Source organism: Rattus norvegicus, chromosome 15 (genome assembly GCF_036323735.1).
Source record: "Rattus norvegicus strain BN/NHsdMcwi chromosome 15, GRCr8, whole genome shotgun sequence".
Classification (NCBI taxonomy): domain Eukaryota; kingdom Metazoa; phylum Chordata; class Mammalia; order Rodentia; family Muridae; genus Rattus; species Rattus norvegicus.
Window position 1 is genome coordinate 33,788,066 of NC_086033.1, and position 71,478 is coordinate 33,859,543.

General features: G+C 43.9%; 3 protein-coding genes across 6 annotated transcripts; all 3 read left to right on the plus strand.

Moving 5' to 3' along the window:
* The first annotated feature begins 18,325 nt into the window (after positions 1–18,325).
* On the plus strand, positions 18,326–21,154 carry Mcpt1l3 (mast cell protease 1-like 3). Of its 3 annotated transcripts, NM_001408725.1 has the most exons (5): positions 18,581–18,667; positions 19,179–19,329; positions 19,847–19,982; positions 20,186–20,446; positions 20,839–21,088. In NM_001408725.1, the coding sequence occupies exons 1-5, from the start codon at positions 18,613–18,615 to the stop codon at positions 20,983–20,985; spliced, it is 750 nt and encodes a 249-aa protein (NP_001395654.1). In that variant the 5' UTR covers positions 18,581–18,612; the 3' UTR covers positions 20,986–21,088. The 3 variants fall into 3 exon arrangements, with proteins under 3 accessions (XP_063130584.1, NP_001395654.1, XP_038949770.1); XM_063274514.1 differs by lacking the exon at positions 19,179–19,329 and having other exon boundaries at positions 18,326–18,667; positions 20,839–21,154; XM_039093842.2 differs by lacking the exon at positions 18,581–18,667 and having other exon boundaries at positions 19,030–19,329; positions 20,839–21,154.
* Positions 21,155–39,282: 18,128 nt separating this feature from the next.
* On the plus strand, positions 39,283–42,331 carry Mcpt9 (mast cell protease 9). Of its 2 annotated transcripts, none has more exons than XM_063274590.1 (5): positions 39,283–39,440; positions 40,612–40,762; positions 41,073–41,205; positions 41,428–41,508; positions 42,094–42,331. In XM_063274590.1, the coding sequence occupies exons 1-5, from the start codon at positions 39,386–39,388 to the stop codon at positions 42,244–42,246; spliced, it is 573 nt and encodes a 190-aa protein (XP_063130660.1). In that variant the 5' UTR covers positions 39,283–39,385; the 3' UTR covers positions 42,247–42,331. The 2 variants fall into 2 exon arrangements, with proteins under 2 accessions (XP_063130660.1, NP_062196.2); NM_019323.2 differs by having other exon boundaries at positions 39,365–39,440; positions 41,428–41,682; positions 42,094–42,328.
* Positions 42,332–53,540: 11,209 nt separating this feature from the next.
* Positions 53,541–56,109, plus strand: Mcpt1 (mast cell protease 1). The gene is made up of 5 exons (NM_172044.2): positions 53,541–53,626; positions 54,134–54,284; positions 54,802–54,937; positions 55,141–55,395; positions 55,760–56,109. Exons 1-5 carry the CDS (start codon positions 53,572–53,574, stop codon positions 55,904–55,906), a joined length of 744 nt encoding a protein of 247 aa, NP_742041.1. The 5' UTR covers positions 53,541–53,571; the 3' UTR covers positions 55,907–56,109.
* Positions 56,110–71,478: the final 15,369 nt, after the last annotated feature.

Sequence of the window (71,478 nt, forward strand, 5' to 3'; positions counted from 1 at the left end):
AGGGAGGAAACACAAGACAGCTGTGTCATATGATACAGTGCTTCAATTGTTCTTGAACTAAATCTATCCTTTGATTGGCTAATAGAAGGCCAGATGCCAAATGGGTATTAAATTCTTCTTGTATCTCTAACGCCACTGCAGTTCTGATTGACAGTCTCAGCCATCTGTATTTGATTGGTCATAGCGATTTCAGCTGTGGTAGCTGCAGCAGCAGACAGCACAATGGCTGAAATTATGGCTGCCGTAATTCCAAAATCTCTTTTGGCTCTCAGCAAATTAAGAATAGGAAAGCTATCTGTGTTTGCCTCCACTGGGATTGGCACAAAGGAGGAAATCTTAACCATCACTGCGGTGTCATTGGTGCCATCCCAGCATTCAGCTAAATAGCAGACTACATCAGAGCTATTATAATTTAAAGCACCACTGCTTACATTAGTGCTTATCAGAAAAAAGGTGATCTAGCACATACTGAAGTACTAGTGGCAGTATTATTTACCAAGAGGTTATTATATTGAATATTGATCAACCTGGTATCACCTTTTTCTGGTAGCTGAAACATTATACAGCACGAAGTTCTCTCCCATCAACCTAGCAAAGGGGGTCAGGGATGTATATAACCCTTGCTCATTGGACAGCACCCATTGAAACCAAGGCCAGAGATTATGCTTGTCAGTCTTATTCTCAAAACAGTAGAATTGCTATGAACTGGCATGGGTACTGGCCAGGATCTGGCAATAGCCCACAGGGTGAGCGAATTAACCTGTATTACCATTCCCAGTAGTAATAGTAGGGTTCGTAGTCTCATCTTCAGGAAGAGCAGAAGGCAATTTTCGAGTCAAACGCTCAGGTACCCAAATTGGATTTTCTTGATTCTGCGGAAAAACACAAATCGCTCCCCTGGATCGTATTAGAATAGGATCCGGGCCTTTCCATTCTCCAGTGAGTACATCCTTCCACTTCACCTGATCCTTGGGTGGAATAGGCCACTGCCCATGGCGTTCTGCCGCCGAATAGTCATGGGCGTCTAAATTTAAGAAATTTAAAGTAAGAAGTGCAGTGGAGATGGCAACCTTGGGGGTTGGCGGCACCTCACCAATTCCCCCTTTTTGTTTATTTAAATAAGCCTTTAATGTGCGATGGGCACGTTCAATGATTCCTTGGCCTTGAGGATTATAAGGAAGTCCTGTCAGGTGTGCAACACCCATCTGATTGCAGAAATGTTTAAACTTTTCTGAAGTATAAGCAGGGCCATTGTCGGTCTTGAGCAGCCTAGGAAGACCCCAAGCACTCCAAGCCTCAAGACAGTGGGCAATGACATGAGAGGCCTTTTCCCCAGACAAGGGAGAAGCAACTATGACCCCGGAGCATGTATCGATGGAAACATGCACATACTTTAATTTTCCAAAGGCGGGGACATGGGTAACATCCATCTGCCAAACCTGCAGGGGTCGAAGGCCACGGGGATTAATGCCCACATGTGGGGTGGTAATAAACGCACTGCAATTACCGCAGCGGAGCACTATTTTTCTGGCCTCTGCTCTAGATATAGGAAAACGTCTGCGTAAGGTCTCAGCAGTAACATGAAATAAGGAATGGAACTGGGTGGCAGCTTCCACAGGAGTCAGCACAGCAAACGTAGTGGCTCTAGTAGCCAAATCGGCCATGTTATTCCCATGAGACATTGGGCCAGGCAACCCTGAATGAGCCCTTATATGGGTGATGAAAAAAGGGGAATGCCGAGATAGTAACTCCTGCTGGATCTCCAGAAACATAGAAGCCACTGTACTAGTGGTTCTAATCATTCCCGCAACTTCTAAAGATTTAACTGAATTAACCACATAGGAGGAATCTGAAACAATATTTAATGGACTAGGGAACACTCGGAGCACTTCCAATACAATCTGACACTCAACTAATTGAGGGGAATTAGGGGTAAATTGCTTAGTTACCACTTTACCGTCATGCACGTAAGTACCCAAACCAGTTTTCGATCCATCCGTATAAACAATATCCCCTGCCTGAAGGGGTTCCATGCTGGTAACCCGGGGAAACACAAGGGGATGACATTTTGCAAAGGTCAAAATGGGGTGCCTGGGGTAGTGATTATCAAACACCCCTGAAAAGATGCACACAAGTATTGCCCAGTCATCATTTGTAGCAGCCAGCACTTGGAGCTGTTCTGCAGTATAGGGTATAACAATTTTTATTGGATGTTTACCAAAATGAGTTACAGCTACTTTTAGTCCTCTCATAGCCAATCTTGCCACCGCTGAGGGGTACCACTCTATGGTTTTAGCCGGAGAGGCTTGTGGGTGAATCCAAAGTAAGGGGCCATTCTGCCATAACACCGCAGTGGGTAATTTAGCAGTTTGCAAAACACATAGCTCAAAAGGTTCATCAGGTTGTATCCTTACTAATTGAGCCTCAGAAAGAGTCTTCTCCACCTTTCGGAGGGCCTCTACAGCCTCCATAGACAGGGATCGCGGGGATGTTAATTGCGGATCCCCTTCCAATATATCAAACAAAGGTTTTAACTCAGCAGTAGATATTTTCAGGAATGGCCGTAGCCAATTAATATCTCCCAAAAGTTTTTGAAAATCATTTAAGGTTTGTAGGTGATCTCGCCTGATTTCAATTTTTTGTGGAGTAATAACTTCTGGATGTACAATGGCTCCTAAAAACTTGCCCATCAGCGATCTCTGAACCTTTTCAGTAGCTATAGTTAGCCCAAACTGTTGGAAATGTTTAATTAAGTCAGCATATGCTATCTCAAGCTCTTGAGGTTTGGATCCACAAAGGAGTATATCATCCATGTAATGAAGAATCGTTAGTGATGGATATTGCCCTCTGACAGGAGTCAGGGCCTGTTGTACATATAACTGACATATAGTGGGGCTGTTTGCCATCCCCTGGGGCAAGACTTTCCATTGATAGCGCTCATCAGGCTCCACATGATTTATTGCAGGCAGAGTAAAGGCAAACCTCTCTTTATCCTTAGGATGTAAAGGAATAGAGAAAAAGCAATCCTTAATATCTATTATAATAACCTCCCATTGCTTTGGCAAGGCAGAAAGAAGTGGAAGACCGCGTTGGACTGATCCATACAATTTCATTTGTGTATTAATTGCTCTAAGATCATGCAATAGTCTCCATTTTCCTGACTTCTTTTTTATAACAAATATTGGAGTATTCCAGGGTGAGCTTGAAGGTTCCAAATGTCCTAATTGCAACTGTTCCTTTACTAATTGGTGAGCGGCCTCCAGCTTTTCAGAGGAGAGAGGCCATTGAGGAACCCATACAGCTTCTTCTGTTATCCACGGTATGGGCATAGCCCCCTCAATGGCCCCTAAGAAAAACCCAGATCGTGACGATCGGGTTTTGCAGTGGGTTGAATTGGCTCTGTAGTTCCTTGGTGATGCTTACCAATGCCTTTTCCTGGGACATACCCCATATCCCTTACCATTCTCTGTGCTGGTAGGGAATTCTCATTCATAAGTTTAAGCCCTAACTCAGCCAAAATATCTCTTCCCCATAAGTTGACAGGTAAAGGAAGAACATATGGGACGAAACTACCCTCCTGTCCTTCTGGGGCTTTCCACTTTAAGGGCCTAGAGCTAATAGTTGGACTAGCTTCATAACCTAAACCTTGTAATGAATGGGAAGATTGAGTAATGGGCCATTTTGTAGGCCACCATTTAGTGGAGATAATGCTTTTGTCTGCCCCTGTATCTAGAATTCCCTCAAATGTCTTTCCTTCAATGGTTAGGATCAGAGTAGGTCGAGCGTGTAAATCGACCATAAGATATGCTGAATCAGTGCCCGTAGAGCCGAAACCCTTCTTTCCTCTTTTTGTACTTCCCGATTTAAACTGGGCGTGATAACTGGGTAAAACAAGCAATTGTGAAATCCGGTCACCTGGGGAAATGGAGAAGAGACCTCGTGGGGAGGAGCACATGATCTTCAACTGGCCCTCATAATCTTGATCAATAACCCCAGGATGTACCACCAATCCTTTAAGAGTAGTAGAGGAGCGTCCTAAAAGCAGCCCAACTGTATTGGGTGGTAAAGGGCCATGAAAGTCAGAGGGGATAGGCTGCACCCCCATTTGAGGGGTTAGGACGATTCTGGAGGTGGCACGGAGGTCTAATCCTGCGGAACCCGGAGTGGCTCTCCTGGGGAAGTTTGATGAGCCCAGGTTACTGGGGAGCTGGTTGCCCCATATATTTGAGGGCCCTGAGGACGGGGGCCCCGTTGGACGTTTTTTGACATATCCAAGGGTTTCCCTGTTATGTCCTTTACTGACCTGCACTCATTGGCCCAATGTTTCCCTTTCTTACACTTTGGACACAGTCCTGGGGCTTTCTTTGGATTAAAACCAGGATTCTGATTCCTGCACTCTCTTTTCATATGACCGGGCTTTCCACATTGGAAACACGTGATGCCTCTGCTAGAGAGGCCAGGCCGCCTTTGTCCTTGTAATATAGCCGCGGCTAGACCAGTATTGGTAAGTGGTCCTCCTATTTCCCTACAGGCTTTCAGCCAAGCCTGCAGCCCCTTAGATTTCCAGGGGAGGATTGCATTGCGGCATTCTTTGGTACATTGTTCAAAAACTAACTGTTCTATTAAGGGCATGGCCTGGTCTTGGTCTCCAAAAATCCTACCAGCAGCCTCCATCATGCGGGCCACAAAATCTGAGAAAGGCTCACTTGGTCCTTGGATGACCTTGGTCAGGTTCCCGGACACCTCTCCTCTGTTAGTTAGAGCTTTCCATGCCTTGACAGCACTAATAGCAATCTGGGCATATACCTCCAAGGGGAAGGCAGTTTGATTATTGGCCCATTGCCCTTGTCCAGTTAACATGTCAAATGTCCAGGCAGGTTGTCCTGCTGCTGCATTTGCACGTGCTTGTGCTTGGCAAGCATCGTGCCACAATGCCTTCCACTCAATATACTGTCCCATGCTAAGGAGACAGGCCTTTGTCACAGATTGCCAGTCTGCTGGAGTCATGGCAATGCTTGCTAGTCTTTCTACCTGTGACATGGTAAAATTAGCAGTAACCCCATAGGCACGAACAGACTCTGCCAGTTCCTTAACTTGCTTGTGCTCTAGGGGCTGATGAGAACGAACGCCATCGTCCTCAAACACAGGAAACATTTGCCTAAGTGCTCGCTGTGTTTCAGGTGGACAGAAAGAGTACTCACACTTCCCCTCTATATAAGGCGGGGGAGTGGAGGCCACCGAGGCATTAATAACTTTCGGTTTCTTCACAGTGGCTCTCCACCTAGGCCCATATCTTTCTTCCTCATATCTGGCTGCCTCTTCCTCTAATTCCTCCTCCTCCGACTCTGACAACTCTTGCTCAGAGTCACTACCAGTCAGTTCTAAGGCTTCTGATTCTTTTAATGGATACAAAGGATCCTCTCCGGATGACTTGTACTTCATCCTCTGGGGTATACCTATTTTTTCCTCCAGCGGCATTTCTTCCGCCTTTTGTATCTCTTTCACTTTTGTTTTAGTAACCTTTTTCTTTTTGCGTGCTCCTAATTTCTCACTCTGCTCCGTTTCTGACATGCTCTCTTGAATGTTCTGTCCTGCCTTGACTATGTCCTCACATTTTAACACAACTAGTAAGAAGACAACAGTCACTATAAAAACGAGCAACAATCCCTCCATGGCAAGACTAAATCCAAAAAGGGGCATGCCTCTCGGAGCTTGCCTTTTAATTTACCTTCTCGCAGTTCTGAATCCTCTTCAGCACACTGAAGGGTCCCCTCGGCACCGGTTTCGGCACCACTTATCGCGCGCCCAATGTCCCGCCAGCAAGAACGACGCGCGGCAACAGGATTCTTCTGCGAGCAAGCCTTTACTGTGTTACAGCTCTTCTCAGTGTTACAGCTCTTCTCAGTGTTACAGCTCTTCTCAGTGTTACAGCTCTTCTCAGTGTTACAGGTCTTCTCAGTGTTACAGCTCTTCTGAACAGGGACCCCGAGCAGCAAAATCGCTCGGCTTATATAGACAGCAGTATGCTAATTATCTCTCAGGGATTGGTGGGGCTTGGATCACCCCACTACTTGTCCTCCAGGGATTGGCAGAGAATGAATCACCTCATTAGCATATTAACGGTCAACTAACACCTGGTGAATAAACCGCACATGTGCAGTACCGCTGTTCACCACTAGAGGGAGCCCTAGCAAGGGGACAAGCCTGCACATGCGCAGTAAGTCGTTTATATCCAGACAAAGCTGGATGCCGGCGCCATCTTTGTTTCGCCGCACCGCTCTCTACACCTCACTCTCCCTCCCTCTCCCTCCCCCATTTGAGAAATGGAAGAGTTGGGAGTCTGTCTTGAATACACAGCATTTAAGTCATGACCAAGACCTTCATTAATTCAGTGGTTCTCAACCTTCCTAACGGTGTAACCCTTTAATACAGTATCTCAGTCATGGTGACCCCAGCCATAAAAATGATTTATTGATACTTTAAAACTTTAATTTTGCTACATTGATAAATTTTAATGTAAAATATCTAATATGCAGGATATGATATTTGATCCCTAAAGAGGTCATGACCCATACGTTAAGAACAGCTGCTGTACGTGAATGTCCTGATGTAGTTATACTAATAGTCCCTTTGATGTTGTAATACACATTTAGGGAGAACTCAATGGACTTTCAGGATGTCACAGAACAAAAGATCTTGAGTATTTGCAATGCAAGACAAGGTTTTGGGTGATCACAGATTTGTAGCCACAGATCATAAGAGTGTACAGACATTGCTCTCTGGGTCTGAGTACTGAGAAACATGGTCAAAGAAGGTGATGGTCTTGGACATAATTTTTTGTTCAAAATAAAATTGAAAACTTTTTGTTTACAGATAAAAACAATGTATTGTTATAAACTTTCAAGGTAAGAGGTATAATGAGTATAGATTAGTGTAACACACACAAGCACTTCTTCAGACTCCAAGACTATCCATCTCCATGAACCACATAACTGTACTTGACATTCTGGGATCATGGAGCTTTGCAGAAAAACTCTAGGTCTGGTCAAAAGAGGTATTGACAATCATATGGAGCCTCAGCTGGTTCCCAGGCTTGGACCAGACAACTCAGACCTCTTTGTAGGATGGAGACTGGGTGCCCCTGAAGAAAGTTCGGGCTCCAACTTTGTCCTGCATTTCCTTCCTTTGCTTCCCCAGAGCTACAATGGTCTGTCTAAGCACTGCAATAAGAATTAGAGAAATAAATAAATTAATGTACTTTTATTACTGAGCATTGGATCTGACCTGATAATACTTTGTAAAGACCCCAAATTCTTCTGTGCAGCCCCAGTTAGAGGACAGGCCTTGGGGTGGTCCACACACAGGGTCCCAAATGAACATTCTCATTTTGCAACTCATGAATGAAGAAGTAGGAGAGACATAGTTATCAATTGCCATCGTCCACGTGGTGGTTGCCAGATCCAGGAAGCGACATTGCGATAAAAACTCGTGGGAAACTTCACAACTGCCTCTTTTACCAAAAAGTAAACCAGGGACTTGTTACATATGGAGTTCTCCAGGAGTCAGTGCAAATAATGCATTATTGAATAATACAGACATGGTGATTCCTGCTACATCTCCTTTTAGGATATCTATTTGCATATTGGAGAACTACAGGGGATTATTGTAAACTCAACTGGCTGGTGACTTCTGCCAAAGTTGCTCTTGGTGTGTTTTTATTGTTTTGTTGTTGCTGCAAATGACACATCTGTTGCAGTTCTTAATCTGAGGAACACATGGACATGCATCGTTAGGGGCAGTAACGTCTACTGCAGTGAACCCAATCATGGCACACTGAGGGTATCCTGCTCATTGGGATTGGAGTGCAGGAGGTAGGACCTACTGTAGACACCTTGGGAAGGCAGAGTTTTGTCACAAAGTCGGAAAAAGTTCTAAGAGCATTGTCTTTAGAGAAGTATCCATGGTCAGTAATATGGCACAGGTCCAATTTTCTCTTCCTAAGGAAGGTTGTTGCATCTGGCTGATCCATCGCTACGGATGAGGAAAATCCCCCCTGTGTATTTAGATGGGAGGTTGAGTAAGAAGAAAACAGTCTCACAGTATGGCTCCCTCTTGTAGCATACCTGAGTGTGCATGTTTGGAATAATACAATCCTTCATGAAGATGGTGATGTGCAGAAGTGAATCCAAGATAAAGGCATCCTCACATTTCTAGGAAAGACCACCGAATCTGTAACCATAGTAACAAGTAGAAACTAAAACCACATTTTCTACTCCCTTTCTCTTTTGGTAAGTGCATGTGCACTTGTGAAAAGATTGCCAGAGACATCTTCACCTCTTTCTGTTCTGAGACAATTTTTTAAGTCTAAAATGTTTTAGAAATTTCATGCAGGAGTATTGTATTCATAGCACTATCATGCCTTTCTTTCCCCATCACACTCTTTTCATGTTGTAATTTAATTGCCTTGTGGGGAAGACCACATGGTGGGGGGATGAATGGAGGACTTCAGCTCTAAGCCCATGGCGTGGGGGACTAGTTTGTGGGACACAGCTGAGATCCGCACCTATTGACTCTTCAGAATCTTACCTTTCAAAGGAGAACTAAACACCCATAATAACAGGAAAAGGTTTGTCAGTCCTTAGAGACACTGAAACTGCTGGAGAAGAAAGGAGGATGGCAGGCAGAGGATTAGAAGGAGGAGAGTAGGATGAACTTGGTGAGTATCTTCAACTTTCATTAGGAATGCAACATGGACGATGGGACAGTCCTCTCCTGAGTCACCCAAAAGCCAGAGGCAGGAGTGGGACTCTCAGGGATGTGCCCTGCTCACACATGGGCAGGCTCAATAGCAGCTGCCTCCTTGCTGAGAGATGGCTTAGGAACATGATATGGTCCCCAATGAGGGCCCCGTTTAAAAAGTGCACACAGTTGTGGTAAGGTCTCTTATGTCTGGGATGCTTCTCATACAATTCTGTCATGCTATCTGTCACTTGTCTGATTGCCTATCAGTTCTCGGTATCAGTCCAGGCTCACCAGACAGTTTCATCATCTTAGCCTACAATATATTCATGGTTTCCTCATATCTGGGAGGCGGTTGAGGAGCTACACTAGCACAGTCAGTCCTTTTCCCAGGACTCCGTGAAGCTCATCTAGGGAACCACTGCTGCCAGTGTGAAGGTCCCCAGCTCCTGACCCAGTGTGACAGTCAGAGGCCCTGACCTCAGTGAATCCCTGTTATCCCTCCTGTGGCATCTTTTAGGGTGGGCACTGCCTCAATGGAGGGGCCACTTGGGACTGATCCTCCTTCAGGATCAGAAATCAAAGATTTCCCAGATAGGTTTTTCAATGTTTTGGGAGTCTGTTTCAAGCCCGTGTTCTCTTTCCTCATTCATTTGGATTTGGAGACGTAAAGTGGTATGACCTTCATAACATTATGGATTAGACCACAGGGAGGGCTGATAAACTGAGGTTTCAACTCTACACTTCCGGAACAGAGGTCAATGCGCTCACTTAGTGTTTCCCATCTGACAACCTAGACCTGAGTGGCAACAGAGAAGTACAGGGATAAAATAGGTCTGTAAAGAGGTGATAAGAAGCTTTTTACTAAGACTTCTCTTTTTTTCTGGCAACACGGAGACTCTGGGGGGGATCTTTTGGTGTTTTTTTGGTTTGGTTTCATTTTTTTTATTCTTTAATCTGTTTTTACAGTCCAGTCTTCATCCCCCTCCCGGTCCTCCTAGTGAACACTCCGTGCCATACCTTCTCTCCCTGCCACTTCCTCCTCCAAGATGTCTCCAACCCCCAGCTCCACCCTACCAGATTTCCCCATTCCCCGATTCCTCTAATCTCTCCAGGTTTAGGTGCATCTTCTCTCACTGAGGCCAGAACAGGCTGTATATGTGTTGAGGGCCTCATATCAGTTCGTGTATGCTGCCTGGTTGGTGGTTCCGTGTCTGAGAGATCTTAGGCATCCAGGTCAGTTGAGACTTCTAGGCCACCCTCCTCATCAGCTTCTTACAGTTTTTCCCTAATTCAACCACAGGGGTCCTCTAGGGGACCTTTATTGTGATGGAGTGATCTAGGGCCTTGTCAGTTATAGCTTATATCCTTGGACACCTCCTCAATATTCACCAGAACCTCCAGCTTTAATACTTTGTATTCAGAAAACAATGCAATTTCTTAAACAATCCTTGAATGCCAACTGTGTCTGGGCCAGTGTTTTGCTTTCTATGTTACAAATATTTGAGTCTTAATAAAGAAATCTGTTTGCAGGAAAGGGATGACATTGTTTCCTTTCATGGGTGTGGAGCTTAAAACAATCTTGTACACCACCTCTGTTCACCCTTTTATGTCTCATAGTTTCTCTTGCCAGATATTCTCAGAAAGTCACTGTATGATGTCTGTTCACTAACCCCATCATAAAAGCACATATCAAGGCTAGTCATGTCAGTCCTGGAAAGTCTTGCTTTTGTCTGGGATGCCCTCTTTCTTTCTAAATTCTTCTTCATATTTAACCAGGTACTAAGGGTGAGAAAAATGAAAAGCTTTTGCCTCCCACTCTCTTCCTTCCTCTAAGGACGGCCTATGAGCTTGGAAAATCCACTGTTCTCTGATACCTCCCCCCAGGCCACCTGGTCCAGCTCCAGCAAGGCCTCTCTACCTCATCTTAGAACAGTAGCCAACTCTCTTCACCTTGTACAAAGGCAGTCCAGAGATGACACAGGACAGTCCCAGTATGTACATCAAAAACTTCAGAAGGGGACTAAATTGTTGAATGACCAAACCAGTATGTAGACTCATTCCTCTGCAGCAGGGCCAGGTCAGCACCTCTCATATAATATTTCTTGGCTCAGAGCCCTGGTGTGAGTTTAGAGTCATGAGCAATCCACTGAATAACTAGTGTCTTAGTCATTTTGTGCACCTAGTCATGGAGGCAGCTTGATACCTTTAAAGCACACACACACACACACACACATACACACACAATTTTTCATATGTACTCCACGCATAGTAAACACTGTCAACTACTCTCAGCTCCCTAACATCTCTGCACACCCTAGGCTCTCCTCACAAATATCTCTCTCATGTTCATGTCTATGTGCTGAGTTTTGTAACTCACTAAGGTTAACAGTGACCAGCTGTGTAACTGAGTTTGGATTTATCCATTGGAGCCTGGTTGGCTCAGCAGAGGATACTCAACTAAAGACAGAGACTTCCTCTTCCTCACCCAGAAACTATCAATATCCAATATATCAAGCGATAATGAGTGTGACCCCACAAGTCCCTCCCCTTCCTTGACTGGTTGTTGATTAGACTAGTCTTATGTGGGCCCAGTGCTGGGAACTACAGTTGGTGTGAACTGATGATTGTCATAACTGTATCCAGTCTAGAGAATTGAGTTTGAACCCTTAACCCTGTCTTCCAGCTCTTGCCTACTTCTCATGCTCCCACATTAGTGTTCCCTGAACCCTTGGAAGTGTAGGCTAAGTGACTTGTTCAGGAATGGACCTACAACCACCACTTATGCCTGCACATTGGCCCCAGTGATCTCTGCATTCATCCCACTATTCATCTGAAGGAGAGGTGTCTGAGTAAGGCTGGGATCCACTCTTTGTCTATGGGGAAAGCATGGGGATTTGGAAGGCAGTTTGCTGCTACATAGGCTCACTTCCCTGTATGTTTCTAGCCAGGCTGACAGTACCAGACATTGGTCCCCTTTACCATGGTGTGCATTTTGAATCTGATTATAGGGCAGTTGGTTATATCAAAACATAGAAGCTGATATTGCACATGTGGGCACATCTGGCTTTTCATATATTTCCTTTATACTTTTTAATATCAGCTAATACTTCCCTCCATCCTACACCCTCAGCTTTCAACCCCTTGCCTCTCTTACTGCCTAAATCTACTTCAGTACTCCCTTTCCCCACTATCTATGTTTTCCTATTCCTTCTCCTTGAAGGCAATTTCTCCTGTCTCTCTTGTTTTGCCCAGGCTTCCACAATTCATGTTAGACATAAGAACATAGCTAGAATCCTCATATGAGAGAGAACATGAGGGCTTTGTGCTTGGAGTCCTGGATTATCTCACTCTTAAAAAATAAAATTCCCAACTAGGAAAGGGAACAACATTTGAAATGTAAATAAGAAATACTCAATAAAGATGGAAAAAATAAAATTCCCATTCCATACATTTTCCTGAAAATTTCCTCTTTTAAATGTAGCACATCTTCACTATCTAGTCATCAGTCGTTGGGCAACTAAGCAGCTTCCATTTCTTAGTTACTTTGAACATGTGGAGATGCCATGCCATAGATTACACAGTCCTTTGGATAAGGGCTCAGCAATGTCTCAGCCGGATCACATGGTAGTTTTATTTTGGGGGTGGGGTGTTGTTGTTGTTGGTTATAGTTGTGATGGCAGTGGTGGTGGTAGTGAGGTGGTAGTGGTGGTGGTGGTGGTGGTGGTGGTAGTTTTTGAGAAATTTCAAGACTTTTTCCAGTGTAGTTAAACATAGTTTACATTCTGGAGACCGATGTACAGAGTTCCCCTTCTACACATTCATGCTAGCATGTGTTATTGCCTTTACCGATGATGGCCATTGCACTGGAGTAAAATGAATCTTCAAGTGGCTTTAGTCTGGATTTCACTTGGGCTATAGATGCTGAAGACACTTAAATTATTTCTTACTAGCCCTTTATACTTATTCTCTTCTTATAACCTAAAAGTCTAATTAGTGCATTACATATGTGCATGGGTGTGGCTCCATCCACTGGAGGAGGGGTTCTCAGCCTTCCTAGTGCTGTTACCCTTTATACCAGTTCCTCAGGTTGTGGTGGCCAAAATCCATAAAAGTACTTCATTGCTACTGCAGAACTGTAGTTTTGCTATGGTTATGAATCATATTGTAAATATCTGACATACAGGATTCTGATAGGTGACCCTGTGACACAGCCATTTGAATCCTAGAGGGGTTGGGATCCTCACTTTGAGAACCAATGCAGTAGAGTATGGGCAACACCTCAGTGGCTACTAGTGATTATGTCTCTCTCAGAAACCATCTACTGTCAATAGTTCTTTTGAGGTCACCTATCACATCTCAGGCACGGAAGCTGTCCCATAATAGTTAATCATTGTTGGTATTAATTAAGATATTTTCAACAATGTTCCTCAAGCTCTGGTGTGTTCTCCCACACAGGCAAGATCTTTGCTTGCCATTGCTGACCTCTAGTTCCATAACACAATGCTACACTGAACCCTGTATTTTCCCCTAGAAATCTAAGCACAGTTCAATTCCAATTTCATGGCACATTGCTTCTCTACCCCAGTGAATTTTCCTACCCCATCATGATCCCAGCCTGACCCACCTCTAGTACAATGTCACAACCCTCTTCTAATCCCAGACCTACCACTCTACAACATTTCTTTGGGCCTAGTAGGACACCTTGCTCTAGTCCACATATTCCAGGCAAGGGCTTCATCCTTTGAGATACTCTGAGATGACCAGTTTAAGGCTATCTTGGGATTCCAGACTAGTAGGGTAAAATTTCACCAAATAACAGACAACAGTCTAAATGAAAATCCTTACTTCCTATCACAACAATAAAAACAATGTGGAAAACCATATGATGTGCCCACCTACTAAACAACCAATTCTATACAAATGTCCCCTAAGGAGAGAAACTCAGATGAAATCCAATACACAGAGCTCTGAGAGTCTAAGAAAAGACAAACTTATAAATTATGGGCAAGTGTCAACTCAGAATTTTATATCCCACAAAGTTTACTAAAATTGAAGATGACATAAGAACTTTTGGTGATAACAATTCATTAAAATAATACTGACTTCTCATTGGAAACTCTGAAAGCCAGAGGGTCTACCTAGATAGATGTTCTACAAGCTGTAAGAGACCACAGATGCAAATCCAGATTTTTATACCCAGCAAAACTATCTATAACAATTGATGGAGAAAGAAAAACATGTCATGATAAAAAATAAATCTAAGTAGTTTCTGTCCACCAATACAGTTTACAGAAGTCACTAGAAGGAAAATTTCAATCTGAGGGGTACAACCACACTCAAGAAAAAACAAATAATAATACATAATGCTAAACTAGTAAATTACAGTCATCAGGGCATATGTTATGTGAGACACTCAATAACACAGCAGAATAACAGGAGTCAACAAACACTGCTAATTGATAACTCTCCAATAGTAATGGACCCAATAAAGAGATATAGACTAGGAGAATGGATAGAAATCAAGATCCGTCCTATGGCTGCTTCCAAGAAACAGGTATAACCACCATAGGAAGACATCACCTTAGAATAAAAGGATAGAAAGTGCTATTCCAAGCAAAAGGATCTAAGAATCAAACAGGTGTGACTATTTTAGTATATGGCAAAACAGACTTCAAATCAAAACTGATCAGAAAAGATAGGGAAGAACACTACATACCCATTAAAAGAAAAATCTGACATTAGCCAACTCCATTTTAAATATTTGTGCATCAAACACATCTGTCATAAAAGAAACTATTACAGATAAAATCACAATGACTCTAACAGCATGATAGTGTTTCTCTTCAGTACCATACCCTTGCCATGAGACAGGTCATTACGACAAAAACTAAAGAAAGAAATGTTGGAGATACTTAATATCATAAATTAAATAGACCTAACAGACATCTACAGAACATTCTACCCAAACACTACAGAATATGCTTTCTTTTCAGTAACCCGTGGAACATTATTTCTAGAAGCAAGACTTTTCTGGATGATTGTGTTGGTGCATGATAAAAGCGGGGAGGGGAGGAACCTTGGGTATACTACATGTGGCTAACTTTTCTCTGAAAAGTACGACAATTCTCAGACTGGGGAGGGGTTTTAGATAAATGGTGCCTCTACATAACTAGGACCTCCATACCACAAGCTTCGAGATGAAGCCTTGGTTTATCAGCTCCCCTGTGGTCTAATACATAAAGATATAAAAATTGTACCACTTTGTTTCTCATTGTCCATATTTGAGGAATCACTGATTTCAGATCCTGAAGAAGTAACAGAGGAGTCTCTAGTGGGCCTTCCATTGAGGAGTTATCCACACTACTCAATTCTACAGGAGGGAGTAGAGAGCATATACACGAAGTCCAGCATCTCTGCTTGATTCACTCTGCTTCAGTCGCTCTGGTTTAAGACAGCACAGTTTCCACTGGCAGCAATGATATGTTAAATGAACTTTATGGAGGCATGTGAAAATGACTGTTCGTGCTAGTATAGCTCTTCAACAGTTTACCAGATCTGAGAAAACCAATTAATGAGTAGATTGGAGGCTAAGATATCTGATGGTGCCTTGGCTGATGTTGAGAACTGAAGATGGACAGACATATAATATCACAGGATCATAAAAGACATACATAAGAGACCTTATCAAAACCATGATGGCCTCTCTTAAACATGATCATCATTGCCTAACATACTATGATCTGAAATAGTCTCTCAATAAGTTGTCAGCCATTTTGAAACCTGCCCATATGTGAGCAGTGCACATCCCTGTGATTCTCATTCCAGCCTCTGGTTGTTGGGTGCCTCAGGAAAAGACTGTGCCATCATGCAGGTGGCATTCATAATGAAAGTGGAAGATATTCACCAAGTTCATCCTAGTCTCCTTTAATCCTTTGGCTGTTCTCGCCATTTCTTCTAGAGCAGCTTCAGTGTCTCTAAGGATTGAGGCTCCTATTCCTGTTATTATGGGTGTTTAGTTTTCCATAGAAGAGCAAAATTTCCAAAAGACTAGAGGCGAGGATCACTCCCATGTCCCAACAAAGTAGGACCCCAATTCATGGGCTTAGGAATGAAGGCCTCCATTGATCCTACCCCCATGTAGTCTTTCCCACAAGGCAATGAAAAGTACAACATGAAAGGAGTTTGAGGGGAAAAGGGAGGCAAGACAGTGCTATAAATATAACATTCTTGCATGAAATTTCTAAAAACAACCATTTTAAACTTAAAGGAATTGTTTCTTCACAAGATGAAGGTGGCGATGGCTCTGGTTATTTTTACAAGTACACAGACATCTACCAAAAGAAAAAGGAAGTAAATAAATATAATTTTGGTTTGGACTTGTTACCACAGTTATCAATTGGGTGGTCTTTTTCTAGAAACTTGAGGACAGTTTTATTCTGGGTTTGAGCTTCTGTTCATCACTGTCTTTCATAGACCCAGCAAGTAGGATTGTATTATTCCAAGCATCCACACTCAAGTTGTATGCTACTTAGGAGCCTTCCTGTGTGATCATTTTTTTCTCAGCCAAATTCCCTTCCAAATACCCAGGGGAGATTTTACCTGTTAGAGAAAGATGAGCCAGATGCAACAACCTTCCTTTCGAAGAGAAAATTGGACATGTGGAATATTATTGACCAGGGATACTTCTCTAAAGACAATGCTCTTAGACTTTTTTCCTACTTTGTGACAAAAGTGTGTCTTCCCAAAGTGTCTACAGTAGGTGCTTCCTCCTGCACTTCGATACCAATGAGCAAAGTACCATAAGGTTCATATAATCGGATACTCTGATATAGTCGTTACTACACCTAATGATGGAAGTTGATGCATTCCCCCAGATTCTTAGCCGCCAGTCATGTGTCCTTTGCAGCAACAATAAAACTACACCAAGATCATCTCTGGCTAGAGTCACCACCCATTTAAGATTACAATTCTCTACTGTAGTTTTACAGGATGCCAATAGATATCTGGAAGGGAGATGTAGCAGGATTCACCTAGTCTGTATCCTTCAATAATGCATTATTTGCACTGACTCCTGGAGAACTCCATGTATACCAAGGCCCTGATTTACTTTTTGTTAAAAAGGTAGTTGTGAAGTTTGCCCACTAGTTTCTATCGGAATGTCACTTCTTGGATCAGGCAACCACTATCAGAGTAATGCTAATTGATAACTATGTCTCTTCTACTGATCATTCATGAGTTGCAAAATAGGAATGTTCATTTGGGACCGTGTGTGTGGACCATCAGAAGGCCTGTCCTGTAACTGGGGCTGCATAGAAGAATTTGGGGTCTTTACAAAGTATTATCAGGTCAGATCCAGTGCTCAGTAGTAAAAAAAATCAACTTACTTATTTCTCTAGTTATTATTGCTGTGCTTAGACAGACCATTGTAGCTCTGAGGAAGCAAAGGAATGAAATCCAGAAAGACAGAGTTGGAGCCTGAACTTTCCTCAGGAGCACCCAGTCTCCATCATACAAAGAGGTCTGAGTTGTCTGGTCCAAGCCTGGGAAGCAGCTGAGGCCCCATATGATAGTTAATACCTCTTTTTACCAGACCTAGAATTTTCTGCAAGGCTCCATGATTCCAGAATGCCAAGTCCAATTATGTGGTTCCTCGAGATGAATAGTCTTGGAGTCTGAACGAATCCTTGTGTTAGTTATATTAATCTATACGCACAATAACTTTTTCGTTGAAATTTCATCAGAACAAATTGTTTTCATTTGTAAAAAAGTTTTCAATTTTATTTTGAACAGAAAATTATGTCCAAGCTCATCATCTTCTTTGACCCAGTGAGCAATGTCTGTACACTCTTTTAATCTGTGGCTCTAAATTTGTGGTCACCCAAAGCCTTGTCTTGCATGGCAGATACTCAAGATCTTTTAGTCTGTGATATCCTGAAAGTGCATTGAGTTCTCCCTAAATGTGTGTTACAATGTCTCACAAAGAGATCATTAGTATAATTAAATCAGGACATTTACTTACAGCAGCTATTCTCAACCTGTGGGTCATGACCCCTTTAGGGGTCAAATATCATATCCTGAATATTAGATATTTTACCTTCAAATTCATAAGAGTAGTAAAATTATAGTTATAAAGTAACAACGAAATAATTTTGTGGCAAGGTTCACTACAATATGAGGTACTCTTTTAAAGGTTCACACCATTAGGAACATTAAGGTATTGGTCATGCCTTCTACTCTGTGTATTCAATACACTCTCTAAACACCTTCATTTCTCACAGTCACATTCCATCATCTCCCAATTATTTTAATAAAGATGAGAAATCCTTGCACTGGTCAACACAAACAAGAGTCTTCAGACTAAACCAGCCCACCACCAGTTCTTGTAAATAAAATGTCCTCCTCTCCCCAATGTGTTCATACACTACAGATACAGGTGCTTGTGTGACAGTGACAGAGGTGAGATTTTACACATATGCAGCATAAGTCTCTCTGTATTGTTCCAAATTTTTAGTATATGTGCTGCTGAAGCGAGCACAGCAGCAATGGTCTGAATACCTGGATGCTTACAAGAACAGTTCCATGATCCCCAGTTGAGGTCCCCCTCCATTTGTGTTGCTGTCCTGTCTCCTGGGAGCTTCTTTGAAGGGTGCAGTTGCCACCTTATCATGGGATCCAGGAGTTTCAAGATCTAGCCACAGATGCAATGCCACCAAAGAACAGACTCGTGAGAATTTCTGATAAGGAAAATAGAGTTTGTCCAAGCCAGACCTGTGGTTTCCAGCGCTTACTTTCTCCTACTTTGAAGATATAAAAGCAGGAACCAGGACAGGAACACACCAGAAGCTCACCCCAGGCTGCACCGCTGGCACAATGCAGGCCCTGCTCTTCCTGATGGCTCTTGTCTTGCCTTCTGGAGCTGGAGCTGGTGAGTTTGGTCTTCATCCTTCCTAACTTCTTAGTTTTCAGTAACCAACATTAATCTCTTAGTTGGAGGAACAGAGACCCTAACATGAGGCAGGATCCTCAACTGACATAGTCTAGGGGAAATCTCTAGGTCAAGGAAGAATGAAAATCTACTTCCCCATCACACCATTTCATCAAAATGCTCTGTTCTGATGGGCACCTCCTCTCTGGCCTTCCCTTAATATTGAGGAAGACAGGATGAGTGTGGAAAGATATGCCTAAAGGAAATAGAACATCAGAAACACTAATGGTCATTGTATTTTGAAATGAAGGATAATGGTGGCCAGGGAGCTGTGGGGAGGAAAGATCAACAGGAGAGAAAAGACCAAAGGACCTGTGGAGGGGCCTGAGCCCCATGTGTGGTGGGGTTGGCTTGGAGCAGTCGCTCAGCTTTAGCCCCATATTTCTCTGTCAGTACTGTGTTGGGGGACCCTGCAAGCTTGTGACTGGGGACTGGGTGTTCCTTGTTCCAGAGGAGATTGTTGGTGGTGTGGAGTCTATTCCTCACTCCCGCCCTTACATGGCCCATCTGAAGATCACCACTGAGAAAGGTTATGTCACCTTCTGTGGTGGGTTTCTCATAAGCCGTCAATTTGTGCTGACTGCTGCACACTGTAATGGAAGGTAAGAGGCGTCTCTTCCTGTGAAGACATCCATGAGCCAGAGTCACAGAGCAGCAGATCCTTGGGGAAGTCTCTGAGCCCTTTTCAACTTCAGTTGGGCTCTCGTAACACAGAGCAGAAAACAAAGCACAGGGCCACTCACTGGATCATTCATGTGACCTTTCCATTCTCACAGGTCTGAGCTTTAAGCAGGACTCTGGTCAGTATTAAAATCACAGCTCTTGTCTTGTCCTAGTGGTAGCAGAAATGATACATGACCTGGCATGTAATTCAATATAGAGTGCCTTTCATCCATGTGCAAAACCATGGGGTTCAGTTGAATGCAAGTCCTGGGTATGGGGTGTGGAAGAGTTCTCAATTCTGTGTTTCACTGAGCCCTGTGGCACTCGTCCTGGGTCCCCCATCTCAAGTTAATCTTTGGGCTGTGCCCAGGGATAGAGAAGAAAGAACCTGGTGCCCCTCTCCTTGGAAGGAGTTCTCCTCATACCACTTTTCATTGCTTCTTTCTCTATCTACAGAGAAATCACAGTCACCCTTGGAGCCCATGACGTGAGCAAGCGAGAATCCACACAGCAGAAGCTAAAAGTCGAAAAGCAAATCATTCACAAAAATTACAATTTCTTTTCCAATATTCATGACATCATGTTACTGAAGGTGCCCTCATTTATTTGGCCTTCCTTTATTTAGGTCTCCCTCTTTAATTCTCCCCCTGGCCTAGTCCATTGAATTCTCTCTTGTCCATTCCTTTCCCTCAGAACCCACTCCTGAATTCTATGTCATTATGAACCTGCTGTGATAGGACTCACGTCTAAGCATCCTTCTCTGATTTGCCATCCCTTCTCTCCTTTACTCAACAGCTTGAAAAACAAGTTGAGTTGACTCCTGCTGTGGATGTAGTTCCTCTGCCCAGTCCTTCTGACTTTATAGACCCTGGGACCATGTGCCAGGCAGCTGGATGGGGGCAAACTGGAGTGACAGATCCTACCTCATATACATATACACTGAGAGAAGTTGAATTGAGAATCATGGATGTAGAGGCCTGTAAAATCTTTAGTGATTATGACTATAATTTCCAGATGTGTGTGGGCAGTCCTGGAAGGATGAGATCACCATATGAGGTGAGTACACACCTGCTCTTCCTCCCCACATCAGGAGTCAGTGTCAGTGAAGGAAATGTGCCAAACAGCTCCCCATGACAGTGAATAATGCCTGTGTCCTTAGCTCCAATCCCTAAGGCTCTGGAAACCGACATTGTCCCTGTCCATCTCATCTCCCTGTGCCCAAACCCTTCCTATATCCTTCCCACATGGCTAGACACTAGACATGAAGGAAGTAAAGGGAGACATGTTAGCACTGGGGCAAGGACAGAGGGAGGGGAATCAGGCATTAAATTCCTAACTATGACCCATAGCCAGCCAGGATCTTGTACCTCATTCCCGGATTACTTATCTTTGAGCTTGTATATGGGAATCCAATATTTGCTCATACCTTGATTTTTCTTACTTATTAGGGAGACTCCGGGGGGCCACTACTGTGTGCTGGTGTGGCCCATGGTATTGTATCTCATGGACGAGAAGATGCAAAGCCCCCTGCAGTCTTCACCCGAATCTCCCCATATGTGCCCTGGATTAATATAGTCCTAAGTGCAAGTAGCTGAAAAGCCTGACCTGCATGAGTCAGACTCTCCAAGCCTGAGCTCATCTGGTACACTTTGGGTTCAACATAGCCTGTCTCAAACAGTCCCTAGACTGTCCCCAGCTGTCTCGAAGACAATCTCAAAGATAGAGAAGTCTGTGATGGTAAAGCACCTCAATAAAAACATAACTTTCAACAGCTGTGTGACTCAACTCTGGATTCTAATCACTCTGCCCCTCTCTAAACACAACGAAGAAATGATTTGAGTTACTATCTTTCTATGCTAACCATCTAGAATAATTGACTTTCTGGCAAAGGTGTACCACAGTGGATTAATGAATATTATCTAACATGCATGGCTGTGTACAGAAAGATTTCACATTCAGAATAATGTACACTGTTCTGTTCTTCTCCTCCACTCTTCTGTCTTCTCATGGTCTCCCTCTTGTCTCTCAGATCTTCTCGACACAAACCCCATGCCTTAGCCACTGCATCTTTCCACACATCATCGTAGATTCCATGTCTAGGTCAGACATGGCTATTGATCCTTGTGTCCTCACCACCTACCTTGCCATCCTCCTCCTTTCAATATTGCACCTTCAGCTAGAGGACAGCCTGCCCTCAGAAGTCCTTGGACCATTACTGTGGCTGTAGCAGCCACAGCAGGAGAGCACCAGCAGTTTCAGGAGCCAACACAGGGTAGAACTAGCTTGTGTTGGGAAGAGACACTGAAGTACTTAACATGCCACTAGTACTTACCATAGTGACTCTGCTTCTGAACCACCCCCATTCAACTGCCATCTTCCCCAAAGATCCAGCCTTTCAGAAGAATGCCCAAGCTGAGTGAACTTCTAAGTGGCCTATTGTCCTCTTACAAGTCAAAGTCCCCATTGTCCTTAGTCAACGGAAAGAATGGTTTAACTACAGGGTTCTGTGAAATATGAAGAGGAAGAGACCACACATGAGGTTTGCTACCCCCACCCCATGGAGGATTAATATGATGGGCATGGCTTTCTGACTCCTGTAATATGAAAAATCATTGCCAGTACCAGCCTCAGAATAGAAGCTCAGCACCTTGACCCTTCTCCTGACCTGCTGGCCTCCCTTCTGTGTTTCCAGCCTCAGCATTTTACAGTAGAGTTGTAAAGAGAACTATCAAAGTTCAGGACTCACTATAAACTCTATTCTAACTCAGGAGGAAGGAAGCACTAAAGAAATCTAAAAGGATATTTTACAATTAAAATCCAGGGTCATTACTATCCTGCAGTAGGTGTCACCCTCTGACCGCATCTGTTCTCCTGCCATCCAAGGGATGTTCCTTATCAGTTATTTTGCAAATGAAAACTTTTAGTAGCTATAGAAACATTTTGAGGAAGGAAGGGATGTAACATTGTGTCACTTTTAAACAAAAACCTGTTTTGAATTTTGCTTCGTATTGATTTATTTTATATAAGAATTTGCTTGGAGACCTGGAACAAGGACCATCCTCTTATGTCAGCCTCCAACTGAGGCTTGCAGTTTGCACCACTGAAGTGGAAACTTATGTGTTCTTTGGAAAGTCAGTTTTGTTGGATGGTGTTTTATTGGGCCAAACATGTGAAGGAACATTTTTTTCTGAAGCAGAGCAGGTGAAAGGATGTTCTGCTAAAGCAAGCACCTGAAAGGACATGCGATGAAGGAATTTTCGCTAATGACATGCGTGTATTGGTCTGCTGTACATTATATAGTTGATTTGCATTTGTCAGGACTCAACAGAGAGAAACATACCAAAAACCTTCTGGAGTGCTGTGTCTTCTTGCTGCATCTGCACACCCAGGCTGATGGACAGAATGATGTCAGCTGCAACAGAATCATGTGGACGTTCCTTAAGTTAGACTCACATGCTGAGGCAAGACTCGTGGTGAGGCAAGATCTGTGGAGGACACATGATGCTTGGAGGGAGTATACAAAGGACCTAAGGGAGTGAAGGGAGCTGGAAGCTTGTCTTGGCAAGCTTGGGTTGCCTGTAGAGCTAGTTGTGGAGTGGTTGTTGGTCTCAAGTCTTAGCTGATCTTCTCTTTCTTGAGAGGGGCATAGCTGAGAACTTTTCCTAGAGTTCATGTTGGTCCTGGTCCCTCCTGCTGACTCATGCCAATTCAACTGAGGCCTGGCTGTTCCTGTTAGGTCATGCCACCTCTGCTGCTCTCCTGACACTACCTAACTGGAGAGCTGGTGTATCTGTAATGTGTTTGTGAGCATTAACTGCCATGGCTGACCTGTGAACTGAACTGCTGATTTTCTAACAGTGAAGATAGGATTTGCTCCAAGGAAGTATGTCTAACCAGGTCCACTTTCCCCGTATTCTTTTTTTTCCAATTACCTCTAGTGGGTGTTAAGCTATAAAGGAGGATAAAGTGTTTAGGAAACATCATTAAAAGTAAGCCTTGAAAAAAATGAAAGTTACACACCACTATGCCAAGTTTTCATAGTATAATGCAAAGCTACTAAATGTTAGCTTGGAGTCACATTTGTGCACAGAATATAGCTGAACATAAATTACTTCTAGTATCACAATATTAACTGTCTTCTAAACTGGACACAATAATAAATACCTCTAACCCTTTCTCTTGGGAGGCACAGGGAGGAGGAGCAGGATTCAAGACATAGCCTAGTCTACATATGGGGTTCAAGGCTAACCTAGACTACATGAAAGCATGTCTCTAATAAAAAATGAAAGGGGAGGGAGCAGGGTAGAAGGAAAGAGGACTAAAAGAAGGAAAGAGAGGGAAAGGGGGAGGAAGAGAGGAAATTAACCCCTCCTGGGTGGCAGCTCCCCCTGACACAGCTGCATGCACTCTACAATGTGATAGCCCGGCTTTCCCAACAGCCTTACAATGTTGTAGATGATTGATATTTCGAGCACATACTGTATAAAATATCATGCTGTGAATTGATAAACCTTTTGAGCAGTTTGTTATGGCTCATGTCTTTGAACACTGGGTCTGCACCTACTGGTACTACATTTGGAAGGTTGTAGAACCCTAAGAGTTGCAGCATCATGGGAGGAAGTTGTTTGCTGTAGGCTGGTTGTCAAGTTTGTGTTAGAGTCCCACTTCCTGTCTGCTGATGCAGTGCGACTCATCCTTCACAGTCCTGCCGCAATGTCTTTCTAATGAACTTGTCCTCCAACTGTAACCCTGAGATGGGGACCTAATATGCCTTCCTTGACACAACACCATTGGCAGGTTTCATCAGTCACTGGCTTTAAATAAAGGCAGGATCTCCTCCCGACCCCCATTCTTTTGTAACTAATCCCACTCCTGGCTTCATGACCTTCACAGCATATTTGAACTCTCCAGTACACAACATATAAAGTAGACAAGAGAGGTAGCAGAGACAGCAGAATTCTGGGAAATTATAGCAGAAAAAGAGAATGCAGGCAAATCATGGGGTGAGTGTTTATGAGGTTGATGTCCTGCTGGGAAGTGAACTTTATCTCCTCCCTCATATAGAGCCAAGCCAAGAAGCATAACCCAAGGCTGGAGGACCTGGGCCATGAAGTTATGGCGCTGGCATCCTAGTTCTCTATGACCTACCCCCCCCCATTTTCTTTCTTCTTTCCATTTTTATTAAACTATTCATTCCATTTCTTTCTTTTTTTTTTATTAACTTGAGTATTTCTTATGTACATTTAGAGTGTTATTCCCCTTCCCGCTTTCCGGGCAAACATCCCCCTCATCCCTCCCCCTCCCCTTCTTTATGGGTTTTCCCCTCCCCATCCTCCCCCATTGCCGCCCTCCCCCCAACAATCACGTTCACTGGGGGTTCTGTCTTAGCAGGACCCAGGGCTTCCCCTTCCACTGGTGCTCTTACTAGGCTATTCATTGCTACCTATGAGGTCAGAGTCCAGGGTCAGTCCATGTATAGTCTTTAGGTAGTGGCTTAGTCCCTGGAAGCTCTGGTTGCTTGGCATTGTTGTACATATGGGGTCTCGAGCCCCTTCAAGCTCTTCCAGTTCTTTCTCTGATTCCTTCAACGGGGGTCCTATTCTCAGTTCAGTGGTTTGCTGCTGGCATTCGCCTCTATATTTGCTGTATTCTGGTTGTGTCTCTCAGGAGCGATCTACATTCGGCTCCTGTCGCCCTGCAATTCTTTGCATCATCCATCTTGTCTAATTGGATGGCTGTATATGTATGGGCCACATGTGGGGCAGGATCTGGATGGGTGATCCTTCTGTGTCTGTTTTAATCTTTGCCTCTATTCCCTGCCAAGGGTATTCTTGTTCCCCTTTTAAAGAAGGAGTGAAGCATTCACATTTTGATCATCTGTCTTGAGTTTCATTTGTTCTAGGCATCTAGGGTAATTCAAGCATTTGGGCTAATAGCCACTTATCAATGAGTGCATACCATGTATGTCTTTCTGTGATTGCGTCACTCAGGATGATATTTTCCAGTTCCAACCATTTGCCTACGAATTTCATAAAGTCATTGTTTTTGATAGCTGAGTAATATTCCATTGTGTAGATGTACCACATTTTCTGTATCCATTCCTCTGTTGAAGGGCATGTGGGTTCTTTCCATTTTCTGGCTATTATAAATAAGGCTGCGATGAACATAGTGGAGCACTTGTCTTTTTTATATGTTGGGGCATCTTGTGGGTATATGCCCAAGAGAGGTATAGCTGGATCTTCAGGCAGTTCAGTGTCCAATTTTCTGAGGAACCTCCAGACTGATTTCCAGAATGGTTTTAGCAGTCTGCAATCCCACCAACAATGGAGGAGTGTTCCTCTTTCTCCGCATCCTCACCAGCATCTGCTGTCACCTGAGTATTTGATCTTCATTTCTTTACATCTCAAATGATATCCTATTTCTCAGTTTCCCCTCCAACAACCTCCCATTCCATGATATCCCACTACCCAGATACCCCTCTGCCAGCTCCCAACCCACAACCACCCTCACCACTCCACTTTGCCTATATGGAGTGTGCTCGCCCACCTACCTCACTCTCCTGCCACACTGCTCCAGCATCCCCCTACACCGGGGCATCAAGCCTCTCGGGACTAAGGGCCTCCCTTTCCATTGATGGCTGGCAAGGCCATCCTCTGCTACATATGTATCTGGAGCCATGAGTCCCTACAGGAACTTTGGTTGGTGGCATAGGATCTGGGAAAACTGGGTGGTCAGACCAGCCTATGTTATTTTTCCAATGGGATTGCCATCCACCTCAGCTCCTCCAGTCCTTCTGCCAATGAGGAAGGTAAGGTGACTGCCCCCATCCCCAAACAAAGATGTGGCATCAAGCCCTCGATCTAATTGCGAGCTGAAATGGGTACGTAGAAAGAGGGAGAGGCTCCCTCTTATCCACTCATTAATTTCCTCTCTTCCCCACCTCCAACAGGGAGACTCTGGAGGACCTTTCCTGTGTGTTGTGATAGCCCAAGGCATTGCATCCTATGTACATCAGAATGCAAAACCCCCTGCTGTCTTCACCAGAATCTCCCATTATTGGCCTGGATCAAATACATCTTGAGGGAGAATTATTAACTCTGGAGCTCATGGCCAGCCTATGAGGAAATCTGGAGCTGGAACAGTGCAGGTTTGTGTGCCATGTGATTGGCCTGTCTGCTTCCTGCTGAAGCCTTGCCAGAGCCCCGGTCTTCCAGATGATCTTCCAGGCCACAGAATGTTCCTAAATGTCAATAAACCTCACTAAGACCCAGATTCTAGACTGCAGTGTGTGTCTCCTCTCAGCTGCTTTCTTCTCCCTGGGCACAGCAACCTTATTCCCAGCTGATTTGGAGGAGGCTGTGAGGGGGGCGGGGATGATATGAAGGAGCAGGCAGAGACAGAAGGACACTGACTGAAACAGACAGAAAAAAGGAACATAACAAAGAGAAGAGTTTTCCCAGAAGGCAAATTCTGTGCATCCTGCTTAAGGAAGATATCAAACTCAATCCTTATGTTAATGCTTCTGTTTCTCTGTTTGTTTCTCTGTTTCTCTGTTTCAGTTTCTGTTTCTCTGTTTCTCTCTTTCTCCGTTTCTCTGTTTCTCTGTTTCTCCGTTTCTCTCTTTCTCTGTTTGTTTCTCTGTTTCTCTGTTTCTCTGTTTGTTTCTCTGTTTCTCCGTTTCTCATTTCTCCGTTTCTTTGTTTCTCTGTTTCTCTGGTTTCTCTGTCTCTCTGTCTCTCTCTCTCTCTCTCTCTCTTTACAGCTAAGTTAATGATACAGCCTGAAGTCACTGAGACTTAAGACTGTTGTCCTATTGTGAGCTCTCACTGCTGGTTTAACCTGCCTTCCAGAGAACAATGTAAGAACCAACCCTATTTCCCATGTCTTCAGCTTTCAGAATCTAAGCTATTACTTCCTCACCCTGCCCCAGGCCCAGGCATGTGTTCAACCTGTGTCATTTGTTGAAAGCAACAATCACACGGGTTGAAAGGGAGCTTCTCAAGTGAATACCCACCATAAATGGAGGGCACATTTGTGTATATTGGTATATAAACCATGATAGTTGTTGTCTGAGTCAGTCGGGATCAGTGATTTAATCCCTTGGACATTTCTGTTAAAGATGGCTGTAAACCATCCCATTCCTTCTCCTGTGATGCTTTCTGTGCTGTTCAGTACACACAGGGTAAAGGCATTTGTGAAGGACAGACACACAGACAAGACATACTGGCACAGATAACAGGCATGGACAGATTTGTAAGGCAGCCTTCCACAGGCACAAACCAGACTCATACAACACACACAGAGGACAGAGCATATGGTAGTGTGAAGTAGAGAATTTAACTGTGACTAATTCTTAGTTAAATGGCTCCAGGGGAAATGCTTCTATTTCTTTCATTAATGCAGCACTGGTGTGTAATTGGTGATTTGGAGTTAATCATTGTGATGACTGCTTGTGGTTACCAACTTGATTACATCTGGGATTAACTTAAACCCAAGAGGTTGTGAAGAACTTTTTTCTGACCTAAACCCTTTGAAATGTGAAGACACATCTTCAATCCATAGCTGTTGAACTAGAAAGATCCACCATAAATCTGGACCATCCTTTCTGGTGGCAGCCAGGGGACATGGAAGAAGGAAGTGTTCTCTCTCTCCTCCCACCCCTCTCTCTCTCCCCCTCTATCTCCTTCCCTCCTTCACTCTCCCTCCCTCTCCCTCCCCCATTTGAGAAATGGAAGAGTTGGGAGTCTGTCTTGAATACACAGCATTTAAGTCATGACCAAGTCTTTAATTAATTCAGTGGTTCTCAACCTTCCTAATGGTGTAACCCTTTAATACAGTATCTCAATCTTGGTGACCCCAGCCCTAAAAATGATTTATTGATACTTTATAACTTTAATTTTGCTACATTGATAAATTTAATATAAAATATCTAATATGCAGGATATGATATTTAATCCCTAAAGAGGTCATGACCCATACGTTAAGAACAGCTGCTATACATGAATGTCCTGATGTAGTTATACTAATAGTCCCTTTGATGTTGTAATTCACGTTTAGGGAGTACTCAAAGGACTTTCAGGATATCATAGAATAAAAGATCTTGAGTATCTGCCACGCAAGATGAGGCTTTGTGTGACCACGTAGTTATAGGCATAGATCATAAGAGTGTAAAGACATTGCTCACTGTGTCTGAGTACTCAGAAACATGGTCAAAGAAGGTGATGGTTTTGGACATAATTTTTTGTTCAAAATAAAATTGAAAACTTTTTGTTACAGATAAAAACAATGTATTGTTATAAACTTTCAAGGTAAGAGGTATAATGAGTATAGATTAGTGTAACACACACAAGCACTTCTTCAGACTCCAAGACTATCCATCTCCATGAACCACATAACTGTACTTGACATTCTGGGATCATGGAGCTTTGCAGAAAAACTCTAGGTCTGGTCAAAAGAGGTATTGACAATCATATGGAGCCTCAGCTGGTTCCCAGGCTTGGACCAGACAACTCAGACCTCTTTGTAGGATGGAGACTGGGTGCCCCTGAAGAAAGTTCGGGCTCCAACTTTGTCCTGCATTTCCTTCCTTTGCTTCCCCAGAGCTACAATGGTCTGTCTGAGCACTGCAATAAGAATTAGAGAAATAAATAAATTAATGTACTTTTATTACTGAGCATTGGATCTGACCTGATATTACTTTGTAAAGGCCACAAATTCTTCTGTGCAGCCCCGGTTAGAGGACAGGCTTTGGGATGGTCCACACACAGGGTCCCAAATGAAGATTCTCATTTTGCAACTCATGAATGAAGAAGTAGGCGAGACATAGTTAACATTTGCCATCGTCCACATGGTGGTTGCCAGATCCAGGAAGCAACATTATGATAAAAACTGGTAGGAAACTTCACAACTGCCTCTTTTACCAAAAAGTAAACCAGGGACTTCTTATATATGGAGTTCTCCAAGAGTCAGTGCAAATAATGCATTATTGAACAATACAGACATGGTGATTTCTGGTACATCTCCTTTTAGGATATCTATTGCATATTGGAGAACTACAGTGGATTATTGTAAACTCAACTGGCTGGTGACTTCTGCCAAAGTTGCTCTTGGTGTGTTTTTATTGTTTTGTTGTTGCTGCAAATGACACATCTTTTGCAATTCTTAATCTGAGGAACACATGGACATGCATCGTTAGGGGCAGTAACGTCTACTGCAGCGAACCCAATCATGGCACACTGAGGGTATCCTGCTCATTGGGATTGGAGTGCAGGAGATAGGACCTACTGTAGACACCTTGGTAAGGCAGAGTTTTGTCACAAAGTAGGAAAAAGTTCTAAGGGCATTGTCTTTAGAAAAGTATCCATGGTCAGTAATATGTCACATGTCCAATTATCTGTTCCTATGGAATGTTGTTGCATCTGACTGATCCATCTCTATCGATGAGGGAAAATTCCCCCTGTGTATTTAGACGGGAGGTTGACTAAGAAGAAACGCAATCTCACAGGATGACTCCCTCTTGTAGTGTACCTGAGTGTGCATGTTTGCAATAATACAATCCTTCATGATGACGGTACAGAAGATGGTGATGTGCAGAAGTGAATCCAAGATAAAAGCATCCTCACATTTCTCGGAAAGACCACCTAATCTATAGCCATAGTAACAAGTAGAAACTAAAACCACATTTTCTACTCCCTTTCTCTTTTGGTAAATGCCTCTGCAATTGTGAAAAGATTGCCAGTGACATCTTCACCTCTTCCTCTCAAGGGACAATTGTTTAAGTCTAAAATGTTTGTTTTTAGAAATTTCATGCAGGAGTTCTCTGCACCCAAATCCCGTGGGAGGGAGAGCTAAACCTTCAGAGAGGCAGACACGCCTGGGAAACCAGAAGAGACTGCATTCTGCACACATTACTGATTTCAGAGGTAAACACCAAACACCATCTGAAACCCTGGTGCACAGAAGCTCCAGGAAACGGCGGCGCAGAACTTCCTGGTTGCTGCCGCTGCAGAGAGCTCGTGGGCAGCACCCCTCGAGCAAACATGAGCCTCGGGACCACAGGTAAGACCAACTTTTCTGCTGCAAGTGACCTGCCTGGTGAACTGAAGACACAGGCCCACAGCAACAGCTGAAGACCTGTAGAGAGGAAAAACTACACGCCCGAAAGCAGAACACTCTGTCCCCATAACAGGCTGAAAGAAAACAGGAAAACAGGTGTACAGCACTCCTGACACACAGGCTTATAGGACAGTCTAGCCACTGTCAGAAATAGCAAAACAAAGTAACACTAGAGAAAATCTGATGGTGAGTGGCAAGCGCAGGAACCCAAGCAACAGAAACCAAGACTACATGGCACCATCAGAGCCCAATTCTCCCATCAAAACAAACATGGAATATCAAAACACACCAGAAAAGCAAGATCTAGTTTCAAAATCATATTTGATCATGATGCTGGAGGACTTCCAGAAAGACGTGAAGAACTCCCATAGAGAACAAGTAGAAGCCTACAGAGAAGAATCGCAAAAATTCCTGAAAGAATTCCAGGAAATCATAAATAAACAAGTAGAAGCCCATAGAGAGGAGTCACAAAAATCCCTGAAAGAATTCCAGGAAAACACAATCAAACAGTTGAAGGAATTAAAAATGGAAATAGAAGTAATCAAGAAAAAACACATGGAAACAACCGTGGATATAGAAAACCAAAAGAAGAGAGAAGGAGCTGTAGATACAAGCTTCACCAACAGAATACAAGAGATGGAAGAGAGAATCTCAGGAGCAGAAGATTCCATAGAAATCATTGACTCAACTGTCAAAGATAATGTAAAGCAGAAAAAGATACTGGTCCAAAACATACAGGAAATCCAGGACTCAATGAGAAGATCAAACCTAAGGATAATAGGTATAGAAGAGAGTGAAGACTCCCAGCTCAAAGGACCAGTAAATATCTTCAATAAAATCATAGAAGAAAACTTCCCCAACCTAAAAAAAGAGATACCCATAGGCATACAAGAAGCCTACAGAACTCCAAATAGATTGGACCAGAAAAGAAACACCTCCTGTCACATAATAGTCAAAACACCAAGCGCACAAAATAAAGAAAGAATATTAAAATCAGTAAGGGAAAAAGGTCAAGGAACATATAAAGGCAGACCTATCAGAATTACACCAGACTTTTTGCCAGAAACTATGAAGGCCAGAAGATCCTGGACTGATGTCATACAGACCCTAAGAGAACACAAATGCCAGTCCAGGTTACTGTATCCTGCAAAACTATCAATTAACATAGATGGAGAAACCAAGATATTTCATGACAAAACCAAATTTACACAATATCTTTCTACAAATCCAGCACTACAAAGGATAATAAATGGTAAAGCCCAACATAAGGAGGCAAGCTATACCTTAGAAGAAGCAAGAAACGAATCATCTTGGCAACAAAACAATGAGAAGAAAAGCACCCAAACATAACCTCACATCCAAATATGAATATAACAGGAAGCGATAATCACTATTCCTTAATATCTCTCAACATCAATGGCCTCAACTCTCCAATAAAAAGACATAGATTATCAAACTGGATACGCAACGAGGACCCTGCATTCTGCTGCCTACAGGAAACACATCTCAGAGACAAAGACAGACACTACCTCAGAGTGAAAGCTGGAAAACAAATTTCCAAGCAAATGGTCGGAAGAAGCAAGCTGGAGTAGCCATTCTAATATCAAAATCAATTTTCAACTAAAAGTCATCAAAAAAGATAAGGAAGGATACTTCATATTCATCAAAGGAAAAATCCACCAAGATGAACTCTCAATCCTAAATATCTATGCCCCAAATACAAGGGCACCTACATACGTAAAAGAAACCTTACTAAAGCTCAAAACACACATTGCACCTCACACAATAATAGTAGGAGATTTCAACACCCCACTCTCATCAATGGACAGATCATGGAAACAGAAATTAAACAGAGACGTAGACAGACTAAGAGAAGTCATGAGCCAAATGGACTTAACAGATATTTATAGAACATTGTATCCTAAAGCAAAAGGATATACCTTCTTCTCAGCTCCTCATGGTACTTTCTCCAAAATTGACCAAATAATTGGTCAAAAAACGGGCCTCAACAGGTACAGAAAGATAGAAATAATCACATGTGTGCTATCGGATCACCACAGCCTAAAACTGGTCTTCAATAACAATAAGGGAAGAATGCCCACATATACGTGGAAATTGAACAATGCTCTGCTCAATGATAACCTGGTCAAGGAAGAAATAAAGAAAGAAATTAAAAACTTTTTAGAATTTAATGAAAATGAAGGTACAACATACCAAAACTTATGGGACACAATGAGAGCTGTGCTAAGAGCGCTGAGTGCCTGCAGAAAGAAACAGGAAAGAGCATATGTCAGCAGCTTGACAGCACACCTAAAAGCTCTAGAACAAAAAGAAGCAAATACACCCAGGAGGAGTAGAAGGCAGGAAATAATCAAACTCAGAGCTGAAATCAACCAAGTAGAAACAAAAAGGACCATAGAAAGAATCAACAGAACCAAAAGTTGGTTCTTTGAAAAAATCAACAAGATAGATAAACCCTTAGCCAGACTATCGAGAGGACCCAGAGAGTGTGTCCAAGTTAACAAAATCAGAAATGAAAAGGGAGACATAACTACAGATTCAGAGGAAATTCAAAAATCATCAGATCTTAATATAAAAGCCTATATTCAACAAAACTTGAATATCTGCAGGAAATGGACAATTTCCTAGACAGATACCAGATACCGAAGTTAAATCAGGAACAGATAAACCAGTTAAACAACCCCATAACTCCTAAGGAAATAGAAGCAGTCATTGAAGGTCTCCCAACCAAAAAGAGCCCAGGTCCAGACAGGTTTAGTGCAGAATTCTATCAGACCTTCATAGAAGACCTCATACCAATATCATCTAAATTATTCCACAAAATTGAAACAGATGGAGCACTACCGAATTCCTTCTATGAATCCACAATTACTCTTATAGCTAAACCACACAAAGACCCAACAAAGAAAGAGAAGTTCAGACCAATTTCCCTTATGAATATCGATGCAAAAATACTCAATAAAATTCTGGCAAACCGAATCCAAGGGCATATCAAAACAATCATCCGCCATGATTAAGTAGGCTCCATCCCAGGCATGCAGGGATTGTTTAATATCCGGAAAACCATCAACTTGATCCATTATATAAACAAACTGAAAGAACAAAACCACATGATCATTTCATTAGATGCTGAGAATGCATTTGACAAAATTCAACACCCCTTCATGATAAAAGTCCTGGAAAGAATAGGAATTCAAGGCCCATACCTAAACATAGTAAAAGCCATATACAGCAAACCAGTTGCTAACATTAAACTAAATGGAGAGAAAGTTGAAGCAGTCCCACTAAAATCAGGGACTATACAAGGCTGCCCACTCTCTCCCTACTTATTCAATATAGTTCTTGAAGTTCTAGCCAGAGCAATCAGACAACAAAAGGAATCAAGGGGATACAGATTGGAAAAGAAGAAGTCAAAATATCACTATTTGCAGATGATATGACAGTATATTTAAGCGATCCCAAAAGTTCCACCAGAGAACTACTAAAGCTGATAAACAACTTCAGCAAAGTGGCTGGGTATAAAATTAACTCAAATACATCAGTAGCCTTCCTCTACACAAAAGAGAAACAAGCCGAGAAAGAAATTAGGGAAACGATACCCTTCATAATAGACCCAAATAATATAAAGTACCTCGGTGTGACTTTAAGCAAGCAAGTAAAAGATCTGCACAATAAGAACTTCAAGACACTGTAGAAAGAAATTGAAGAAGACCTCAGAAGATGGAAAGATCTCCCATGCTCATGGATTGGCAGGATTAATATAGTAAAAATGGCCATTTTACCAAAAGTGATCTACAGATTCAATGCAATCCCCATCAAAACACCAATCCAATTCTTCAAAGACTTAGACAGAATAATTTGCAAATTCATCTGGAATAACAAAAAACCCAGGATAGCTAAAACTATCCTCAACAATATATGACTTCAGGGGGAATCACTATCCCTGAACTCAAGCAGTACTACAGAGCAATAGTGATAAAATCTGCATGGTAATGGTACAGAGACAGACAGATAGACCAATGGAATAGAATTGAAGACCCAGAAATGAACCCACACACCTATGGTCACTTGATCTTTGACAAAGGAGCCAAAACCATCAAATGGAAAAAAGATAGCATTTTCAGCAAATGGTGCTGGTTCAACTGGAGGGCAACATGTAGAAGAATGCAGATTGATCCATGCTTATCACCCTGTACAAAGCTAAAGTCCAAGTGGATCAAGGACCTCCACATCAAACCAGACACACTCAAACTAATAGAAGAAAAACTAGGGAAGCGTCTCGAACACATGGGCACTGGAAAAAATTTCCTGAACAAAACACCAATGGCTTATGCTCTAAGATCAAGAATCGACAAATGGGATCTCATAAAACTGCAAAGCTTCTGTAAGGCAAAGGACACTGTGGTTAGGACAAAACGGCAACCAACAGATTGGGAAAAGATCTTTACCAATCCTACAACAGATAGAGGCCTTATATCCAAAATATACAAAGACCTCAAGAAGTTAGACCACAGGGAGACAAATAACCCTATTAAAAAATGGGGTTCAGAGCTAAACAAAGAATTCACAGCTGAGGAATGCCGAATAGCTGAGAAACACGTAAAGAAATGTTCAACATCTTTTGTCATAAGGGAAATGCAAATCAAAACAGCCCTGAGATTTCACCTCACGCCAGTGAGAATTGCTAAGATCAAAAACTCAGGTGACAGCAAATGCTGGCGAGGATGCGGAGAAAGAGGAACACTTCTCCATTGTTGGTGGGGTTGCAGACTGGTACAACCATTCTGGAAATCAGTCTGGAGGTTCCTCAGAAAATTGGACATTGAACTTCCTGAGGATCCAGCTATACCTCTCTTGGTCATATACCCAAAAGATGCCCCAATATATAAAAAAGACACGTGCTCCACTATGTTCATCGCAGCCTTATTTATAATAGCCAGAAGCTGGAAAGAACCCAGATGCCCTTCAACAGAGGAATGGATACAGAAAATGTGGTACATCTACACAATGGAATATTACTCAGCTATCAAAAACAATGACTTTATGAAATTCGTAGGCAAATGGTTAGAACTGGAAAATATCATCCTGAGTGAGCTAACCCTATCACAGAAAGACATACATGGTATGCACTCATTGATAAGTGGCTATTAGCCAAAATGCTTGAATTACCCTAGATGCCTAGAACAAATGAAACTCAAGACGGATGATCAAAATGTGAATGCTTCACTCCTTCTTTAAAAGGGGAACAAGAATACCCTTGGCAGGGAATAGAGAGGCAAAGATTAAAACAGAGACTGAAGAAACACCCATTCAGAGCCTGCCCCACATGTGGCCCATACATATACAGCCACCCAATTAGACTAGATGGATGAAGCAAAGAAGTGTAGAGTGACAGGTGCCGGATGTAGATCTCTCCTGAGAGACACAGCCAGAATACAGCAAATACAGAGGCGAATGCCAGCAGCAAACCACTGAACTGAGAATAGTACCCCTGTTGAAGGAATCAGAGGAAGAACTGGAAGAGCTTGAAGGGGCTCGAGACTCCATATGTACAACAATGCCAAGCAACCAGAGCTTCCAGGGACTAAGCCACTACCTAAAGACTATACATGGACTGGCCCTGGACTCTGACCTCATAGGTAGCAATGAGTATCCTAGTAAGAGCCCAGTGGAAGGGGAAGCCCTTGGTCCTGCTAAGACTGAACCCCCAGTGAACTAGTCTGTTGGGGGAGGGCGGCAATTGGGGGAGCATGGGGACGGGAACACCCATAATGAAGGGGAGGGGGGAGGGGGATGTTTGCCCGGAAACTGGGAAAGGGAATAACACTGGAAATGTACATAAGAAATACTCAAGTTAATAAAAAAAAACCTGAAAAAAAGAAATTTCATGCAGGAGTATATTATTTATAGCACTATCATGCCTCTCTTTTCCCATCACACTCCTTTCATGTTGTATTTTCATTGCCTTGTGGGGAAGACCACATGGCGGAGGTATGAATGGAGGCCTTCAGCTCTAAGCCCATGGCATGGGGGACTAGTTTGTGGGACACAGCTGAGATCCGCACCTATTGACTCTTCAGAATCTTACCTTTCAAAGGAGAACTAAATACCCATAATAACAGGAAAAGGTTTGTCAGTCCTTAGAGACACTGAAACTGCTGGATAAGAAAGGGGGATGGCAGGCAGAGAATTAGAAGGAGGAGAGTAGAATGAACTTGGTGAGTATCTTCAACTTTCATTAGGAATGCAACATGGACAATGGGAGAGTCCTCTCCTGAGTCACCCAAAAGCCAGAGGCAGGAGTGGGACTCACAGGGATGTACCCTGCTCACACATGGGCAGGCTCCATAGCAGCTGCCTCCTTGCTGAGAGATGGCTTAGGAACATGATATGGTCCCCAATGAGGGCCCCGTTTTAAAAGAGCACACAGTTGTGGTAAGGTCTCTTAAGTCTGGGATGCTTCTCATATGATTGTGTCATGCTATCTGTCATTTGTCTGATTGTCTATCAGTTCTCGGTATCAGTCCATGCTTACCAGACAGTTTCACCGTCTTAGCCTACAATCTATTCATGGTTTCCTCATATATGGGAGGGGCTTGAGGAGCTACACTAGCACAGTCAGTCCTTTTCCCAGGCCTCCGTGGAGCTCATTTAGCGAACCACTGCTGCCCATGTAAAGCTGCCCAGGTCCTGAACCAGTGTGACAGGGTCAGAGGCCCCGACCTCAGTGAATAGGCTGTTATCCCTCCTGTGGCATAGTTTAGGGTGTGTACCGCCTCAATGGAGGGCCACTTGGGACTCCTCTATTAGCTAGTCAGGATCAGAAATCGAAGATTTCCCAGATAGGTTTTTCAATGTTTTGGGATTCTGTTTCAAGCCCTTGTTCTCTTCCCTCATTCATTTGAATTTGGAGACGTAAAGTGGTATGACCTTCATCACCGTATGGATTAGACCACAGGGAGGGCTGATAAACTGAGGTTTCAACTCTACACTTCCAGAACAGAGGTCAATGCGCTCACTTAGTGTTTCTCATCTGACAACCCATACCTGAGTGGGAACAGAGAAGAACAGGGATAAAATAGGTCTGGATAGAGGTGATAAGAAGCTTTTTACTAAGACTTCTCTTTTTTCCTGTCAACACGGAGACTCTGGGGGGGATCTTTTGGTGTTTTTGTGGTTTGGTTTCATTTTTTTTAATTCTGTAATCTGTTTTTACAGTCCAGTCTTCATCCCCCTCCCGGTCCTCCCAGCGAACACTCCATGCCATACCTTCTCTCCTGCAACTTCCTCCTCCAAGATGTCTCCAACCCCCACCTCCACCCTACCAGATTTCCCCATTCTCCGAGGCCTCAAATCTCTCCAGGGTTAGGTGCATCTTCTCTCTCTGAGGCCAAAACAAGCAGTCCTCTGCTCTATATGTGTTGAGGGCCTCATATCAGCTCGTGTATGCTGCCTGGTTGGTGGTTCTGTGTCTGAGAGGTCTTGGGCATCCAGGTCAGTTGAGACTTCTAGGCCACCCTCCTCATCAGCTTCTTACAGTTTTTCCCTAATTCAACCACAGGGGTCCTCTTGGGGTCCTTTTTTGTGATGGAGTGGTCTAGGATCTTGTCAGTTATAGCTAATATCCTTGGACACCTCCTCAACATTCACCAGAACCTCAAGCTTTAATACTTTGTATTCAGAAATCAACGGAATTTCTTAAACAATCCTCGAATGCCAACGCTGTGTCTGGGCCAGTGTTCTGCATTCTGTGTTACAAATATTTGAGTCTTAATAAAGAAATCTGTTTGCAGGAAAGGGATGACATTGGTTCTTTTCATGGGTGTGGATCTTAAAACAATCTTGTACACCACCTTCTGTTCACCCTTTTATATCTCGTGGTTTCTCTTGTCAGATATTCTCAGAAAGTTACTGTATGATGTCTGTTCACTAACCCCATCATAAAAGCACATATCAAGGCTAGTCATGTCAGTCCTGGAAAGTCTTGCCTTTGTCTGGGATGCCCTCTTTCTTTCTAAATTCTTCTTCATATTTAACCAGTTACTAAGGGTGAGGAAGATGAAAAGGTCTTGCCTCCCACTCTCTTCCTTCCTCTAAGGACGGTCTATGATCTACGGAAATCCACTGTTCTCTGATACCTCCCCCCAGGTTGCCTGGTCCAGCTCCAGCAAGTCCTCTCTACCTCATCTTAGAACTGTAGCCAACTCTCTTCACCTTGCCCAAAGGCAGTCAGGAGATGACACAGGATAGTCCCAGTATGTACATCAGAAACTTCAGAAGGGGACTAAATTGTTGAATGCCCAGACCAGTATGTAGACTCATTTCTCTGCAGCAGGGCCAGGTCAGCACCTCTCATATAATATTTCTTGGCTCAGATCCCTGGTGTGAGTTTAGAGTCACAAGACATAAATCTGAAACCAAAAGTCCTTGTGCCAACAACAACAACAACAACAACAACCACAAGAACACACCTCATAGAGAGTAGTACGGGGTTTAGATATGTTATTTTTAAAGGAGACAATTAGCCTGATCACAGACTCGAGACACAGAGGCATCCTCCAGCAATATCCTGAGCAGGAGAGGAGACTTGCCCTCTGCCTCGTGCGGAAGGCCTCAACAGGCTCTTCTGCCCTTCTCAGTGTCCAGCATTTCTGTGGGGAATGTGGTCGTGCTCACCATCAACTGACAATAGTGTGTTTCCTGTGCCTTCACCACACAGATGTGGCAAGAGCCCGTATCTTAAATATCACACAGGAAATAAGAGGTCTCTGGCTCTGCACCTCTTTCCTCACCTGATGGTTTAAAAGTTGTGAGAAGTAACGAAGTGACCAGTTGAGACCTGGTCAGACCCTGAAGAGGATGTTCCTGTTCCTGTTCTTCCTGGTGGCCGTCCTACCAGTCAACACTGAAGGAGGTAAGCAGCCATCTGCACCCCTAGAGGTTTGGCATGCGCTCCCAGCACTGACACTTGCGTGGTGCTCAGTCGGGCTGTATCTAAGATCTACTCCTGACTTGGTTCATCTGAGAAGTTAGCTGAGCCCATGCTCTAGCACTGGATAAATAGGTCCCCAAAAGCACGATGAACTACTTGCAGTGGCACCTGGTGAGTGAGACCTTAGTCACCTAAAAGTGACAGATTATGAAAATATCATAGGACCCCACTGGAAGCTGCAGTTGAAAATGAGGGCTGGAAGCTCCAATTGTACAAAACTAAGAGCAAACAGCTTTACCCAGGGGCTGCCACCTGGATTAAGACTAGAAGAATTCTTCTACTCAGGTTTCCAGGGTCACCCTGCTCTTTTCTCTCTTCTTCTGAACCATACAGGTCCAGCATGACACTTAGCCACAATCTAACAGAGCCAGCAAAGTGTAGCTTCATTTCTTCTCCACAGCTTGATGGAAACAGGCAGACACAGGATCCTCCAACCCATTTCCTCTCCTCTCTATGATCCCTACCCGTCTTCTATGTGCTCCCTTCTTCATCCTGAAGGCTATCTCAGTGCCTTAGGAAGACCAATCTATGCTGAAGTTCAGATACATTAGGAGGCCTCCTTCCAGCCTCTCACTTAGCACACTTGAGAGCTGCTCAGTGGTTATACAACAATCCCATATCTAAGTGGAGTTCTTAGTACATACCATGAATCAGAATAGAGGAAAAGCAGCCAGAGTTTTCTACCTCAACATCATGCTTACTAAGTGAGCAGGACACCAGGTGAATCATGAGACGGGAACAACTGTAGCTGTGTGCAGTGTGTCTACATCTACTGCACAATGTATGCTGAATTTGACCTTAATGTGTACACGAGATTTGATTCGAATCAAGAGAAAGTCTTGGCATTATCATGACTACAGGTTGAAATGGAAAACCAGGGGAAAGTGATGCCATGCATCAGGCTTTGTGCCATCCCTCGCAGCAGCATCCGAGCGCCCTTTCTCATTGTGTGATGGCCCCTACAACAGGATCTTTTTTCCCTCTGTGTCAAGTCCACAGACTCGCCAAGCATGAAATGTCCCTTATCCTAGCCTCCAGGATTGTTGCACAGTTTCAACGAGCACCAAGATTCAGAATAAGCTTTCTTTTTCAGGAGAGATCTTATGGGGTACAGAGTCCAAACCCCACTCCCGGCCCTACATGGCATTCATAAATTTTTATGATAGCAATTCAGACCTCAATCGCTGTGGCGGTTTCCTGGTGGCAAAAGACATTGTAATGACAGCAGCTCACTGTAATGGAAGGTAAGGAGAAGCAAGTGGGTCTTTGATACCTGGGATTGACCAAATAACAACAGATCCTGGCTGTCCCTCAACACGTAGAGCCAAAGGTGAAGATCAACCTGACTTTATCCTATTTGACCTAAAGTGGTTGTGAAACTCAGGACCAGATTGTGTCAGTGAAGAGTCTGAATGGCTGGGTGGTAATGCAACAAGTTCCCCATAAATTCTTGCTATTTGACTCAGGCAAGCTCTGCCTTACTCTGAGCCCTCAGCCTGCATTTTGGGGACTGCTTCATTGCTCCTGCCTTGTACTTAACCCATCTTTTCACAGAAATATAAAAGTAATCTTAGGTGCTCACAATATCAAGAAACGAGAAAACACCCAGGTCATCTCTGTTCTAAAGGCCAAACCTCACGAGAACTTTAATAGTGATTCACTGGTTAATGACATCATGCTCCTGAAGGTACCGTTTTGCTGATCTCTGGTTTACTCCCATAGATCACTAGTGTATCAGTCCCATTTTCTCTTCTTAGTGGCTGATCTATTGCTCCTACGGCAATAGAATGGGGCTACAGTGGGATTGGGGGAGCTTTGAAAATGGGGAAGATATGGGCAACCTCATGACTGGTTTAAGCTTGCTGAGAGTACCAGACCTTACCTGGCGTTCTTCCATCTTTCCGACCAGTTGGAACGCAAAGCTCAACTCAATGGTGTTGTGAAGACTATTGCCCTTCCTAGGAGCCAGGACTGGGTGAAACCTGGGCAGGTGTGCACAGTGGCAGGTTGGGGGACCTTGGCCAATTGTACTTTGTCTAACACACTTCAAGAAGTGAATCTAGAAGTTCAAAAAGGTCAGAAGTGCCAAGGCATGTCCAGAAACTACAATGACTCCATCCAGCTTTGTGTGGGAAACCCCAATGAGAGGAAGGCTACTGCTGGGGTAAGGACATAACCATTTTTAAATGTTTTCCCAGGGACAGAGTGATACCTCAGACACACAGCCAGGCCTTCTCCAGCTGCACAACCATGGGTAGTCTAAAGAACATGCAGGGAACAACATATGGGGATCTGGCATTTTCCCTCAGTCAATCTTTTGTCCTTTTGCCATAGGAAAATAAGAGAACTAAGTCTAGTTGACCTGAAGGAAGGACACAGTCAGGCAGAGACACTCTAGTCAGTGAGTCACAGACTCTCTACTCTGTCCTGTTCAGAACGGAGGTCAATGGGGGCACTAGTGTTTCCCATCTGAAACCCAGGCCTAAGTGGAAACAGAGAAGAACATGGAGAAGATGGCTCTGGAAAGAGGTGATAGGAGGCTATTCAATAAGACTTCCCCTTTTTCTGTCTACAGGGAGACTCAGGGGGTCCATTTGTGTGCAATGGAGTGGCCCAGGGCATTGTCAGTTATCGCTTGTGTACTTGGACACCTCCTCGAGTATTCACCAGAATCTCCAGCTTCATACCGTGGATTCAGAAAACAATGAAACTCCTTCAACAACCCTAGAACACAAAACCTGTGTCTGGGCCAATGTCCAGCATCCTGGGGTATGGCTATCTGAGTCTTAATAAAGAAATCTGTCTGCAGGAAAGAGATGGTGCTGCTGTCTTCCATGAGTGCAGAGCTTAAAACATTTTTATATGCCACCTTCTTCACCCTCTTTTGTGTCATGGTTTCTGTCTTCAGAGACTCTCATAAAGCTTGTGTGTCAAACCTGTGCAATGACCCCATCATAATAGCACATATAAAGGCCAGGACGGTAAGTCCTGGAAAGTCCTTCGTTTGTCTGAGAAGGATGCCTTCTTTCTTTCTAAATTCTTCTTCTCACCTAACAGACTTCTGAGGATGAGAAAGATCAAAAGATTTTGCCTCCCACTCTCTTCATTCCCCCAAGGTCTGTCTATGGTCCTGGGAAATCCACTGTACTTGGAGATTTCCTCCAGGTCGCCTAGTTCAGCTCCAGCAAGGCCTCTCTACCAAGCTGTCACCTCATCTTAGAACTGTAGCCACCTCTCTTCTCCTTGCCCAAAGGGACTCAGGGGATGAAACAGGACAATCCCAGTATGCAAATCAGAAGCTTTAGAAAGGGACCAAATTGTTGAATGCCCACTCCAGTATGCAGACTCATTGCTCTGCAGCAGGGCCAGGCCAGCACATCTCATAATATTTCTTGGCTCAGAGCCCTGGCGTGAGCTTAGCGTCACGAGCAATCCACTGACTAACTAGTGTCTTAGTCACCTTGTGTACCCAGTCATGGAGGCAGCTTGATATCTTTTAAAACACACACAGAAACACATACACACACGCACACACACACACACACACACACACACAATTTTTCACATGTACTCCCTGCATCGTGAACATTCCCAACCCCTCTCGGCTCCCTATCATCTCTGTACACCCTAGGCTTTCCTCACAAATATCTCTCTCATGTTCATGTCTATGTGCTGAGTTTTGTAACCCACTAAGGTTAACAATGACCAGCTGTGTAACTGAGTTTGCATCTTTCCATTGGAGCCTGGTTGGCTCAGCAGAGGACACTCAACTAAACACAGTGACTTCCTCCTCCCCTCCCAGAAACTATCAATAGGCAGTATTCAAGAGATAAGGAGTGGGACTCCTCAAGTCTCTCCCCTTCCTTGACTGGTTGTTGATTGGATTAGTCTTATGTGGCCCAGGACCAGGAACTACAGTTGGCATGAACTGATGAATGTCATGACTGTATCCAGTCTAGAGAATGGAGTTTGAGCCCTTCACCCTGTCTTCCAGCTCTTGCCTACTTCTCATGCTCCCACAGAAAATGGTGACGTGCAGAAGTAAATCCAAAATAAAAGCATCCTCACATTTCTAGGAAAGACCACTGAATCTTTAGCCATAGTAATAAGTAGAAGCTAAAGTCATATTTTTATTCCATTTTTCTTTTGGCAAATGCCTGTGTACTTGTAAAAAAATTAGAGCCATCATTACCTTCTTCCTGTCACGAGACAATTTTTTATTTCTAAAATGTTTGTTTTAGAAATTTCATGCAGGAGTATTATATTTATTTCACTATCATGCTTCCCTTTCCCCCTCACACCCCTTTCATGTTGTATTTTCATTGTCTTGTGGGGAAGACCACATGGTACGGGGATGAATGGAAGCCTTCAGCCCTAAGTGCATGGCATGGGGGACTAGTTTGTGGGACACAGCTCAGATCCACACCTATAGATTCTTCGGAATCTTACCTTTCAAAGGAGAACTAAATACCCCTAATAACAGGAAATGGTGTGTCAGTCCTTATAGACACTGAAACTGCTGGACAAGGAATGGGGAGGGCAGGCAGAGGATTAGAAGGAGGATAGTAGGATGAACTTGATGAGTATCTTCAACTTTCATTAGGAATGCAACATTGACGATGGGAGAGTCCTCTCCTGAGTCACCCAAAAGCCAGAGGCAGGAGTGGACTCACAGCGATGTACCCTGCTCACACATGGGCAGGCTCAATTGCAGCTGCCTCCTTGATGAGAGATGGCTTAGGAACATGATATGGTCCCCAATGAGGGCCCTGTTTAAAAAGAGTGCACAGTTGTGGTAAGGTCTCTTATGCCTAGGATGCTTCTCATATGATTGTGTCATGCTATCTTTCACTTTTCTGATTGACTATCAGTTCTCGGTATCAGTCCAGGCTCACCAGACAGTTTCATCATCTTAGCCTACAATCTATTCATGGTTTCCTCATATCTGGGAGGCGGTTGAGGAGCTACACTAGCACAGTCAGTCCTTTTCCCAGGACTCCATGAAGCTCATCTAGGGAACCACTGCTGCCAGTGTGAAGCTCCCCAGCTCCTGACCCAGTGTGACAGGGTCAGAGGCCCCGACCTCAGGGAATAGGCTGTTATCCCTGTTCTGGTTTCTTTTGGGGTGGGTACTGCCTCAATGGAGGGGTCACTTGGGACTCCTCCATTAGCTCTTCAGGATCGGAAATCATTTCCCAGACAGGGTTTTTCAATGTTTTGGGATTTTGTTTCATGCCCTCGTTCTTTTTCCTCTTTCATTTGCATTTGGAGAAGCAAAGTGGTTTGACCTTCATAACCTTGTGGATTAGACCACAGGGAGGGCTGATAAACTGAGGTTTCAACTCTACACTTCCGGAACAGAGGTCAGTTCGCTCACTTAGTGTTTCCTGTCTGACAACTGAGACCTGAGTGGGTACAGAGAAGAATAGGGATAAAATGGGTCTGGAAAGAGGTGATTAGCGGCTCTTTACTAAGTCTTCTCTTTTTTCTGACCATAAGGAGACTCTGGAGACCATTTGGTGGTGTTTTGGTATTATTTGGTTTTTTATTATTCGTTAATCTTTTTTTTTTTTTTTACTGTCCAGTCTTTTCCCCACTGCTGATCCTCACAGCAAACACACCCTATTCCATACCTCCTCTTCCCCAACCCACACCTCCAAGAGTATGTTCCCAATACCCAGCCCCACTCCACCAGACTTCTCTACTTCCTGGGGCCTAAAATCTCTCCAGGGTTAGGTGCATCTTTTCTCACTGCGGCGAGGCCTGGCAGTCCTCTGCTGTATATGTGTTGAGGGCCTCATATCAGCTCGTATATGCTGCCTGGTTGGTGGTTCAATGTCTGAGAGATCTCGGGCATCCAAGTCAGTTGAAACTGCTGGGCTTCCCATGGAGTCACCCTCCTCCTCCTCAGTTTCTTCCAGCCTTTCCCTAATTCAACCACAGGGGTCCTCTGGGGGTCCTTTATGTGTGATGGAGTGGCCCAGGGCATTGTTAGTTATAACTCGTGTGCTTGAACACCTCCTCCATAGTCACCAGAATCTCCAGCTTTAACCTTTGGATTCAGAAAACAATGACACTCTTTAAACAACTCTCCAGTGACAACACTGTGTCTGGGCCAGTATCCTGCATCCTATGTTACAAATATTTGAGTCTTCATAAAGAAATCTGACTTCAGGAAAGAGATGACATTGCTTCTTTTCATGGGTATAGAGCTTAAAACAATCTTGTGTACCACCTTCTTCTTCACCCTTTTGTGTCTCATACTTTCTCTCCTCAGATATCCTCAGAAAATTACTGTATGATGTCTGTTCATTAACCCCATCATAGCAGCACATATCAAGGCTAGTCATGTCTGTCCTGGAAAGTCCTGCCTTTGTCTGGGATGCCCTCTTTCTTTCTAAATTCTTCTTCATATTTAACAAGTTACTAAGGGTGAGAAAGATCAAAAGATCTTGCCTCCCACTCTCTTTCTTCCTTTAAGGACTGTCTATTGTCCTGGGAATCCCACTGTTCTCTGAGACTTCCCCCAGGCCGCTGGTCCCAGGTCAAGCAAGGCCTCTTTACCAAAGTGTCACCTCATCTTAGAACTGTAGCCACTTCTCTTCACCTTGCCCAAAGAGACTGAGGGGTGAAACAGGATAATCCCCATATATAGATCAGAAACTTCAGAAGGGGTCCAAAATGTTGAATTCCCAGACCAGTATGCAGACTCATTCCTCTGCAGCAGGACCAGGTCAACAACTCTCATCTATTTCTTGGCTCAGAGCACTGGTGTGAGTTTAGAGTCACGAGCAATTCACTGACTAACTAGTGTCAGTCACTTTGTGCACCTAGTCATGGAGGCTACCTGAAACCTCTTAGAACACACACACACACACACACACACACACACACACACACACACACACACAATTTTTCACATATACTCCATGCATAGTAAGCATTATCAGGTCTGTAACATCCCTTTACACCCTGGCTCTCCTCATAAGTGTCTCTCCCATGTTCATGTCTATGTGCTGAGTTTTGTAATCCACTAAGGTTAACAATGACCAGCTGTGTAACTGAGTTTGGGTCTATCCATTGGAGCCTGGTTGGCTCAGCAGAGGATACTCAACTAAAGACAGAGATATCTTCCTCCCTTCCTAGAAACTATCAATAGCCAATATATCAAGAGATAACGAGTGTGACCCCACAAGTCCATCCCCCTTCCTTGATGGTTGTTGATTGGACTGGTCTTATGTGAGCCCAGTGCTGTGAACTACAGTTGGCATGAACTGCTGATTGTCATAACTGTATCCAGTCTAGAGAATGGAGTTTGAGCCCTTCACCCTGTCTCCCAGCTCTTGCCTACTTCTCATGCTCCCACATTAGTGTTCCCTGAGCCCTTGAAAGTGTGGGCTAAGTGACTTGTTTAGGGATGGACACACAACCACCACTTGTTTGTGCATCTTGGGTCCCAGTGATCTCTGCATTCACCTCACTACTCATCAGAAGGAGAGGTGTCTCTGAGTAAGGCTGGGATCCACTTTTGTCCATGGGGAAAGCATGGGAATCTGGAAGGCAGTTTGCTGCTATATAGGTTTATTTCCTTGTATGTTTCTAACCAGGCTGACAGTACCAGGCATTCGTCCCCTCCACCATGATGTAGGTCTTGGATCTGATTACAGGGCAGTTGGTTATCATCAAAACACAGAAGCTGATATTGCACATGTGGGCACATCTGTCTTTTCATATTGTTCCTTTATACTTATTTATATCAGCTAATTCTTCCCTCCTGCCTACAGTGTCAGCTTTCAACCCCTTACCTCTTTTAATGCCTAAATCTACTTTGGTTCTCCCTTTCTCCACTACCTATATTTTACTAATCCTCCTCATTGAAGGTAATTTCTCCTGTCTCTCTTGTTTTTCCCAGGCTTCCACAATTCATGTTAGACACACAAATCTACATGTTCACATAGCTAGGATCCTCATGTGAGATAGAACACGAGGGTGTTGTACTTGGAGTCCTGGGTTATCTCACTCCTAAAAAATGAAATTGTCATTCCATAGATTTTCTGAAATTTTCCTTTTTTAAAATGTAGTCCATCTTCACTATCTAGTCATCAGTTGACGGCCAACTAGGTGGCTTCCATTTCTTAGTTATTTTGAATATGTGGAGATATCCATGTCATAAAATACACAGTCCTTTGGAAAAGGCCTCAGGAGTGTCTTAGCTGGAACGTGTGGTAGTTTTATTTTGGGGGTGGTGTGTCATTGTTCTTGTGGTTGTTGTTATTGGTGGTGATGGTGATGGTGGTGGTAGTGATGATGGTGATGGTAGTAGTGGTGGTAGTAGTGGTGGTGGTGGTGGTGGTGATGGTGGTGGTGATGGTTATTTTTGAGAATCTCCAGGCTGATTTTCAGTGTAGCCGCACCTAGTTTACATTCTGGAGACCAATGTATAGAGCTCCCCTTCTATACATCCATGCTAGCATGTGTTGTTGCCATTCCAAATGATGGCCATTGCACTGGAGTAAAATGAATCTTCAAGTGGCTTTAATCTGGATTTCACTTGGGCTATAGATGCTGAAGACATTTAAAGTATTTCTTACTAGCCCTTTATATTTATTCTCTTGAGACATTTTGTTTGGTTCTGTTGTAGCATGTTTTTAATCCTTTTTTCTTTATTTTTAATTCTTCTTTATCTTTGTAAATTTCTTTGGGAATTTATCTTGTATACAATAGGATCCTGTGTATTTCCCATTTCTTCTATGCAACTTCCACCATATACTCCTTAAAAACCTTTCCCAACTTCATGCCAGAGAGACAGAGAAGAACTCAAGGCCAAGCCCATGGGTAATCTTCTCAATAAACTCATAGAGGAAATATTTCTAAACACAAAAAGAACTATTTCTTTGTTTCCAAGTAAACAGGCCTGGGGAACACAAAAGAAGGGAAATTTATGTGATGTATTATGGTCAAAATGCTAAAACTAAAAAGGCTAAATGTGCTGAAAGCTTCAAGAGAGAAGGACCAAGTGCAACACAGGCACACACTCCATTGATAACTAATTACTTGATGGAAACATTTAAAACCAGGTTGGATTTCTTCTTATAACCCAAAAGTCTAATTAGTGCTTTTCCTATCTGCATGGGTGTGGCTCTATCCATTAGAGGAGGGGTTCTCAGCCTTTGTAGTGCTGTAACCCTTTATACCAGTTCCTCAGGTTGTTGTGGCCCCTAAGGAGAGAAACTCAGATGAAATACAAGACACAGAACTCTAAGATTCTAAGAAAAGACAAACTTATAAATTATGGGCAAGTGTCAACTCAGATTTTTATACCCCACAAAGTTTACTAAAATTGAAGATGACATAAGAACTTTGCATAACCACAGACGCAAATTCAGATTATTACACCCAGCAAAACTATCTATTACAATTGACGGAGAAAGAAAACCATGTCATAATAAAAAGTAAGTCTAAGCAATTTCTGTCCAGCAATACAGCTTTACAGAAGTCACTAGAAGGAAAATTTCATTCTGAGGAGTACAACCACACTTGAGAAAAAACAAGGAATATTAAATAATGCTAAGCTAGTAAGTTAGAGGCATCAGGGCATTGTTGTGTGAGGCACACAATAACACAGCAGAATAACAGGAATCAAGAAACACTGCTCACTGATAATTCTCCAATAGCAATGGTCTCAATTCCCAATAAAGTGATTTAGACCAGTAGAATGGATAGAAATCAGGATCCATCCTATGGCTGCTTCCAAGAAACATGCATCACCACCATAGACAGACATCACTTAGGTTAAAAGGATAGAAAATGCTATTCTAAGCAAAAGGATCCAGGAATCAAACAGGTGTAGCTATTTTAGTATAAGGCAAAACAGACTTCAAATAAAAACTGATCAGAAGAGTTAAGAAAGAACATTACATACCCATCAAAAGAAAATTCCGCCAATAGGACAACTCCATTTTTAATATGTATGTATCAAACGAAGGATACCCAAGTTCATGGAAGAAACTATTACAGCTAAAATCACAATGGCTCTTACAGCATGATAGTGTACTTCAGTACCATACCCTTGCCAAGAGACAGGTCATTACGACAAAAACTAAAGAAAGTAATGTTGGAGTTACTTAATATCATAAATTAAGTAGACCTAATAGACAGCTACAGAACATTCTACCCAAACACTACAGAATGTGCTTTCTTCTCAGTAACCTGTGGAACATTGTTTCTACAAGCAAGACTTTTCTGGATAATTGTGTTGGTGCGTGATAAAAATGGGAAAGTGGGGATCCTTGGGTATACTACATGTGGCTAACTTTCTTCTGAAAAGTACAAGTCTCAGACTGGGGAGGGGTTTTGGATAAGTGGTGCCTCTACACAATTATGACCTCCATTCCACAAGCTTCAAGATGAAGCCTTGGTTTATCAGCCCTTCCTATGGTTTAATACATAAAGGTATGAATGTTATACCACTTTGTTTCTCATCATCCATAGTTGAGGAATCATTGATTTCAGATCCTGAAGAGGTAAGAGAGGAGTCCCTAGTGGGCCTTCCATTGAGGTGATATCCACCCTACTTGATTCTACAGGAGGAGCTCACACAGTTTTAACTCCAGCTCCAAGGGATCCAACACCTTTGGCTTTTAGAGAGCACATACACGAAATCTAGGGTCTCCGATTCAGTCACTCTGGTTTAAGACAGCATAGGTATGTTCAATGAGCTTCATGGAGGCATGTGAAAATGTCTGTTTGTGGTACTATAGCTCCTCAACAGCTTACCAGATATGAGAAAACCATTAGTAGATTGGAGGCTAAGATGTCTGATGGGGCCTGGGTTGCTGTTGAGAACTGATAGATGGACAGACAGATAGTTTCACAGGATCATAAAAGACATACATAAGAGGCTTTACCAAAACCATGAAGGCTTCTCTTAAACATGACCATCATTGACTAACATACTATGATCTTCAGCAATCTCTCAATAAGTTGGCAGCCTTTTTGGAACCTGCCCATATGTGAGCAGTGCACATCCCTGAGATTCTCATTCCAGATTCTGGTTGCTGGGTGCCTCAGGAAAAGACTGCCATCATGCAGGTGGCATTCATAATGAAAGTGGGAAATATTCACCAAGTCCATCCTAGTCTCCTCCTTTCAATCCTTTGCCTCTCTTTCTTCTAGAGAAGTTTCAATGTCTCTAAGGATTGAGACACTTTTTCTTGTTATTATGAGTTTTTACTTTTCCACAGAAGAGCAAGATTTCCAAAAGACTAGAGGTAAGGATCACTCCTGTGTCCCAACAAACTGGCACCCCAGGCTATGGCCTTAAGAATGAAGGCCTCCATTGATCCCCCACCATGTGCTCTTCCCCACAAGGCAATGCAAAATACAACATGAATGGAATTTGAGGGGGAAAGAGAGGCAAGACAGTGCTATAAATATAACATTTTTGCATGAAATTTCTAAAAACAAACATTTAAAGTCAAAAAAATTGTTTCTTTACAAGATGAAGATAAGGATGGCTCTGGTTATTTTTTGCAAGTACATAGGCATCCACCAAAAGAAAAAGGAAGTCAATAAATATAATTTTGGTTTGGACTTGCTACTACAGTTATGGATTAGGTAGTCTTTCCCTAGAAGAATGAGGGTGTTTCTATTCTGGGTTTGAGCTTCTGTACATCACTGTCTTCCATAGTCCCACCAAGTAGGATTGTATTATTCCAAGCATCTACACTCAAGTTGTTCACTATTTAGGGAGCCTTCCTGTGTGATCATTTTTTTCTCAGCCAAATTCCCTTCCAAATACCCAGGGGAGATTTTACTTCTTAGTGAAGGATGAGCCAGATGCAACAACCTTCCTTAGGAAGAGGAAATTGGGCATGTGAAAGATCACTGTCCATAGATACTTCTCTAAAGAAAAGGCTCTTGGCCTTTTTTCCTACTTTGTGACAAAAGTGTCTTCCCAGCGTGTCTACAGTAGGTGTTACCTCCTGCACTCCAATCCCAATGAACAAAATACCATCAGGGTCACATAATCAGGTTCCCTAAAATAGACATTACTACACCCAGTGATGGATTTTGATGTGTTCCCTAGAATATTAACTGCCAGGCATGTGTCATTTTAGCAACAATAAAACGACACCAAGATCATCTCTGGCTAGAGTCACCACCCATTTAAGATTACAATTCTCTACCATTGTTCTTCAGGATGCCAATAGATATCCTGGAGGGAGATGTAGCAGGAATCACCTGGTCTGTATCCTTCAATAATGCATTATTTGCACTGACTCCTGGAGAACTCCATGTATACCAAGGCCCTGTTTTACTTTTTGTTAAAAAGGCAGTTGTGAAGTGTACAGAGCCATATTGGATTTGGGCCTAGCTGCTTTTTGAACTGCATGGTTCAAAGTGACTAGGTGACTCTGGGCTGTTTGGCCACAGAGACTCACCCCTAAGATGACTGCCTTAAGTCTTAAGATTGTTGAATGAAAGCCTCTCCCATGAATTTATGGCACAGGAAGATAACATTCAAGGGATGCCTCAGCTCGAGCAGATACCAGTTATCTCCTGAGTCAACACCCGGTGTCTCCACCGCCTGACCTCTTTGCCTCCAGCTATCACTACCTATATCTGCACCTCCCCCTCCTCTGTGTTTCACAAAGGACACTCCCCCTACCTGAAAGCCTTAAAAGCTGTAACATTCACCCCAATAAACGAGACTTTGACAACAGAACTTTTGTTTGGTCTCCTTCTTCTCTTCACCCCCATTTTGGCCCACAGGTAGAAAGCCTCTTCGGGACCCTGAATAACTGGGTCCCCGCTGGCGGGGACAGTGAAGTTCCCCACGAGTTTCTATCGTAATGTCGCTTCCTGGATCAGGCAACCAGTATGGGAATAATGGCAATTGATAACTATGTCTCTCCTACCTCTTCATTCATGAGTGCAAAATGAGAATGTTCATTTAGGACCTTGTGTGCAGACCATCCCAAGGCCTGTTCTCTAACTGGGCCTGCACAGAAGTATTTAGGGTGTTTACAAAGTATGATCAGGTCAGATCCAACTCTCAGTAATAAAAAAATTAATTAATTAATTTCTCTGAAAGTTCATTGTGTTTTCCTAAATGTGTATTACAATGTCTAACAAATAGACTGTTAGAATCATTAAATTAAGATATTCACTTACCACAGCTGTTCTCAACCTGGGGGTCATGACCACTGTAGGGGTCAAATATAATATATCCTGCATATTGAATATTTTACATTAAAATTCATAACTGTAGCAGAATTATAGTTACAAAGTAGCAACGACATAATTTTGTGGCAGGGGCCACCACAATATGAGGTACTCTATTAAAGGTTCAGACCCTTAGGAACATTGAGAACCATTGACTTAATTAAGGTATTGGTCATGCCTTCTACTCTGTGTATTCAATACACTCTCTAAACACCTTCATTTCTCACAGTCACATTCCATCATCTCCCAATTATTTTAATAAAGATGAGAAATCCTTGCACTGGTCAACACAAACAGGAGTCTTTAGGCTAAACCAGCCCACCACCAGTTCTTGTAAATAAAATGTCCTCCTCTCCCCAATGTGTTCATACACTACAGATACAGGTGCTTGTGTGACAGTGACAGAGGTGAGATTTTACTCATGTGCATCCTGGGCCTCTCTGTATTGTTAAAAGTTTTAGTTTATGTGCTGCTGAAGCGAGCATAGCAGCAATGGTCTCAAAACTGACAACAATACCTGGATGCTTACAAGAAGAGTTCCATGATGCCCAGTTGAGGTCCCCCTCCCTTTGTGTTGCTGTCCTGTCTCCTGGCAGCTTCTTTGAAGGGTTCAGTTGCTACCTTGTCACGGGATCATGGCGTCTCAAGATTTAGCCACAGATTCAACACCACCAAATTCATGAGAATTTCTGATAAGGAAAATAGAGCTTGTCCAAGACAGACCTGTGGTTTCTAGCCCTTCCTTTCTCCCACTTGTGAAGCTATAAAAGCAGGAACCAGGGCAGGACCACAGCAGAAGCTCACCCCAGGCTGCACCACTGGCACAATGCAGGCCCTACTATTCCTGATGGCTCTTCTCTTGCCTTCTGGAGCTGGAGCTGGTGAGTTTGCTCTTCATGTCCCTAACCTCTGAGCTTTCAGCAACTGACCTTAATTCCTTAGCTTTTGTATCAGAGACCCTAACATGAGGGCAAGATTCTAAACTGACATAGTCTAGGGGAAATCTCTAGGTCAACAAAGAATGAAAAACTACTTCCCCATCACGCCATTTCATCAAAGTACTCTGTTTGGATGGGCAGCTCCTCCCTGGCCTTCCCTTAATGTTGAGGAAGACAGAATGAGTGAAGAATGAAATGACTAAAGAAATAGAGAATCAGAAACATTAATGGTCACTGTGTTCTGAAATGAAGGATGATGGTGGACAAGGAGGTGTGGGGAGGAAAGATAAACAGGAGAGAAAAGACCAAAGGACCTGTGGCAGGGCCTGAACCCCATGCGAGGTGGGGTGGGCTTGGAGCAGTCGCTCAGCTTTAGCCCCATATTTCTCTGGCAGTACTGTGTTGGGGGCCCTGCAGGCTTGTGACTGGGGACTGTGTTCTTTGTTCCAGAGGAGATTATCGGTGGTGTGGAGTCTATTCCTCACTCCCGCCCTTACATGGCCCATCTGGACATCGTCACTGAGAAAGGTTTAAGGGTCATCTGTGGTGGGTTTCTCATAAGCCGTCAATTTGTGCTGACTGCTGCACATTGTAAAGGAAGGTAAGAGGCTCCTCTTCCTGTGAAGACATGCATGAGCCAGAGTCACAGAGCAACAGAGCCTCAGGAAAGGCTCCGAGCCCTGTTCATCTCTAGATGGGCTCTTTTTACACAGAGAGGTAAAGAGAGCTCAGGGCCACTCACTGGACCATTCATGTGTCATCTCCATTTCAGAGGTCAGAACTTTAAGCAGGGCTCTGGTCAGGACTAAAATCACAGGTCTTGTTTTGTCCTAGTGGTAGCAGAGATCAGACATGAGCTGGGGTATAAATTAATGTAGAGTGCCTATCAGCCATGTGCAAAGCCATGGGTTCGCTGCACATTGTGTGTACTGAGTGTGGGGTTTGCAAAGAGTTCTCAGTCCTGTGTTTCCCTGAGCCCTAGGTAGTGGTCCTGGGAGCTCCATCTCAAGTCTATGTATGGGTTCTGCCCAGGGATAGAGAAAAAAGAGCCTGGTGCCCCTCTCCTTGGAAGGAGTTCTCCTCATACTACTTTTCATTGCTTATTTCTCTATCGACAGAGAAATCACAGTCATCCTTGGAGCCCATGATGTGAGAAAGCGAGAATCCACACAGCAGAAGATAAAAGTCGAAAAACAAATCATTCACGAAAGTTACAACTCCGTTCCCAATCTTCATGACATCATGTTACTGAAGGTGCTCTCATTTATCTGGTCTTACCTTATTTAAGTCTCCCCTCCTTAACTCTTCCCCTGGCTTAGTCCATTGAAATCTCTCTTGTCCAATCCTTTTCCTCAGAACCCACTCTTGAATTCTATGTGATATGGACCTGCTGTGATAGGACTCATGTCTAAGCATCCTTCTCTGGTTTGCCATCCCTTCTCTCCCTTCCCCAACAGCTTGAAAAAAAAGTTGAGTTGACTCCTGCTGTGAATGTAGTTCCTCTGCCCAGTCCCTCTGACTTTATCCACCCTGGGGCAATGTGTTGGGCAGCTGGATGGGGGAAAACTGGAGTTAGAGATCCTACCTCGTATACACTGAGAGAGGTTGAACTGAGAATCATGGATGAAAAGGCCTGTGTGGACTACAGGTATTATGAATACAAATTCCAGGTCTGCGTGGGCAGTCCCACAACTTTAAGAGCAGCATTCATGGTGAGTACACACTTTCTTTTTCTTCCCCATCTGAGACAGTTTCAGTGAAGGGAATGTGCCAACCAGCTCTCCATGGCAGTGACTAATGCCTATCTTCTTAGTTCCTATCTATGATGCTCTAGAAACTCTCTGTGTCATCACCCTGTGCCCAAGCCCTTCCTACAACCTTCCCATGATGCTAGATACTAGACATGGAGTGAAGGGAGACATGTTGGCATTGGTGCAAGGAGAGAGAGGCTGGAGGGACAGGAATTATTAAGTCCCTAACTTATGACCCATAGGCAGTCAGGACCTCTTACTTCACTCTGGGTTTAACTATCTTTTAGCTTATATTTTCTCATACTTTGTTTTTTCTTACTTGTAGGGAGACTCTGGCGGACCGCTACTGTGTGCTGGTGTGGCTCATGGTATTGTATCTTATGGGCATCCAGATGCAAAGCCCCCTGCAATCTTCACCCGAGTCTCCACATATGTGCCCTGGATTAATGCAGTCATTAATACAAGTAGCTGAAAAGCCTGACCTGCTTGAGACACCCTCCAAGCCTGAGTTCATCTGGTAACTTTTGGTTTTAACACAGCCTGTTTCCAGCATGTGTCTCAGCCTGTCCCTAGCCTGTCTCCAGCTGTCTCTAAGAGGCCCTCAAAGATATACAAGTCTGTGATGATGGATTGTTCCCTGTAAAGCACTTCAATAAAGACATAACTTCCAACAGCTGTGTGACTCCACTCTGCTCTCATTACTCTGCCCCTCTCTGTGCTCAACGGAGAACTGATTTGAGCTACTATCTTGCTATGTTAACCATCTTGACTACTGACTTCCAGGCACACGTGTACCACTGTGGATTACTAAATATTATCTAACATGCATGGCTGCATACAGTAAGATTTCACACCCAGGATAATGTGCCCTGTTCTGTTCTTCTCCACTGTCCTGTCTTTTCATCTTCTCTCTTCTTGTCTCTCAGCTCTTCTGCCCACAAACCCCATGCCCTAAGCACTGCATCTTTCCACACATCATTGCAGTTTCCATGTCTAAGTCAGACATGGCTGTTGATCCTTGTGTCCTCACCACCTACCCTGCCATCATCATCCTCTCAATTTTCCACCTGCAAACTGGAGGACAGCCTGCCCTCAAAAGTCCTTGGACCATGACCGTGACTTCAGCAGTCACAACAGGAGAGCATTAGCACTTTTTGGATCCAGCACAGGGTAGAGCTATCCTGTGCTGGGAAGAGATACTCCAGTCCTTGGCATGTAACTTGTTCTTACTATAGTGCCTCTGCTTCTGAGTCACTCCCATTCAACTGCCATCTTCCCCACATATCCAGCCTTTTAGAAGAATGTGCAAGTTGGATGAACTTCTAAGTAGCCTGTTGTCCACTTACAAGCCAAAGACCCTATTGTTCTTAGTCAAGGGAAACAATGCTTTAACTGCAGGGTTCTGGGGAATCTGATGGGAAGAGACCACACATGAGGTTTGCTACTCCCCGCCTCCCAAGGGGGGTAATGTGATAGGAATGGCCCTCCAGCTACTGTAACATGAAAAATTATTGCCAGTACCAGCCTCAGACGAGAAACTCAGCACTTTCAACCTTCTCCTGACCTGCTTGCAACTCCTTTGTGTTTCCAGCCTCAGCATGGTACGGTAGAGATGTAGGATGATGTCATACAGGTGAAGGCAGGTACAAGATAGAAGGAGGCCTGTCATTGGACGTGAAGTAAGGATGGGCGGAAGAAAAGTTTTAGAGAGAAAGAGTGAGAAAAGAGGAGGATAGAAGCCTTGGGGAGAACATGTTAAGAAGTTAAGAATTCCTCTCTGTACATTTATAGGTTGTTATGAATATTCTTAAGGGATGGATATGTCTAGAGGCTTTGTATGTCTAGGTGGGCAATTATATCTTATCAGTTGGATGAGAGGTTATTGTGTTGTGTGTTCTTTCATGTGGCGATTTAATTGAATTCAGGGGAGTGTGTGGTGGCTACAGACATGTGTATGTCTGGCATGGTGGCAACTAGATGGGTAGAGAGGTTGTTGCCAGGCTCAGGGAGTAGCCATCGACAGTGTGATGTGGGATGGAGCAAAGTGGGTGGGTGGCTTTGCTGACTGAGAGGAAGGTATCTACCAGATATCTTGGGGCTATACGGTGCTGAACCTAGTGCAGTGTAAAAGACAGAATTTTTTAAAAATAATTTTACAGCAACAGATGTAAAGATAACTATCAAAGTTCAAGAATGACTATAAACTCTATTCTAACTCAGGAGGAAGGGATCACTAAAGAAATCTAAAAGGACCTGGTACAATTAAAGAATCTGAGTTGGGTTACTGTTTTGGGTGACTCTTTTGTTTTGTTTTGGTTTACTAACTGTTGTTTATACCTGTGCAGCTAAATGGGTCTCTTCTCATTTTGACTTAGATTTGTGTGCTTTGCACACAGTTTCACGGTACAGTTCAGCCAGACTTTCAACTCATGATCCTTCTGCCTCAGTCTCTCTCCTGCTGGGAACCCCACACACATTCCATCACCCATGGCCTATACAAAAGGCTCAAAAGGTGAAACGCAAAGCAAAGACAATAGCTGTGCCTTTCCTTAGCAGATGTGAATTCTCACTAACCTGCACCCGAGTGCACACGGCCTCTTTACCCCACACTCGAAGGAGGACATGTACTTGGGACAATTTTCCACCCTGAAGCTGGGTAACTGGAGGTGAGGAGAGTGCGATTGTCCCACCCTGCAGCCTGATGCACAGTAATAGGGGAGCAGGAAGAAACCCCTGAAAGCTGGGCTGAGATCTCAGGGCTGAATGGCTTCCAGAAAGGTCACTACTACACATCAAATCCTATCACATATGCCACTGGGGTGAAAGCAGCAGTTGGTGTCACAGAGGCTCCAACATTAAGACAAGAGCATGATCCCCATCACTGGATCCATTCTTAGGCATGGTGGAAGGGAGGCAAAAGCAGCAGACCCAACAGACACTGGAAAGAGAGAACAGCCATTGTCTCTTGAGGTCAGCATGGCAAACATGCAGATAAGAATGATTTTCCCACAGTAGGTGCAGTAGTAGTGGTGAGAAGCTAATAAGTAGTAGTGGTGAGCTAGCTTAATAAGAAATCTCAGTGAACCTAGCAGCAGACACACACTGAGGTTGTCCAAAGAGAGGATCCGCTCAGCCAACAGCAGCTGAAGAAAGCGTCCAGGAAGTCACCAGATGCTCACCCAACTTTGCCATAGTGGAAATATAACCCAGAAGTCAGCAAAACCAAGTATATCTTTAGTACAAAAATTGCAGTTGAGAGGGATGTGCAGGTTTAAGTGCTAAACAATGATTAAAGGAGATTTACCTTCAGAAAATAAATAATCTTCCAATGAGCAGAGTCCTGTCTGTCTATGGTGTTGTGGGAGAAGAAAAAAAATCCAGGGTCACAACTATCCTGCAGTAGGTGTTACCATCTGTTCTCCTGCCATTTGAAGGAATTTTTTTAATCAATTATTTTGCAAATGAAAACTTTTAGTAGCTCTAGGAACATTTTGAGGAAGGAATATAACTGTGCTTTTTAAAGCACAAACACATATTGAATTTTGCTTCGTTTTGAGCTATTTTATGTAAGAACTTGCTTGGAGACCTGGAACAAGGACCATCCTCTTATGTCAGCCTCCAACTGAGGCTTGCAGTTTGCACTACTGAAGTGGAAACTTAAGGGTTCTTTGGAAAGTCAGTTTTGTTGGATGGTGTTTTATTCGGCCAAACATGTGAAGGAACACTTTTTCTGAAGCAGAGCAGGTGAAGGATGTTCTGCTAAAGCAAGCACCTGAAAGGACATGCGATGAAGGAATTTTCACTAATGACATGCATGTATTGGTCCGCTGTACATTATATGGTTGATTCTCATTTGTCAGGACTCCACAGAGAGAAACATACCAAAAACCTTCTGGAGTGCTGTGTCTTTTTGCTGCTTATGCAAACTCAGGCTGATGGATAAAATGATGTCAGCTGAGACAGACTCATGTGGAGGTTTGCTAAGCAAGACTCACATGCTGAGGCAAGACACATGGTGAGGCAAGATCTGTGGAGCACACATGATGCTTGGAGGGAGTATACAAAGGGCCTAACAGAGTGAAGGGAGCTGGAGGTTTGGCTTGGCAAGCTTGGCTTGCCTATAGAGCTAGTTGTGGAGTGGTTGTTGGTCTTGAGTTTCGCTGATCTTCACTTCCCTGAGAGAGGTGTAGCTGAGAACTTTTCCTGGAGTTTCTGTTGGTCATGGTCCCTCCTGCTGACTCATGCCAGTTTGGCTGAGGGCTGGCTGTTCCTGTTAGGTCATGCTACCCCTGCTGCTCTCCTGACACGTGGACAGCTGGTGTATCTGTGATGTGTTTGGGAGGGTTGGCAGCCATGACTGACCTGTGAACTGAACTGCTAATTTTCTGACAATGCAGATGTGATCTGCTCCAAAGAATTATTTCTAAACAGTCTATTTCCCCTGTATCCTTTCTGTTTTATTACCTCTAGTGTGTGGTAGACTATAAGGCACATTAAAGTGTTTAAGACCCATCATTAAAGTTTGAAAAAAAAATGAAAGTTACACACCACTATGCCCAGCTTTTCATATTATAATGCAAAGCTACTAAATGTTAGCTTGGAGTCACATTTGTGTATAGAATATAGCTGAACATTTAATTACTTCTAGTATCACAATACTAAACTTTCTCCTAAACTGGACACAATACTATACACCTGTAACCCTTTCTCTTCGGAGGCACAGGCAGGAGGAGCAGGATTCAAGACATAGCCTAATCTACATATGGAGTTCAAGGGTAACCTTGACTACATGAAAGCATGTCTCAAATAACAAATTAGAGGGGAGAGAGCAGGGTATCAGGGAAAGAGGATGAGAAGATGGAAAGAAGGAAGGGAAAAGGGGAAGATGAGAGGAAATTAACTACTCCTGGGTGGCAACTGTCTCCACCAGAGCAGCATGCATTCTATAACACATTCTGTTGTAATAGACCAGTTTACCCAACAGCCTTATAATGTTGTAGACAATTAAAATTTTGAGCATAATATATCATATTATGTTGTGAATTGATCAAAACTTTTGAACAAAGGTTTTTGTGGCTCACATCTTGACACATTCTGTTCCCACCTAGTGGTACTGCCTTCAGGAGGTTGTAGAACCCTAAGAAGCACAGCATCATGGGAAGAAGTTGTTTGCTGCAGGCTGTGGTTGAAGTTTTGTGTTATAATCCCACTTCCTGTCTACGGATGCAGTAGCACTCACCTGTCACAGTCCTGCTGCAATGTCTTTCCATCCTGAAGTTGTCCTCAAACTGTAGCAAAGATGTTTCCTAACACTCCTTTCATGAGGCAACAAAAATGACAGGTTTCATTAGTCACTGCCTTTAAGTAAAGGCAGGATCTTCTACTGACCCCCATTCCTTTGTAACTAATCACACTCCCAGCTTCATGGTCTTCAAATCATAATTGAACTCTGCAGTACACAACATATAAAGAAGACAAGTGAGGTAGCAAAGAAACCAGATTTCTGGGAAACTGTAGCAGTCAAAGAAATTGCAGGAAAATCATGGGGTCAGTGTTTAAGAAAGTGATTCCCTACTCATCCCTCCCTCATCATTTCCTCTCTCATCTACAGCCAAGCCAAGAGATATCACCCAACGCTGGTGGACCTGAGCCATGGTGTTATGTAACTGTCTTCCTAGTTCTATATGATCTACCCCTCCATTTTCAAAGATACTCAAGAGAAAAACCTTGCCTTGGGCTCTGGGGCTTGGTCTCACTGATGCAAAGCCATCAGACAAGACCTTTCCAGCTCCAGATCCTCTTCTTCCCTGATAGAGATCAGTGTCAGAAGAGTGCTGCTCTCAGCATTAGCAGATGAGTACCCAGGACTTCGAGTTAAATTCAAACTTTAGATAGACATCAGTTTTCAGTAAAAATCCCATCCAATATTTGGGAAGCATTTGTTGCTATTGCTCACCTGGAAATCTAATTATACTGAGCATTGTGTAGTTTATGTTGCAACCCTAGAGACTGAAGGGAACAGTACTGATAACCCTAAATGCTCGGATGCAGGAAGGGTTCACGGAAGTGTTTACACATTTCTTACTCTTGAGAGGCTCAGAGATGTGAATGAACTCAGCCGTGAGAGGAACTCAGCTAATGATACTAAGAAATGGTTCACTGTGCTCATGATCCCAAGATGGCACCAGGACATGGTAGAACAGTGTGGGGGAAGCATTTACCCCTCCTTAGGTCCCACCTACGAACTCAACCTCCTGTAGGTCTCCAAGAGGAACGGCACTCTACTGCGTACCATCCTTTACCATAGATTCCCTCCTCCAAGTCAGGGGAGTCCAAGCTGGTATTTGAAATGTGGTTTAATATTTGTGCTCTTGGTCTCAGTTTCAATTCAACATTTGTAAACAGACAGTAGTGGTATTTTCTAAGATACTTTTGACAAAAAAGAACAAAGTGTTCATTCTCAGACAATGACTTTATAATCTGCATTTTAGAGTCAGCCTTGACTTCCAGAGAAGATTACTTACCTCAAACCCATATCCCTCCCCTCACATTTCCTCTTGGATGGTTGAGCAGAAAGCATCCTTAGTTTGAAATGAGAAAGATCTATTTCTAAACCGTAAGAACTAAGTGTCAGGTCAACAAATTGAAACAGTGATAACTATTTGATGAGGTTGCTGTGACAGTAACAAGATATCTAATGGAATGACACTGAATTGCATACACAGTCTGAGGAAAAGTTCATTTCACCTTTTTGCTCTCACCTTGAAGTCCCTGGACTCCTATCCTAGTTGGCTTCCTCTGTTAATTGTTCTCTTTTCTCTCTGTCTCTCCCTTGGACAATAAACACTGGTTCCGAGAAAGAAAAATACAGGTTAATGTGTTTCACATTTTAGGTAAATCCTTATTTAAGAGGAATGTTGTTCAAGTTTTCATCGATAGTATAACAAAATGAAATGGAATAGCATGAAAGCTAACAGAGAAATCTACATTTTATAATATATTTTTTATCTTATATACATTTACCTTTAATTTTTAAATTCCATATAGCAAATTATGATCATATCCATCTCCTGAAAGAACTCCCTCCCAATTTCATGTCTTTTTAAAAAACGATAACCAGAACAATTCCACTTAATGCTGCCATGCGTGTATAAGTTCAGAACCATCACTGGCTGCATACTCAATAAAGACTTCTGCATCCCCCAGCAATTATACATGGACAATGGCTCCCCACTTGTGACAAGATTTTGGCTGGCTCGATCTTCTGTAGGTTTGCGCAGGAAACCACAGCTGTTCTAAATCCTTAAGTGTGACAGACACGGCATGTCCAGAAAACAGCCTTTCACAGAATGCCTCTCCATTCTCCTGCACATATTCCTCCTGCTTCCTCTCCTACAATGTTTCTTGAGCCTTGGTTGGGGAACTGGGAAGTAATGCGAATGTCCCCAAGGGCCTGAGCTCCCAGTCTCCTGTCCTTAGCCTGTTAACAAGCTATACAGCTCTGCATTGACTGCTGTACATAAGAGAAGATTCTCTGACCAAGGATGACAGCAGCCCAGGTCTGTGGGCACAAACACAAATATTTACAGGAAAGTTCGACAACATTGCCATCTAGCAAAACAACAACAGCAGGTCCTAACGTGGGCTTTTGACTTTTGGTCTGGATTAAAGAAACAGGCATACAATTCCCTGCTGTGGAGTATGTCACAAATCCAATAAGAACTTAGTTATTTATCCTACATGTCATACCACTATGTCACTAGTGGACACACCTTGGCTGGCAGATCTGTAGTGCAGTACACAGGGTCCAGAGCTGGGTAAGGCTACAGATATATTTCTTGGGCAGCAGCCTGCACAGCACCTTGCAGAGCCATGAAAGGTGGCCAGCAGGTAAGAAGTGTTCTGATAGTTCGACACTAATGTTCTATTTCCTGGATCCAACATGTACAGTGTCTTCAGGAATAAGTGTTCACTGTGATGTTATAGTAAGCAACCCAGGGCAATGGCTGTTGGATCCTGTGAGTTGTTTGGAGACCTCTGGGAACTCCCCCAGCAATAACCCAGAGGGAGGTTCCATACCTAGTGTTGTAATCCTCATCTAATACTTCCTGTTTTTCAGTGTTGACATTTGCCACCCATACATAGTAATTCCATTAAAACTCTTTGCTAATTACCATATTAGTTGAAACTCTTTGTTAATTACCATAGAAGTTAAAACTCCTTGCTAATTTCCATACTAGTAAGTGGGACTCCATGAGGCTTTTAAAATATCTTTAGCTTGTGTTGTCCTCCCCAGGATTACTTTCCTCCCCATCCTCTTGCTCCCACCCTTGATAAATATTTTAACCTTCCTTACTTCGTATAAATATCATCCTGTATATGTCTGCTCCTGTACGTGTCTATACACGTGTATGTGCACTGAGTCTTTCTGTAAAGCACATTTCCTACTGTGGGCTACAGTAATCACAGCCTGTGTGCTCCTGGATGCTCACTGCAAAGATTATCCTCAGCCCAAGTTTCTGGGGACTTTTAACAAGCTGCCCTAACTAGAAAAGTAAGATCCCTGCATATTCTGTCCCCATACTCCTGAGACACAGTCGAGGATTCCTCTGAGTATCTGGGGCATAAGAGTCCAGGGCTCAGTTTCACCTCTAGTAAAACAGTGTTATTCTGGAGGAGCGTCCAGCTATGAAGACAACTTAAAGAAGAAACCATGGCCACACAGTTCCGGAGATAACATCTCCTGCCACTCCCCTGCCTGCTGGGAGTAATAAGGCCTGAGACCCAGAGATTAAAGCCTGCACAGCCCTGAGCAGCCCCTCAGAGAGGATGCATCTCCATGCTCTGTGTCTGCTGCTCCTTCTCCTGGGTTCCAGCACCAAAGCTGGTGAGTGTCGGGGTCCCTCCCTCTTGAATCTGCAGGCTCAGCTCCTAAAACAACAAATTTTAGTGTGTCATTTGGGACTCTCAAATGGGTGTCATAGCTGTTCTCAAGATCCTCAGGAATATTCCTGCCCATTCTTTAAAGCTGTGGTGGTTCCTTAGGAACACAGAAACTCGTGCTGACTGTGCAGGGCTCCTAAAGCCACTGGGAGAAAGACAGAGATTCCAGGAGAGCGGGCACATTCTCTTCATCTCTGTGTCCCAAGGCAGAAGATCAACTTGTGGTTTTGCTCTCCTGTGCCTATAAGGGGGCAGGGGCAGGGGCAGGAGGAACCTGGACAGCGTGCCCTGCAGGAGGGAAGATGGGCCAGGGGCACGGCAGAGTGTAAAATATCAGAAGTAGGAAACCGCCTAAATCTGAGGTGGGAGTGGATTCTTGAGCAAGAAGTGACTCTGGAGGAGGGCGGGCTGTGGTGAGAGGAGCTGACAAGGATACCTGAGAGAACCCTGGGCAGAGCTTAAGGCAGGGAGGTCAAGGGAAGCCTCTCTCAACCTTACCCTAGTTGTACATTCCCTACGGAGGTTGTACAACAATTTCTTCAACCAAAATATGATAACTCTTTGGTTCTCCACGACATCATCTTACTAAAGGTAACACATTTCTCCCTCAATGAGCTCCTTCAGATTTTTTCTTCTGACCCCCATTGTCCTGGATTTCCCCTGTCCTGCCTTGGACAGCGAACCCTTCTTACTCCCCTGATGGACTTGGTACTTTGCCCTTTCCTTCCCTCATTGTCTGTAACTAACCCCTAGCCCATGGCCCTGGCTAAGAGTCCCTCATTCCCTTGAAGGAGAAAGCCAAGCTAACCCTAGGCATGGGAACCCTCCCACTCTCAGCCAAATTCATTCCACCCAGGAGAATGTGCAGGGCAGTTGGCTGGGGGCAGAACAAACGTGAATGAACCAGCCTCTGACACACTGCAGGAAGTAAAGATGAGACTCCAGGAGCCCCAAACCTGCAAACACTTCATCACTTTTCAACACCATTCCCAGCTGTGTGTGGGCAACCCCAAGAAGATGCAAAATGTATACGGGTGGTCCTCTTACCAGGTTTTTCTAAAAGCTCTCCTGGAAGCCAGAGTTCTAGAAGGGGATGGGGCAGAAGATTGTCAGCTAATCAGAGTGTTCAGGAATCACCAACTGAGAAAACAAGGTATCCATATTCCCAGGGCTACCCTGGGTTACTTAGACTGCTGTGCAGAGAACATGGGACTATATGAGGAAGATAAGGTGACTGGCCCCCCAAAACAAATATGTGGCATCAGGCTCCAGTTCTAACTGCAAGCTAAAATGGGTGGGCAGAGGTAGAGGCTCCCTCCTATCCACTAATGTATCCACATTTTCTATTGCAAACAGGGTGTGAGAAGTATTTCTGGTTTCTCTCCAGTAGAGGTCAGTAACAACACCCTCTACACACCCAAACAAAATCTCCCCAGCTTTGTCCCTGAGGGGAAAGGTGCAGAATCAGCTTCAGCTGAGATTTGCACAGGTGGCACAGGTAGGACAGCTAGGGACGAACAATCCTGCCAGCGCTCATCTGGAAAAGAGATCTCCCATCTGTAAATGTCTAAGGGGAGGAAGAAGGGATTGCCTCTCGGTCGCTGCCACAGAACAGATGGCCAGGAGCAACAAGACAAGAAATTATCACAAAGTCAGCTTGAGCAACACCATCCATCCACAAATTGCTCTGTGCAGACCACCAGGAAGCGCAAGGCCTACAGCCGCTCAGTACAAACATTTACCCACAAGAGGAACGGTTGGCAGAAGGCACAGAGCAGGATAAGGACACCATCTGCCCATGGAAGGAATGGCTGGAGAAGAGCATGGGGACACCAACCAGAGACCAAGGCTGGCAACACCCATGACTTCTGAGGGCTGGTGAACCCCTTTGACCAAGTTATTTCCAGGGACTCATTAAGAAGTGGAAGGGACACACGCGAAGACTGGTGTATAAAGATTTACATCTTAACATTCTTTTTTTTTTTTTTTTTGGTTCTTTTTTTCGGAGCTGGGGACTGAACCCAGGGCCTTGCACTTCCTAGGCAAGCGCTCTACCACTGAGCTAAATCCCCAACCCCAACATTCTTAATTTTGAAACAAACTATAAACCCATCCATGGACCAGAATTTAAGTGGTAAATTTATATGGCTGAGTGTTTTGATAGTTAATAATTTGTTCTCAGACATATTTAATAATGCAGGAAAATTCAGTACAATGCTTTTCAAAAAACAATATGAAAATTTCTCCATTTTAATCTCAATTTTAATAATGTATAGTGTGGCCATCCTGAAAAAAAAATGGAAACTGTTATATCAAAGTAATGTTGGAAATTGAGGACAAGACTAATAGCTATTTGTGCTTTGTTCATACACCCGGGTGTCCTCACCGTAGAGACTCTGACCAGGTAAGTGCATACACCCACCTTCAGTGTCCCACGGATCAAGCATTGCTCCCTGGGCAGAAGCATCCTGTGTTTAAGACTCACGTAGCTGAGCCATCCCGAAAGCTAGAGAAGCTGAACCTTCATGAGTTTCCCTGGGCCAACGCACAGAAATGATAGTCTTTTCTTTTTCTTTTTAATTAATTTTTACATCCTGACCTCAGTTTTTCCTCCTTCTCTCTTCCTACTCCCTCCCCTCTCATCTCTTCTCTTCCATCCCCTAACCACTCCTCCTCCATTTCTCTTCAGAAAATAGCTCTCTCTCATGGGTATCGACCAAACATGGCATATTAAGTTGCAGTAAGACAGGTACCTCCCCTCCTATTAAGGCTAGATGAGGAAGCCCAGAAGGAGGAGAGGGTCCCAAAGGCAGGCAACAGAGTCAGAGGCAGCCCCTGCTCCCACTGTTAGGCATCCCATGGGAAGACCAAGCTACACAACTGTACCATGTGTGCAGAAGGCCGAGGTCAGTCCCATGCAGGCTCCCTGGTCGAGGGTTCAGTCTCTGTGATCCCCTATGAGCCCAGGCTAGTTGATATTGTGTGTTTTCTTGTGCCCTTGACTTCTCTGGCTCTTAAAGTCCTTCCTCCCCCTCCTCTACAGGATTCCCAAGCTCTGCCTCATGTTTGGCTTGGGTCTCTGCATCTGTTTCCATCAGTGGCTGGATGAAGCCTCTCCGATGACATTTGAATTAGATATCAATCTGTGAGTACAGCAGAATAGCACTAAGAATAGTTTCATTGACTTTTTTTGGTTTTGTTATTTTTTTGCCAGTCATGTTTGGTTCTATCATGGGTCTCTGGGCTATCCAGCCTCTGGATCCTGGTTTTCCAGGTAGTATCAGGGTTGAGCTCCCTCTCACAGCATAGGTCCCAAGCTGGACCAGTCATTAATTGGCCACTCTGGCAATTTCTGTCCCATCTTTGCACCAGCACACATTGTAGACAGGACAATGTGTAGGTCAAAGCTCTGTGGATGGGTTGGTGTTCCAGTGGGGGAGCCTTGTCTGTTACAGGAGATGGCTGGTTCAGGCTCTGTAACCCCCACTGCCAGGAGACTTAGCAGGGTCACCCTCATAGATTCCTTGGAGTTTCCATTCGATAGGTTTCTAGTCTTTTCTTATCAACTGCTTCTGTGCATGGGTGTCCAGGGATCTTCATAACTGTGTATGAACGTGGGAACTGCCTGAACCAAGAAAGCTGGTTTGGCTGATGAACCAGATAGTGCACACAGCGGTGCTGATTCAGCCCATCCCGAGCCACCCACATATGTCTTCATAGCCTTGGCTGGGAAGAAGATGCCATTTCTTTCCTAAGTGGGGATGTGCAGGCCCAAACCCTCTAAAATATAGCATGAAGAGAGTTAAAGGGTTGGGGTCAGACACACAGAGTGGACAGCAGCTTCTGGCTGCTGTTCATGTGCTGTGCTCCATCCAGGCCTCACCTCTGCCTGAAAAGGGATGAAAACCCCAGGCCTCAGTCCCAGCTAGGATTCCTCTCAGTCTTCTTTGCTGAGGAAACACTGTCAGCCCCTCTGCTGAACTCAGCCGATGCTTCAGGCCAGTTTCTGTACTGGAAAGGATGTAATAGCAAGTGAGACTTACTTCCCACACTAGGCAGCAAGGAACAGGACAGTTAATGGAAATACTGTCATCTAATAAGCGGGCTGAAAATTGACAAGGAGGCAGATGGTGGCAAGTGGAGGGAGGTGGAACATTCTTGGTACTCTATCTAGAAATATTGTTTAGAACCAACAATAGCTCAATAAAGGACAAGAGTTGGGATTTCCAGGTGAAGACTATTCATTCAAAAAAATTAATGACTGGGAAATAAATGTCCACTAACCCCATATCAGATAGAGGGCTAATATTCAAATATAAAAAGAATTCAAGAAGCTAATCTAAAGCCAAACAACCCAATAAAAAACGGTCTATAGAGCTAAACAGAGACCTGCCCAACTTGGGATCCATCCCATGGGAGGGCACCAAACCCTGATACTATTACTGATGCCATGTTGTGCTTACGGCCAGGAGCACAGCTGTCCTCTGAGAGGCTCTACCAGCAGCTGACTCAGACAGATCAGATGCAGATACTTAAAGCTATCTATAGGATGGAGTTCAGGTACCCTGTGGAAGAGTTAGGGGAAGGATTGAACGAACTAAAGGGGTGGAAACCGTGTAGGAAGACCAACAGTGTCAATTAACCTGGACTCCAGGAGCTCCCAGAGACTAAGACACCAACAAAAGAACATATACAGGCTGGTCCAAGGCCCCCAGCACATATGTAGCAGAGGACTGACTGTTTTGTCTGGCCTTAGTGGTAGAGGATGCACCTAATCCTGTAGGGACTTCATGTACCAGATAGGGGTTCCTGGGCAGGGACATCTTCTCAGAGGAGATGGGGAGGGGAAATGAGTTGAAGAACTCTGGGGAGGGGAACTCTGGCAGGGAACATTTAAGATGTAAATTTAGAAAATTAATTATAAAAGGAAAATGTTCTCAGTGATTCTGAATGATTAAATATACATTAGAGTTGGTATAGGCTTAGTAGTTAAGTTAGGGAATGGGAGATGGCTCAGTAGCTAAGAGAGTTTTCTGTGAAAGCACGAGGACCTGAGTTTGAATCTCTAACACCCTATAGAAAACAGGTGTAGCTAAGTGTGCCTGTAACCTCAGGACCATGAGCAGGGGGAGGTTCCGGGCTACCTGATCACCAGTGTGGCTCCAGGCTCATTGAGGACCCTGTCTCAAAGGATTCTGGCAGAGAGTGATAGAACTAAATGCTCAACATTTCCTTTGGGCCTGCTAGTGCATGCATGGACACACACACCTACGTACACACACATGCAAACACCACATACACACAAACATACACACACACTCACTGAGAGAAAGGGAGGTGAGAAGGAGAGAGAGAGAGAGAGACAGAGACAGAGACAGAGACAGAGACAGACAGAGAGACAAAGAGAGGCACAGAGACAGAGACAGAGACAGAGAGACAGAGACAGACAGAGAGACAGAGAGACAGAGACAGACAGAGAGACAGAGAGAGGCACAGAGAGACACAGAGAGAAACATTCACATAAGGATTATGATTCCTCCTTTAAGCTGGATGCACAGACCTTGCCTTTCTGAGGAAATTCCTATTTGGTCTTTGTTATTTTCCATCTCTTTGTCTGTGTCAGTCAGTGTCCGTTTGTCTCTGCCTGCTCCTTCATACCACCCTCGCCCCCCTCATACCCTCCTCCACATCAGCTGGGAATGAGGTTGCTGTGCCCAGGGAGAGGAAAGCAGCTGAGAGGAGACACACACTGCAGTCTAGAATCTGGGTCTTTAGTGAGGTTGATTGACATTTAGGGACCTTCTGTGTCCTGTAAGAACCTCTGGAAGCCCAGGGCTCTGGCAGGGCTTCAGCAGGAAGTAGACGGGCCAATCACATGGCACACAAAACCTGCACTGTTCCAGCTCCAGATTTCCTCATAGGCTGGCCCTGAGCTCCAGAGTTAATAATTCTCCCTCAAGAGCTTTTTGATCCGGGGCCAATAATGGGAGATTCTGGTGAAGACAGCAGGGGACTTTGCAATGCCTTTGGTGATCCCAGCACACAGGAGAGGTCCTCCAGAGTCTCCCTGTTGGGGTTCGGGAAGAAAGGAAACACATGAGTGGCTAGGAGGGAGCCTCTCCCTCTTCTGTGCACCCATTTCAGCTTGCAGTTAGGTCTAGGGCTTGATGCCACATCTTTGTTTGGGGGGACAGGGAGGGCAGTCACCTTACCTTCTTCATATCCCATGTTCATTGTGCAGCAGATTGAGTAACCCAGGATAGCCCTGGAAAGATGGATACTTTGTTTTCTCACTTGGTGATTTCTAAACACTGTGATTACCTGACATTTTTTGTCCTATTGTGGGACAGTGAAAGTCATCCTTGTTCTCTGTTGAGGAGTCTTGAACCCTGGACACCCCGAAGGGATGGTAGATGTTTCGCCCGACTCCTAGGAAACCAGACTGGTCACTAGCCTGCAGCCCTCTATAGATTTGTGACCGTCAGTCATGTAAGTGCAACTCCCCAATCCCCTTGACAGGTAGAGGACAAGACCTAGGCTCATGACAGATCTCCATTATAATAAGGTACCCAAAGGCCTGGAGGCTTAGTCAATCACCTTTCCTTCCCAGATGCTCCTCTGTGCAAAATGTATTTAATCTCAGGCCCACGCTGAGTGGTGGGGTATCATTTTACTCATCCACTTTCTGCCATGACAATAAATGCCTCAAAACCACGGACTGTCTCTTTTCATCAGGATCCGGCATGGGGAGTCACAGAGAAGGCCTTCGCCTACAGAGCCACTGTCTAATTGCCAGAAGAAAGTCTCCCCGTGTTCCCAGCTCCAAGCAGCCACCAAACTCAAGCCTACCACAGTCAAACCAAGGACTATTCCCTCAGGACCAGCTGGAGCAGTGCCCCCCACTCCGCCATCTTTCCCTTAGGCCCCTGGCTCGATCCAGTCCCATGGGCCCCCACTCCGTCTTAGCTCTTGCAGTATCCCAGCAGTGACTGAATGCCCAGGAGCCTGAAACCCCAACGGCCTGGCCTCCTTGCAGACCCAGGGACTCCTGAGCCAGCTCCAGCAGTGTCTGGAACCTCAGACTGTGCTTCCCCATCTCCA

Coding starts and splice junctions, on each gene's coding strand:
- Mcpt1l3 (XM_039093842.2), top strand. CDS start 19,061: ATGTGTGGTGGGGTTGGCTTGGAGCAGTCGCTCAGCTTTAGCCCCATA. Junction 19,330..19,846: donor GCTGCACACTGTAATGGAAG/GTAAGAGGCGTC, acceptor CTCTATCTACAG/AGAAATCACAGTCACCCTTG. Junction 20,447..20,838: donor GGATGAGATCACCATATGAG/GTGAGTACACAC, acceptor CTTACTTATTAG/GGAGACTCCGGGGGGCCACT.
- Mcpt9 (NM_019323.2), top strand. CDS start 39,386: ATGTTCCTGTTCCTGTTCTTCCTGGTGGCCGTCCTACCAGTCAACACT. Junction 40,763..41,072: donor GCAGCTCACTGTAATGGAAG/GTAAGGAGAAGC, acceptor ATCTTTTCACAG/AAATATAAAAGTAATCTTAG. Junction 41,206..41,427: donor ATGACATCATGCTCCTGAAG/GTACCGTTTTGC, acceptor CTTTCCGACCAG/TTGGAACGCAAAGCTCAACT.
- Mcpt1 (NM_172044.2), top strand. CDS start 53,572: ATGCAGGCCCTACTATTCCTGATGGCTCTTCTCTTGCCTTCTGGAGCT. Junction 53,627..54,133: donor GCCTTCTGGAGCTGGAGCTG/GTGAGTTTGCTC, acceptor TCTTTGTTCCAG/AGGAGATTATCGGTGGTGTG. Junction 54,285..54,801: donor GCTGCACATTGTAAAGGAAG/GTAAGAGGCTCC, acceptor CTCTATCGACAG/AGAAATCACAGTCATCCTTG.